The 70000-nt window shown below is 33.8% G+C and overlaps 2 protein-coding genes across 2 annotated transcripts in view; one reads left to right on the top strand and one right to left on the bottom strand.

The window, feature by feature from the left end:
* Positions 1-30270: 30270 nt before the first annotated feature.
* On the bottom strand, positions 30271-50538 carry dgcr6 (DiGeorge syndrome critical region gene 6). Its single transcript, XM_056464488.1, has 6 exons — positions 50390-50538; positions 46862-46988; positions 45097-45257; positions 34081-34181; positions 31647-31787; positions 30271-30673 (listed from the first exon to the last, which is right to left on the bottom strand). Exons 2-6 carry the CDS (start codon positions 46969-46971, stop codon positions 30593-30595), a joined length of 594 nt encoding a protein of 197 aa, XP_056320463.1. The 5' UTR covers positions 46972-46988; positions 50390-50538; the 3' UTR covers positions 30271-30592.
* Positions 50539-52805: 2267 nt separating this feature from the next.
* Positions 52806-70000, top strand: part of LOC130233924 (rasGAP-activating-like protein 1) — a 68094-nt gene continuing 50899 nt past the window's right edge. The window contains exons 1-4 of the mRNA XM_056464184.1: positions 52806-52913; positions 53070-53126; positions 59029-59142; positions 63631-63692. Coding sequence (XP_056320159.1) covers positions 52849-52913; positions 53070-53126; positions 59029-59142; positions 63631-63692 — 298 coding nt within the window. The 5' untranslated portion in view covers positions 52806-52848. The remainder of the gene's footprint in view (positions 52914-53069; positions 53127-59028; positions 59143-63630; positions 63693-70000) is intronic.

The following is a 70000-nucleotide window of genomic DNA, read 5'->3' as shown; positions in this document are numbered from 1 at the left end:
TACTGATTGTTAAAGTTCTTGCTGTAGTATTTCTCACACACGTTACGTGAGATCTGCTTCCTGAGGCAGCCGAGGGCGGCAATTGCTGACAAGCACAGTGGGCGGGGAGGACTAGCCTTAAAGGCCCAGTGCAAAAAAACAGCAAAACCTTTTTTCCAGCTATAATATAGACACTTCAAACTGCTATAACAAATAATCTGATGGGTGTTTTGAGCTGAAACTTTACAGACACATTCTGGGGACACAAAAGACTTATGTTAAATATGAAAAAAGGGGTAACCTATGTGCCCTTTAAATTTGGTCCTATTAAATTAAATTAAATTAAATATATAAATTAACCCAGCAGATGGATTAGTCTGTGTTACACCCAGGACTGGGTTTAAATAACAATAATATTAGAGCATGCATATTCAAGAAAAAAAACTTTTGCTTGCACAAACAATAACTTAAATTATACACAATCATTAAAAAAAGGCTTAATGAATTTGAAGAAAACTGGTTTATGCTTTAAAATTATTTTACATCATTGGTGTTATGTACATTTATTTTGTAAACCAGTCTTTTAAGCATGGTTGTGTGTAATTTTATATTTATTTTTGTGCAAGTATAGGTTTTTCTTGAATATGCATGATCAAATTCTGGGTTATTTAAACCCAATTCTGGGTGTAACGCAGACTAATCCATCTGCTGGGTTCATTTTTTTTTATATATATAATTTAATAGGACCAAATTTAAACCAATGTTTGGGTTAGACCAGTGTTTCCCAACCCTGTTCCTGAAGGCACACCAACAGTACACATTTTCAATCTCTCCCTAATCAAATACACCTGAATCAGCTCATCAGAACATTAGAAGAGACTTGAAAACCTGAAATGAATGGTTCAGATAAGGGAGACATCCAAAATATGTACTGTTGGTGTGCCTTCAGGAACAGGGTTGGGAAACACTAGGTTAGACCATATTTTACTCAGTTTGGGTTTAAATAACGCAGCATTTTTAAAACACGCATATTCAAGAAAAGAAAACTATACACATGCACAAAAAATAACAAATTATACAAAACCATGCTTAAAAATGCTTTACCTGAATTTGAAGCTAGAAAGACTGGTTTATACCTTAAAATAATTCTACATTACACAAATTTTGTCTCCAACATGCTCAAAACCACAATCAGAAATTCTCTTCATCACCACCAATGTTTTGGCACATCATTTAATCACTCATGCTAATGATTAACTGGAGTCATGAGCAGAATTACAAGCATAGCTACACATGTTTTCCTTTGGCCTCATCATTGATTTCATTCATTCGTAACTCCAAAAGGGAAAAGACATTCAGCCGCTGTTAAACATCACACCAAACGCCCTTTAAACCTTCAGCGTGTAATCTTGTGTTTCATGTTTTCTTTTGGATTAAAGCTCATGTGCTCTGCTTTCATCACATCTCAGAGTCATAACTGTGTTTAAATAACCGCACTGCAAATATTTGTCCTTCACAGCATAAAAGTGCACTGCGTTAAACAAATGCTGACTTTTGTACCGCACCGTTTTCATCAAGCTAATTTGTGCTTTTTATTGCTTTATTTTGCATATGCAAAGAAAAGCCACTGGTGGGCCGTCAGCTGCTCATAATGCTGATGCAGACACTTCTAAATATGAATAAGAACAACAACAAACAAACAGAAGAGCAGAAGCCAGACATGCGTCGCTAAAGACCGAGCGATTACAAAAACAACACAATAAATTATACTGTAAATTAGCAGTTTTTAATTTTTTTCCTTATTTATTTATGTCTTGAGTTGCATTATGGGATGTTGATCTTTCTTGTAACAAATTTTAATACTGAAAGGGTTTTAAAAATGAATGTTATGAACATGTTTAATCATTTGTAGTGCTATATTGTTTGGATTGGTGTTGTATATTACACTACAAAAACCTTGTAATAAACCTCCAGTACATTTTCTGTTATTTTACAGACTTATTTCTCTAGATATTATTATTTCTTATACATTATATTATGTCAAACTACTAAAATGTCAATAAAAGTCACTTTGTTAAACTGTAGAGGTGAATTTTCAACATCAAAAGCCAACAGCGATCAATAAATCCAGCCATAGAGAGGTTACAAAACTCCTTTCGGTTACTGAAACTTTCACTGCTGAATATTATATGGTTTTAAAATCGCAGTCGTACAAAAATGAAGGTTTCAGCTATCCTAACCCTGGAGGGGGACTGTATTGACAGATTAAATCGTTATAAATACTTGGCCATATGACTTGATGAACGATTGACTTTTAATATTCATATTGAAAATCTCTTGAAGCTCAGACCTAAATTGGGTTTTATTTTTCATGTTAAGTGTCTTCCTTTCAAAGCAAGATAAAGAATCATCCAAAGCTGTTTCCTTTCAGTGATAGATTATGGACATGTAGTTTATATGCATGCTAACCTGTTGTTATTAAAAAAGTTAGACAGTAAATATCATGCTGCTATAAGATTAGTGACGAATGCATCTTCACGTACTCATAATTTTACTTTGTACAAAATGGTTGGTTGGTTTTCCCTACGCCAAGGGAGAAAAATGCATATGCTTTTATTTACCGCTAGGGTATTACACTGAGAAAAAATTATATGAAGAGGATTCCTTGGATTTACTCAATTTTATTACGTTAAGTGGTTGTAAACAATTTATTTGGGCTGAATTTAAACAAACAAATTAAGTTAAACATTATTAAATTTCATTTGTTTAAATTCAACACAAATAAATTGTTTGCAACAGTTCTGCATGCAACACTTTTTTCTGTAAATTGCCATCTTATATTTGTAACCTCTTATCATATTATACTTGTTATAGTACATGAAATTCTTATAATTACATTTAACCGTTCCTAGAGTATGTACAGAGCTTGGTAAACAGCGTATTTCTTCCTTTTGTCCTACATTATAGAATGAAATGCAGAGTGTGATCCTGTTAGAAACAATTCATCTCTAAATATTTTTTTACAAATCTTTTGATGTCTTGAAAAATCATGTGAATGTTGTGTGTAAATTTTAATACGTGATATTTTGTGTGTCTAATTTTGTATCTGAAACTTTTTGTGCTAGTATTTTGAGCAGGACCACCTAGTAGAAGAGATGCATATCTCAAATGGAAAAATTCCTGGTAAAATAAATAAATAAATAAACAAAAACCAACATGACATAATTCACAACTGTAAACAATCCGAAAACACTTGTGAATCACTAAATATGGAAACTGTTCATGAACAATAGATTTTATACAATAGGGCATAACTTCATGGAACGACATTCAGAAGTGTTTTTGTTTTAAATAAATGAATAATTCATTCAGCAAGGATGCATTAAATTGATCAAAAGACAATTATAAATGTAACCGTATATTCTATATTGAATAAATGCTGCTCTTTTAAACTGTCATCTCAGAATCTCCAAAAAAAAAGCAGCACAACAGTTTTCAAAATCAATAATAATGATCAGAAATTATCATCATGTCAGCAGACTAATCAAACCAGCATACTAATAACAGGAGTAATGTTCAAAGTTAATATATCCAAATAAAAGACTGCTATTGGGAATTGTAATAATTCTCAATATTATTATTTTAACATTTTATTTGATCAAATAAATCCATGAGTTGACAAGAAAAAGAAAAAAAAAGTTTTATGTCTTATATTAGAACAGTGTTTGCTGCATAATGCATTATAATATTATTTAGAATATATCTATACTATTATATGTGTGAATTTAAAATGCTAGAAATGTATTTAATAACATACAATGATGCTATTATTATTTATATTTCTATGTTGAATATAATTGTATGAATTATTTCTTACTAAATATTAAATTAAATAAATAAATAAGATTTAAAATCACACTATGTTATTTTATTTATATAATAGTGTAATTTTTCATTTCTACACTGTAAAAAAAATCCTGATTGCCTTAAATCTAAGCTGAATCAAATTACCTTATGAATCCATTGAACTTATTTATGTTAAACTGACTTAAAACAACTGGCATAACTTATAAACTTAGGTTGGAACATGATTAACTTAGTTTAATAAGTTACAATGATCTAAAAACATATGCAGTCAGGACTAACTGATCATAGACTTTTTACAGTGTATTTACCTACACATCCAATAACTTGAAAGATCTTAATTATATAAAAAATAATAAATCTACAAAAAAATGATCATAAAATATATATTTTATAATTTGCAGTTAGTCACATTACATATTTTTATATCTCTATATTAAAATATTTAATATATAATAGTGCTATATTTCATTTCTATTTTTCAGACAATCCATACAAATAAAAATCATAATAAAAGATTTATATGAAGGAGTTAGTCACACTATATATATATATATATTTTATATCTCTATATTGAAATATTCAATATTTATCCATCTCTCTATCGATATCAGATGTAAATAAAAATAAAGAGATAAGCACTCTGTGTATGTGTGTTTTACAGCTTAAATCTCATCTGCTGTTCTGTTCTGCCTCCTAACGGCACATTGCTGAAAACGCAAACCTCTCTCTTACTCTCAAACACACACACACACACACACACACACACTCAGAGGCCAATATTATCTCAACAAACACACACTTCCAGCATTCAGAAAATCCCCAGTGTTCATGTCTCTGTGTGTGGTCGACCGGGCAGCTGTGTGTGTGTGTTCAGCCACAGGAAGTGTGAGTTCTGCTCTTCCTGTGACTGATGGCGAACGTGTTTAATAATAATGTGCTGATGACACGTTTCTGTGGGCTGAAATGCAGTGTGACGCGTGTCTGTTCTCATCACACCTGTTTCTGCATCTCAGAGCAACACCAAGAACAAAAAACACCTGAACAACATCAATCTGACTTTACATCCCACTGCACTACAATATGCTTTTTCTTAAAGTTTGTCTTGTTTCGAGCCCAATATCTTTAAGAAAAATAAACTACATGTCACAATATTACCATTTTATTATATGTCTGGTAAAATCAATCCAACATTCTTATGAAAATCAATACAACTCTAACCAACAACAATCTTTAGAACAAAATAACTTTAGAATAACTATTTTTAGTATTTTTATTATTTATTTATTTATTTTATTTTATGTTGCTTTTCGATCAAGTCAATGTAGGGCACAGGAAAAGAGAAGGAAAAACCTGTAGATGGTTATGCATACAGCAATAAACAAAAGAAAACAAATTAAAAAAAGCACAAATAAGACTAAATATACCCTGTAAAACCCAAAAGTTAAGGTAACTCAAATCATTTGAAGAAACCGACTGCAACAAACCATTTAAGTTCAAAAACTAATCCTAATGAGTACTGTGAACTTAATCCATTTGAGTAAACGAAGCAATTTGAGCACAGTAAACCCAATTAATGAAGAGAACTCAAACCGAGGACTGTAAAACCCAATAAGTTAAGGCAACTCAAACCATTTGAAGAAACCGATTGCTACAAACCACTCAAGTTAAAATAATAATAACAATAATCTGAGTACTGTGAACGTTAAGTTGAAGTAATGAGGGATTTAATTATCTCATTACCTTCAACACTGAGTTGAAAACTCTTTTCAAATGAGTAGAATTAACTTTCAGTCAATTTTGAGTTAACTACACTCATTTGATTTGATAACGTTGACTGTTGGGGTTTACAGTGTACATTTATTATGTGAGGTGCTGGTGTGAGATTTTTATGGGTATGAAACGAACATTTCTAAACTGAGTTCGGAAAAGGGATGAACTAAAAATAAATTTACATAAGAAATAACAAAAATAATATGGGAGTAAGTTGAAGATATATTTATTTATATTTCATTTTTATTAAATTAAACTTAATTTAATAAAGAGTGAATGATAAATCTATAGATAAATAATTTTCAAGAATGTGAAAAAAAATACTAAATTGATGAGGGGAAAATCACTACAATCCTATTAAAAATGGCAATGACAGTTTAATTAATGCATCTATATATTTTTATATTTATTTTTATGTATTTATTTATTTTACTTAAAAAAAATAATTTAATAAAGAGAGAAAATGGGAGAAAGATTAACAAATTATAAAATATTTAAAATAAAGAAGCATTCTCTAGACAAATAAACAACATTTTCATTATTAAGAATCTGAAAGTGCAGATTTAATGAGGGAAAACTAAAATTATAAAATAATCTTTAAGGCAATTAAAAAAAAAAAGAGATAAAATGAGAAAGATAATTAAATAATTATTTTTAAATCGTATTTCTAGATAAGATATTTATTATTTATATTATTTTCTGAAATAATAAGTCAAAATAAAGTGTGTTTTTCCCTAAAACAAGTTAAGTAATCAGCCAATGGAGTAAGTAAAATAATGTTGTTTTTAATTTGTATGATTATTTTGCTTACCCCCACTGGCTGATTATTATTTTATTTCTAATTATGTATTTGACCAGGACAAAGGACAAATCAAAGAACTGCTCAGAATTAACTACATAGCTAAATTACTATTAATTAATATTTCTCAATACAGGCATCGCGGTGGCACAGTGGGTAGCACGATCGCCTTGCAGCAAGGTTCTAGTTCCGGCTGGCATTTCTGTGTGGTGTATGCATGCTGGATTAGATTAGATTCAACTTTATTTTCATTACACAAGTACAATGCAACGACATGCAGTTTAGGCCTAACCAGGAGTGCAATAGCAGCAAGTGCAGGATACAGATATAAAGTGCAGTTATAAAAAAACTATTGGTGATCTTTGCAGATGGATGTATGTACATTATCTACAGATTGTATTAGCTATGAACAGAAATTTACAATAGATGAATATATGTACAGATTGCTATTTATAATCAGAGGTGTGCAGATATGAATATAATTACAAATGTATGTGTACAGTGAGTATGTACAATTCAAAATGAATCAGTGCAATGAAGTGCGATGAAATAGTGCAATGTTCTCCCCATGTTGCTGTGGGTTTCCTCCGGGTGCTCCCCACAGTCCAAACACATGCACTATAGGGGAATTGAATAAGCTAAATTGGCCATAGTGTACGTGTGTGAATGCAAGGGTTTTTCCCAGTGTTGGGTTGTGGCTGGAAGGGCATCTGCTGCGTAAAACATATGCTGGAATAGTTGGCAGATCATTCCTACTACAAAACTAGTACAAGATACAGCTGCCAGAGTTCTTACCAGGTCTAGAAAATTTGATCACATCACCCCAATTTTATCCTCCTTACACTGGCTGCCTGTTGGGTTTCATATTGAATTTAAAATATTGCTTCTTACATATAAAGCTTTAAATAATCGAGCTCCTGTTTATCTAACCAACCTTCTGTCTCGCTACACTCCAACTCGCTCTTTAAGGTCTCAAAACTTAGGGCTTCTGGTAGTACCTAGAATAGCAAAGTCGAGTAAAGGAGGTTGAGCCTTCTCATTTATAGCTCCTAAACTCTGGAATAGCCTTCCTAATAATTTCCAAGGCTCAGACACACTCTTACAGTTCAAAACTAGATTAAATACCTTTTAAAAATCTTTTTAGTAAAGCATACACTCAGTGCATCACATAGCAGTATGATGTATGAATGTGCTCCACGCAGGTTTCTGCATCTTGTTTATATACACTATGAACAGCAGCTACGCTAATTAATCTCTTTATTCTCCATTTCCACCTGGGGATACTCTTCCCGAGGCCCTCAGACTATGCAGAGTCACTGATTCGATCCAAGAGCAGTGACGAGATGATCCCAAGGTTTCCATAATTCTGGACCACGCCGAATCCTGAGCAGCTGCTGTGGTGGTCATGGAGGAGTGGAGAACATGAGACTGATTCCTGTGATGCTCCAGGGACAGACGAGTCTTCGCTGAAGTCCAGCTTCCAGCCTCCGGCACTTGGACTGCAGCTCTGCACAAAACATTTGGCCAGTGGAGAAATAGTCATGCCCAACTGAGCCTGGTTCTCTCTAGGTTTTTTAATTCTTCACTTTCGCCTATTGGTGAAGTTTTTTTCCCTCTCCGCTGTCGCCACTGGCTTGCATGGTTCGGGATCTGTAGAGCTGCGCATGGTTGGATTTGCTCTTCATTGTTTGGACTCTCAGTAGTGATTATAAACCACACTGAACTGAGCTAAACTGAACTTAAACTCTGAAAATTGAACAACACCCTTTACATTTACTATGATTTTCTATGTAAAGCTGCTTTGACATAATCTACATTGTAAGAGCGCTATACAAATAAAGGTGTATTGAATTGAATTCCGATGTGGCGAACTCTTGATTAATAAAGGGACTAAGCCGAAAAGAAAAAGAAATGAATGAATTTCTCAATACAAAACAATATATGCTTCTTGATTTATTTAATTTTGATATTTGGACTAGAAAGACAAAAGAAAAGTGTGTTTTTTTTTGCAGTGTGTGTGTGTCTGTTATATACTGTTGTTTATTACAGTAGCACATCTCTGACTGTAAACACTATAAACCAGATCTTCGCATTTTCTGAAGAAACAACAGTAATGGAGTCGTTAAAAACTCCATTCGTTTTCTCCATAGGGAAGCTGATTTTTAACGATAACTTGTAAACTTTTATAGGAGTGCATTAGTGCCCGTCCGCTTTTTCAGCAGCACTGCTTCCGGAAGTCTTTCCCGCACAGGGATTTTAAAACGTTTAATAATGTTTATAAGCCATAAACCAAAGCAACCAACAACAAGGAGAATCACAACATTATAAACTTTGATTTGAAGCACAGAAGTACATGAAAATCAGATTAAAACATTAAGATACAAGGCTGTAAAGACTTTAATGAGGGAGAGAACTACAATCCCATGACGCATTGCTAATAATGCAGTTTAATTAAAATGTATTTGCATAAGTAATGTACATCAAGTCTATAGTAAAATATGCAAATGAATATTTCAGAATTCTGAGAGCAGAATCTTATTATTGGTGCATAATGGGAGTGGGTGGAGCTTAAGATGTCTTGTTGCAACTCTTTGATTGGTGGAATGTTGCACAGAATCATGGGTAATGTAGGCAAATATTGTAATTTTTTTTTAAATTCATGCTAACTTTAAAGGGAAAGTGAAGCACTCAGTCAAGTTGACATTATTTTGTAAATTGATTTCCACATAATGGACATTTATATAAACTCTATTGATGTAACCATTTAGCAGAAAACGGCATGTTTTACTATAGCTTTTAAAGCTAGGGCGCCACCATTGTGGAATATCACTGTCTCTTGGTTGGTTTCGTTCCCTCAGTTGAACAGATACAGTGGAAGTAAAGAACTGAACACGGAGACTGTAAAGCCTAATTTTACCCAATGCGAGACGTTGTGGGTGTGGAGCTGCTGCAAACACAAGCATCAGATGTGCGTCTAATAAAAAATATATATTTATTCTATGTTTATTTCCCTTTACTGATCAGTTTGATGTGCTTTGGTCCATACTCTGTATTAAATTGCCTGACTGCTATAAGGATGGGTACCGAATCTCAGTACCGAATTGGTATTGGTGCTACATTATAAAAGACCGAAGTATCGATAAGCTCTGGCGTTAATGGTTCTGCTATTGGTACTGGAGAATTATTGTTTAAACAAGTAAGAACAAAAATTACTTGGAGTAGCATAATTTACCCAACCAACCTTTTCTAATCTGTGATATTTGATATTAATCTCACATGAGAAATACTTGTGTAAGGCTACTAGCTTAACTACCGTTGCATGACGATTTCTTCTTCTTCCTGTTTTACGGTGTTCAACAACAAAGTTTTTGGTGCGTTACTGCCACCTCTGGTTGGCGACGTCGCCAACCGAAACCTGTTTGATGGAAAGATGACTGAGGGAGAGGAGTTATTTCCGAAGCAGGATTCCTCGTGACCATACCTCGAGAAGTAAATGTTAAAATGCTGAGCTCAAAAAATACTTTAAATAAATTACCATAGTATTTTAAACATATAACACCTGGTTTTATTGGATTTTTTGTTTTAGCTGTTATATACTACAATTTGTTTTTGTTTAGTACAGCATATTATTTACTGTAAATAACTGAACTATGCCTCAAATGTTTCATTGACAGTTTTATTGATCACTAAGATATGATTAATTTGGATTTAAGTTGCTTCGATTTAAAAATGAAAATTGTATAATAGCTTAGATGTAGTTAAACTTCTTTTGCCATGTAGCTTTTAGCTAAGCTTGCTTCATTTCCCAGGGTGTAGCTTTTTGTGTAGTTAGGCTACATTTTAAGTAGAGTAGCTAATAGCTTAGCTTACTACATTTTTCAAGTAGCTTGCCCAACACTGGAAATGCTCGTGTTTCCAGCGAGCACATTAAGTATAAAAGCCTTCAGTTCTCTGCTGTGTGCGCGCACTTAGCGGAGGCTCGTGCTAAGCGTACACACATAGCCCGCGACAAGGACACACACAGCTCGTAAGCTTGTGGAGTGAACTAAAGGGTTGTATTAGGTGGACAGCAACAATGTCCGTTGCAACAAATGCAACCAGTTGTTTTCTTGTATAAGCGGAAACACAAGCAATCTGGTCATTAACTGCAGAAAGAGAAATGAAAGGTTTTTGACTGCCTACGGTAACGTTACATCATGCACATCATTACGCCAGCAGTCAATCACCAAAACTAGTATAATATTAATTAAACACATTCAGTTTCATTGAAAACAGTATTTTTTCTGCAGTAGCTTTAATAAATCTTAAAGATTAAAAATGCTTTTACATCAGCTGTATTTACAAATATAAACTAATAATAAACTATGCTTAAGAAATTATAAAAAAACTGTTTATTTACATTGAAAGATGCTCCAAAACTCTATTAAAAACATTTATTGAATGCGTTAATGAAAAATCATAAACATCTCATTTAACTGCATTTTGTAACTCAAAGAGGGTATTTTCAACAGCTCCCTGCACAATAAACCAAACATGGCAATAAGGCAAACATGTTGATTTTTCTCCAGAAGAATGGTTAAAAACTGAGTCCTTTTCCTTCAAACCATTAAACCATTGTCTTTTACAGGAAAAAAAAAAAAACATTTATTTGTTTTACAATTATTTGGTTCATTTTATTTTATATTAAAAACTTAATAATAGTGTTGTTAATTCTGTTCAATGTTTTTTTAATTAAAAAAAAAAAAAAACAATATAAAAAGTACAGATAAGAGAACTGTTAAAGTACCGAACCGATAAGTGGTATTGATAATAGTAGTAATACCGTTAAAACCTTAACGATACCCATCCCTACTGACTGCCCGTATGGATTTCAACCATGGTTTCAACAAAGTCCACTACTGACGTAATGGAGCAGGTACTTTCACTTTTAACTACTACAGCCCCTCGCCTCTTTTCGGGTTCAAACCAAATTACGATCAGCGCGGTTTTTCACATGGCAGGTTTTTCATCCTTCATACACGTTCAGAGATCGAGTTGATCGACTAGAAAAAGGAATATGTCTTGACATAATCCAGACAGACTAACTTAGTAAAGCCTGAAGTCATGTATCATTTTAATCTTTGCATATGTCTGAATGTAAATCCCCTCGTCAGGCAGAGCTGGAGCAGTGTGAGAGAATGAACCAACACGTCCACAACTTCATGCATTGGGTAAGGCTGTCCAGTCTCTGTGTTCAGTCGGTTACTACCACAGACAGAGAGTGGACTGAAGTGCATCAAATGATCGGTAATCAAAAGGGGAAAAAATACAAATAGAATAAATACATTTATTTTTATATTAGACACACGTCTGTTGCTTGTATTTGCACCAGCTCCACATCTTCACGCATTGGATTAAATTAAGCTTTCCAGTCTCCGTTTTCAGTCCTTTACTTCCACTACATCCGTTCAGCTGAGGGAATGGAACCAACCCTGTGACGTCAAACACATCGATATTTCAAGGTGGCGGCGCCCTAGGCTTAAAAGCTATAGTATTACATGCTGTTTTCTTCTAAATGGTTACATAATCGATTGTGTTTAATTTATTTTCATTAAAGTGAAATCCAATGTACAAAAAGTAAACTTGACTAAGTGCTTCATTTCCCCTTTAAATCCCAATACTAAAACTACTTCAGAAACTGGTCAGTGGTCATAAACAAATTCATTTCATCAAACTAACTTCTAAGTTTCATAATGCTCTCCCAGAGTTCTAGCAAGCACATGTAAACTTTTATCACCTGCAGTGTTTTTGTGTTGTAATAAAAGGCTGTAAAGTTCACAAACAGCCCCAAATGCTGCTGTTTCTAAAGCTGTGGAGTGGTCATTTTAAGCGTGCATGTAAAAGTCAGACCTGCAGGAATGTGACGGACAGATTTGAGGCTGTTTTCGGACCTTCTAACCTTTTAAGATCTGACAGCTGGGTGATTTTCTTCAATTTCCTGCAGAAAATACTAAAAAATGAAAACAATTTCTGACAACTTATGTCTGAATATAGAAAAATGCATTCGGGCACAAGTCACAAGTGTCAAATAAAACAAAAACCACAAAAGAAAGCGAAGCTATTAGACAGCATGTGAGATTAAAAGAAATATATAAAGTGCTGCAGTTTTCCTGAGAAAAATTGCTCTTTTAGTTTAGATTGATTGATTAGATTAGATTGATTTGAGATTGGCCAGACTGGCAAGTACAGATCGAGCCATGAAATGTGATTATCGACCGATACCGATCTTTGGCCAATCGACCAGAGGATCCCTAATGATAATACTTATTAATAATAAAGTAGTATAATTACCCCAAGACAATCGATCGGAGAATCTCTATTAATAATAATAATAATAATAATAATAATAATATTATAGTTATCATCATCATCCTCCTCCATTAAAGTGTTTTCATATTGGAATACTATTTAAGTTTAATTCGTACATTTTAGTTTTGTTTTTGAGTGAAAACATTATTAACATCATCATTAACAGGGCTCGAAATTGCGACAGTTTTGGTCACATATGCACCCGAAATTTTATCTATGCATGGCAAGGTAAGGTAAGTTTATTTATATAGCACATTTCATACACAGTGGCAATTCAAAGTGCTTCACATAAACAAGAATAAAAAAAGACAAGTATAAGAAAATAAAAAACATAATAAAAATGATTAAAAACACCAGTGCAATCTGTTGTACGTAGCACAGTGCTCATTCAGTAAAAGCACAGCTAAACAGATGCGTTTTCAGTCTTGATATGAAGGTGCCTAATGTTGGAGCACATCTGATCATTTCTGGAAGCTGATTCCAGCAGTAGGGGGCGCTGTTAGTAGCTGAAAGCCAATTCACCCTGCTTTAAACTCTTGGAATTTCTAGTTTATATGATTCTAAAGATCTGAGTGATCTGTTAGGTTTGTATTCGGTGAGCATATCTGTAATGTAATGAATATATTTGGAGCATTTGCGCGAGTGCAAAAAATTGTTGCCGTGCGACCAGTTTTCACTGTAAAATGTTCCCTGCATGCGCGCATTTAGGAGAAATTCAAGCAGAATGCATCTGTGCACCAAACAACTCAAACACAGCGCTCGGGAATTGATGCATTTCAACTTGCTGCAGTAAACAAATCCTGCAATGCCTGCGCCACCTTCAAGCGCTACTTATTGGCCCACTGCTCTAGAACAGAACGTGTATGGATTGGTTAATATCAGCCATCAATCACTCAGTTTTCAGGTGACAGGGAGCTGCAGCTGCGAAAATGTAAAGGTCTGGATACGAGAGAATGAAAACAACACTGACAGATTTTGTTTTAGAAACCACCTAAAGTTACAAATAATGGCTAACTAATCTTATTAGAGATCATGTGATGAATGTTAATCCACCATTTTACACTTTTCGAAGAGCGGATAAAATACTTTAAAGCCCCATATGAAGAGAGAGAGAGAGAGAATTGAGATTATTGCCATTTCAGCTTCTTTTGCTATGTCATGGCAAAAAAAAAACAGATCAAGTTTACCACATTTTATAAATACCACTTTTTTTTTTAAGTCTGATATGAAAAAGACTAAAACTATTCACTGTAAAGCCTGAGGGATGGAGTTTGCAGGTAACAGTGTTTGCCACATCTACACATTTTAAGCACGAGATGTTCTATTTAATCTTTCATTTAGTCGTCATGCCAGTCGAACTGCATTCACTTTGATTAAACTAATAATCGTAGCTTATGAAGACTGTTAATGCTATTAGGATGACGTAAGCAAATAATAAGTTATATGTAAATATCATTGTGCAATATCACACACCACCCATGAGAACAGCAAAGATATTATCGTTAACTCCATTCTCTGCTCATAATTTTTGGTGGGTGCGCCTAAATTTTGGCTGGTGCGCCTAAATTTTTGAAGTTAGGAGCAGCGGTGCTACCAAGCAGGTTAATTTCGAGCCCTGATTAATATTATTAAAAACATGTCCATCTATTTTTTTAGCTTCATGTGTAGTTATTTTAGTAAATCATGTTCAATTAAAAGATAATTGTAAAGATTTTTTTTTACAATATTTTTGTAATATATTAAAATTCATATTTTTTTATCATTTTAAGAAAAAATATATTTTTCAGTTCTAACTTTTATTTCACTGCAAGCCCTTTTTTATAGATTGTTTTTATTTAGTTAATTAAAATAAGCTTAATATGAAGAATTCACTCCCTATGAGATGAAAATGTGCTCATTGTGTTTTTGTTACTGTAATGTTAGTCTGCGTTTCTGCTTCAGAGATTGTTAAGTTTATGTTGTTGTGAGCTTTAGGCCCGTTTCTTAATGCTCTAAGTGTTGATTTCAGCTAAAGTGATCAATTTCAGCGGAAGCTTCTCAGCAAAGATGGATATTGTTGTAGAGTCATTCACAGACTCCAGAGAAAATCCACACAAAAACAAGCTGCAAACACTGAAAACTAGTGGAAATCAGCAGACGCTCCATCCGTTTACTCACAATCAGACACAGCAGATAAACACAAGAGCACATTCACTTCCACAGCAGACCCAGAAGGTCATTTATAAACATTAAAGAACAATAAGATAATACACACTTACCTGAGAGAGTGGGTTGATCTTGTTTTCTTGTGTCGGTACTGTATGATCGGCTGTGTTCAGAGCAGAATACTAGTATACTGGCTATACTGTACAGTTTACGATGTATACGATCATGCAAACATTTATTGATTTTCACATAGTGATATAGTTATGGCTGCACAATACATCGTTTCTGCATGAATATTGAAGCGTACGACTCTGCAATACTAACATTGCAGGATCTGAATTGAGTTGGGATTATAATGAACCAGAAAACAGAGGATGTAATTTATGGAGTTATCGCAAAGTTTAACCCTAACAGTGAAAGAGGTTTATTATTTGAATGTATTTTTAAGACCTGGGACTGTGTAAGACATCAAGCAAATTTAAACCAGGAAGTTATTAAGTTTGAAGCCTTCATAATTGTATTTAATTATTTATACAATGAAGACAATAAAGTGTTATTTTACATACAATTATTGAATTTCTGTACATGAATACTGTTAGATTCCTGCATGGTTTATTTCATTTTTATTATGCATATTCATCTATACTTGTAACTATAAATAAATAAATAAATAAATAAATAAATATAGAGCGATATGAATATAATTTTACAACATTAGCTTATAACTGTTTGGACAGTTTTAATCCATAGTTTCTGATTGAGATAATTTTGGAGGAAAATGAATCATGCATAATAAATAAATATAGCAAACAAACCAAATATCGCAATGTCTGTTTTTTTTACTATACCATTATCGTGCAGCACTAGAATTTAGTGTTCGTGTGACCCAAATAAATTAGTTAGTTATGTAAAAAAAAAGAATTGTATATGCTTATTTTTCAGTTGTCATCCAATTTTTGTGTTTAAAATATATTACATTTTGGTAACCTGCTCAAATTAGGTGTCAATATAGATGCTATAAAACTACGAAAGTAAAACCATTGTGTAACATACAATTAAATAATTTAAGCTATTTTTGTCAGCATTCAAAGATTGTTTTTATTTTACATTTAATAAATAAAAAAAAAAACATCAAATAAAACTAATGATTAGATATAGAAAACAAGAGTTATTAAAACTGATGAAAACTGCAAATGAAATAATGCAGATATATATATATATATATATTTTTTTTAAACGAACAAAAACAATTTATATTAACATATTGCATCTTAATGAAACTGAAATAACACTGGCTACTGTTAATTCTGGTTCATTTGTCACACTGAAAAAATTAAATATCATATGTCATTCCATTTACGCATATGGAAATTCACATACTTCCATACATAACATATACTGCAGCACTATAAGTAAGAATAGTATAGTAGTATGCTTTTCCGAATACACAGACTTGCTTTCATATCCAAAATGCTGATTTGCAGAGGCATCTGATTTCATCTGTTTCCATTGTGATTCTGGTAGGGAAAAAAACAACAACAACAAATAATTAATGTCACAAATCAGCATAAATACATAGAATTATGGTCATTATAAAAGATTGTGTGTGAAGGCGAAAACATTAAAACATAAATAAATAAATGACACTAAAAGCACCAGTCTTAACGATTCCTTCACTGAATCATTTTACCAAAAGATTTGTTCAGAACTGGTGAGTCATTTAGAATTGAAGCAAATGATTCGGTTCATCCAAAATCACATATACTGTTAGGGTTTATCAAGAATCGTTTATCAAGGTAAAGTTGGTTTTATATTCACAATTCAGACTTTCTCCTTAATACAATTTCACAAAAACACTATTTGCAGATTCAAAACAGTAAAATTATAATAGCAGCGAAAGACCATCTTACTATAACACAAGTCAAATAAATGGTGCTAATTTTGTCGTATTCACATGCGATTTCAGTCCGAATATTCAAAGTACCATGGTAAACAATAAAGGGAGCATGCCACAAGTTGTCACTGAACGAATGTGCTAATATAAAACCTCAATGAATCAATGCTACATTTGAACTCGAATCTTCTGGTATTAATTTTTACTCAAATTATAATTCTCATCAGTTAATGCTTTTGGACTCATGGTCACCTTGTATCTTATCTCTTAGTATAAACGTCCGCCGGTTCCTGCCTCAAAATGAGCGAGTTTGAACCACTTGTACATGAAGGAAGCGTTCAGAAAAAACAACACACCAGCGAAGAAACTCTACACAGAGGAACGTAAACACCTCACTGCCAATTAGCGTCTTGGAAGTGTTGTTGCAGAGCAACAGAAACAGTGCGTAGAAGTATGAATGCACAGATACGCGCGTTGCATGCGCCGTGGGTCAAGCCGATGATTTGACGCAGAAGTATAAACCAGGCTTAAGCCACAGCGCAAAAAGAGCGTGAGGAGGATGGCCGATGAATTTAAAATGACGAGGCATGATGTGATTGGGTGAACAAACAGCAACAGTTCCTCATTTACATTTCATGTGGTCAGATTTATAAATACTGATTTTATTTTTTATTTGTTTTAGAGATTCCCATGAGCTATTTATACAAAATGTAATGCAACTTCCTTTACCAAATAAAAACTCCCCTCTTCCCTGGAGATACCACATGTACTGTGTAGATCTATGCAAATGCATAAAAAAAACAAAATGACAAATGATGTGTTAAACACCTACACAACAGTGCTAATATAACACAGAAAACAGATTAATTAATTACAAAATAAATAGTAATATTGTCAACTCGTTCAGCCACATTGCCTAATAGCGGTTTCCACATCATAATATCTTACACAGCATAAAAATTGTGAGAACACTTTCAATGAATGAAATCTGTTCGACTTGAGAACACAAATGGCAATGATAAAACAGATTAACTTTACAAAATTAACAGTAATATTGTCAGCTCGTTTAGCCATACAGCCCAACAGCTATTACCACATAATCTCTTACCCCAATAAGTACAAGCATAAAAATTGTGCAAACGCCTTCAATGAATGAAATCTGGTTTTCGGCACTATATTTTTTTCTCAAGTGGAACAGAAACACAATTAATACTTCCCTCACGCCAAAATGCTACTGAGCTCGTTCAGTCACACGGTCTAATAACAATAACCATATGAAAGCATAAATATCTCATACCAAAAAAGTACAAACGTAACACTTTGTGAGAACACGTTTAATAAATTAAATCTGTTCAACTTGAGAAAAAAGAGGCACTGAAAGACATGATTAAAATTTCCCTCATGCCAAAATCCTGCTAAAACAACCCAGAAATCTAACCACTAATTAAATACAGAATTAATAGTAATTTTGTCAGCTCGTAAGCACAATTATTGTACACCAAAAAAAACACAAATATTAAACGTTGTGTACACATTCAATAGATGAAATCTGTTCGACTGAACAAAAACAGCACCAAAAAAACTATTAATATTTGCCTCACACCAAAATCCTAATAAAATAACAGAAAACAGATTAACCACCAAATAAATACAATATTAAAAGTAATATTGTCAGCTCATTCAGTCATTTAGCCTAATAGCATCTACCCCATATCTTACAACAAGCATAAAATTGTGAACATTTTCAATAAATGAAACCTGTTCGACTTGAGAACAAAAATGGCACTGAAAAACAAATTAATGACCACTTAAATACTAAATTAATAGTAATATTGTCAGCTCTTACAGCCTAATAACAAATACTACATTAAAGCATAAATATCTTACAACAAAAAAGTAAACATAAATTTTGTGAGAAAACGTTATTAATAAATTAGTATTTCCCTCACACCAAAATCCTACTAAAATAACAGAACAGATTAACCACCAATTAAATACAAAATTAAAAGTACTAATGTCAGCTCATTCAGCCATACAGCCTAATAGCATCTACTACATTATGATATCTTACATCAACAAGCATAAAAACTGTGAGAACACTTTCCATGAATGAAATCTGTTTTTTCAGTGCCATTTTTGTTCTCAAGTCGAGCAGATTAACCACCAATTAAATACAAAATTAACAGTAATGTTGTTCAGACATACAGCCCAATAACAATTTACCACATTATAAAACATATATATCTTTCACCAATAAGTACAAACATAAAAATTGAGATCACTTTCAATGAAATCTAACTTGAGAAAAAATATGGTGTCAAAAATCTGAAATACAGTTAATACTTCCCTCACACCAAAATCTTACTAAAATAACACAGAAAACAGATTACTACTAATTAAATACAAAATTAATAGTAATACTGCCAGCTCGTTCAGTCATACAGCCTAATAATAATGACCATATCAATGCATAAATATCTTATACCAAAAAAATAGAAAATGTAACTACACTTTGAGAACACGTTCAATAAATCAAATCTGTTCACCTTGAGAAAAGAGACACCATAAAACATGATTTAAGTTTCCCTCACGCCAAAATCCTGCTAAAACTACATAGAAAACAAATTAACCACTAATTAAATATAAAATTAATAGTAATATTGTCAGCTCATTCAGCTATTTAGCCTAGCAATTAACACAAATCTTACACCAATAAGTACAAGCATAAAAATTGTGCAAGTGCCTTCAATGAATGAAATCTGTTCGACTTGAGAAAAAAAAAATGGTGCCGAAAACCAGAAACGCAATTAATACTTCCCTCACTCCAAAATGCTACCGAGCTCGTTCAGTCACACGGTCTAATAACGATGACCATATGAAAGCATAAATATCTCATACCAAAAAAGTACAAACGTAACACTTTGTGAGAATACGTTTAATAAATTAAATCTGTTCGACTTGAGAAAAAAGAGGCACTGAAAGACATGATTAAAATTTCCCTCACGCCAAAATCCTGCTAAAACAACACAGAAATCTAACCACTAATTAAATACAGAATTAATAGTAATATTGTCAGCTCGTAAGCACAATTATTGTACACCAAAAAAAAAACACAAATATTAAACGTTGTGTACAGGTTCAATAGATCAAATCTGTTCGACTGAACAAAAACAGCACCAAAAAACTATTAATCTTTGCCTCACACCAAAATCCTAAAATAACAGAAAAAAGATTAACCACCAATAAAATATAAAATTAAAAGTAATATTGTCAGCTCATTCAGTCATTTAGCCTAATAGCATCTACCCCATATCTTACAACAAGCATAAAATTGTGAACACTTTTAATGAATGAAACCTGTTCGACCTGAGAACAAAAATGGCACTGAAATAACAAATTAATGACCACTTAAATACAAAATTAATAGTAATATTGTCAGCTCTTACAGCCTAATAACAATTACCACATCATAATGCATAAATACACAAAAAAGTACAAGCATAACATTTTGTGAGAAAACAAAAATGGTGCGGACAAACACTATAAATACTTAATGCTAAAATCCTGCAAAAATAATACAGAAAACAGATTAATTAATTACAAATTAATAGTAATATTGTCAACTCTTTCAGCCATATAGCAATTACTACATCATAATATCTTACACCAATTTGTACAAGCATAAAAATTGTGAGAACACTTTCAATGAATGAAATCTTTCGACTTAAGACAAATGGCAATGATAAAACAGATTAACTTTACAAAATTATTAGTAATATTGTCAGCTCGTTCAGCCATACAGCCCAATAGCTATTACCACATAATCTCTTACCCCAATAAGTACAATCATAAAAAATTGAGAGAACACTTTCAACAAATGAAATATGATCGATTTGAGAGAAAATAGGGAGCTGAAAAATAGAAATTAATACTTTCCCTACGCCAAAATCCTGCACCAATACACAGAAAACAGATAAACTAGTAATTAAATAGAAAATAAATAGTGACACTGTCAGTTTGGATTTAGCCATACAGCCTAATAACAAGTCACATCATAAAGCACAATTGTACACCAAAAAAAAAACACACATATTAAGGGTTGTGTACACGTTCAATAGATCAAAACTGTTCGACTGAACAAAAAAAAAAACAGCACCAAAAAATACGATTAATATTTCCCTCACACCAAAATCCTAATAACATAACAGAAAACAGATTAACCACCAAATAAATATAAAATTAAAAGTAATATTGTCAGCTCACTCAGCCTAATAGCATCTACCACATAATAATATCTTGCAACAACAAGCATGAAAATTGTGTGAACACTTTCAATGAATGAAATCTGTTCGACTTGAGAACAAAAATGGCACTGAAAAACAAATTAATGACCACTTAAATACTAAATTAATAGTAATATTGTCAGCTCTTACAGCCTAATAACAAATACTACATTAAAGCATAAATATCTTACAACAAAAAAGTAAACATAAATTTTGTGAGAAAACGTTATTAATAAATTAGTATTTCCCTCACACCAAAATCCTACTAAAATAACAGAACAGATTAACCACCAATTAAATACAACATTAAAAGTACTAATGTCAGCTCATTCAGCCATACAGCCTAATAGCATCTACTACATTATGATATCTTACATCAACAAGCATAAAAATTGTGAGAACACTTTCAATGAATGAAATCTGCTCGAGAACAAAAATGGCACTGAAAAAACAGATTAACCACCAATTAAATACAAAATTAACAGTAATGTTGTTCAGACATACACCCCAATGACAATTTACCACATTATAAAACATATATATCTTTCACCAATAAGTACAAACATAAAAATTGAGATCACTTTCAATGAAATCTAACTTGAGAAAAAATATGGTGTCAAAAATCTGAAATACAGTTAATACTTCCCTCACACCAAAATCTTACTAAAATAACACAGAAAACAGATTACTACTAATTAAATACAAAATTAATAGTAATACTGCCAGCTCGTTCAGTCATACAGCCTAATAATAATGACCATATCAATGCATAAATATCTTATACCAAAAAAATAGAAAATGTAACTACACTTTGAGAACACGTTCAATAAATCAAATCTGTTCACCTTGAGAAAAGAGACACCATAAAACATGATTTAAGTTTTCCTCACGCCAAAATCCTGCTAAAACTACATGGAAAACAAATTAACCACTAATTAAATATAAAATTAATAGTAATATTGTCAGCTCATTCAGCTATATAGCCTAGCAATTAAAACAAATCTTACACCAATAAGTACAAGCATAAAAATTGTGCAAGTGCCTTCAATGAATGAAATTTGTTCGACTTGAGAAAAAAAATATGGTGCCGAAATGCAGAAACGCAATTAATACTTCCCTCACGCCAAAATGCTACTGAACTCGTTCAGTCACACGGTCTAATAACAATGACCATATGAAAGCATAAATATCTCATACCAAAAAAGTACAAACGTAACACTTTGTGAGAATACGTTTAATAAATTAAATCTGTTCGACTTGAGAAAAAAGAGGCACTGAAAGACATGATTAAAATTTCCCTCACGCCAAAATCCTCCTAAAACAACACAGAAATCTAACCACTAATTAAATACAGAATTAATAGTAATTTTGTCAGCTTGTAAGCACAATTATTGTACACCAAAAAAAACAGAAATTTTAAACGTTGCGTACAGGTTCAATAGATCAAATCTGTTCGACTGAACAAAAACAGCACCCAAAAAATGATTAATATTTCCCTCACACCAAAATCCTAATAAAATAACAGAAAACAGATTAACCACCAATTAAATACAATATTAAAAGTAATATTGTCAGCTCATTCAGCCATTTAGCCTAATAGCATCTACCCCATAATATCTTACAACAAGCATAAAATTGTAAACACTTTCAATGAATGAAACCTGTTCGACTTGAGAACAAAAATGGCACTGAAAAACAAATTAATGACCACTTAAATACAAAATTAATAGTAATTTTGTCAGCTCGTAAGCACAATTATTGTACACCAAAAAAGCACAAATATTAAACGTTTTGCACACGTTCAATAGATCAAATACGTTCGACTGAGCAAAAACAGCACCCAAAAAACTATTAATATTTGCCTCACACCAAAATCCTAAAACAGAAAATGACCACTTAAATACAAAATTAATAGTAATATTGTCAGCTCTTACAGCCTAATAACAATTACCACATCATAATGCATAAATACCTTACACAAAAAAGTACAAGAATAAAATTTTGTGAGAAAACAAAAATGGTGCCGACAAACACTATAAATACTTAATGCTAAAATCCTGCAAAAATAATACAGAAAACAGATTAATTAATTACAAAATTAATAGTAATATTGTCAACTCTTTCAGCCATATAGCAATTACTACATCCTAATATCTTACACCAATTTGTACAAGCATAAAAATTGTGGGAACATTTTCAATGAATGAAATCTTTCGACTTAAGACAAATGGCAATGATAAAACAGATTAACTTTACAAAATTAACAGTAATATTGTCAGCTCGTTCAGCCATACAGCCCAATAGCTATTACCACATAATCTCTTACCCCAATAAGTACAAGCATAAAAAATTGAGAGAACACTTTCAACAAATGAAATGTTCGATTTGAGAGAAAAAAGAAAGCTGAAAAACAGAAATTAATACTTTCCCTACGCCAAAATCCTGCACCAATACACAGAAAACAGATAAACTAGTAATTAAATAGAAAATAAATAGTGACACTGTCAGTTTGGATTCAGCCATGTAGCCTAATAACAATAGTCACATCATAAAGCACAATTATTGTAAACCAAAAAAAACACAAATATTAAACGTTGTGTACACGTTCAATAGATCAAAACTGTTCGACTGAACAAAAACAGCACCAAAAAAACTATTAATATTTGCCTCACACCAAAATCCTAAAATAACAGAAAACAGATTAACCACCAATTAAAATACAATATTAAAAGTAATATTGTCAGCTCATTCAGCCATTTAGCCTAATAGCATCTACCCCATATCTTACAACAAGCATAAAATTGTGAACACTTTCAATGAATGAAACCTGTTGGACCTGAGAACAAAAATGGCACTGAAAAACAAATTAATGACCACTTAAATACAAAATTAATAGTAATATTGTCAACTCTTTCAGCCATATAGCAATTTCTACATCATAATATCTTACACCAATTTGTACAAGCATAAAAATTGTGAGAACACTTTCAATTAATGAAATCTTTCGACTTAAGACAAATGGCAATGATAAAACAGATTAACTTTACAAAATTAACAGTAATATTGTCAGCTCGTTCAGCCATACAGCCCAATAGCTATTACCACATAATCTCTTACCCCAATAAGTACAATCATAAAAAATTGAGAGAACACTTTCAACAAATGAAATATGATTGATTTGAAAGAAAAAAATGGAGCTGAAAAACAGAAATTAATACTTTCCCTACGCCAAAATCCTGCACCAATACACAGAAAACAGATAAACTAGTAATTAAATAGAAAATAAATAGTAACACTGTCAGTTTGGATTCAGCCATGCAGCCTAATAACAATAGTCACATCATAAAGCACAATTATTGTACACCAAAAAAAAACACACATATTAAACGTTGTGTACACGTTCAATAGATCAAAACTGTTCGACTGAACAAAAACAGCACCCAAAAAAAACTATTAATATTTCCCTCACACCAAAATCCTAATAACATAACAGAAAACAGATTAACCACCAATTAAATACAAAAAATTGTGAGAACGCTTTCAACAAATGAAATATGTACGATTTGAGAGAAAAAGGTTGCTGAAAAACAGAAATGGGATTAATACTCTCTACCCCAAAATCCTGCACAAATACACAGAAAACAGATAAACTACACATGAAATATGGTTGACTTGAGAACGAAAATGGCACTGAAAAAAAAGATTAACCAATTAAATACAAAACTAATTGTCAGCTCTTGTAGCCTAATAACAGTTACATCATGAATCATAAATATATTACACTAATAAGTACAAACATACAACTTGGAATCAATGGATTAAATCTGATTAGAGAACAAAAATGGTGCCAACAAATGAGATACTTCCTTCACACCAAAATCCTACAAAAACAGATTAACTACTAATTGAATACTAGATTAATAGTAAATCAGCTCATTCAGCCATATATTAACAATTACCAAATTATCATACAGCAGAAATATCTTAAATCAAAAGTACAAACAGAAAACTGTGAGAACACTTTCAGTGAATCAACTGAATGAATCAAATCTGTTCGACTTGAGACAAAATGGCGCCTGAAACACAGTAAATCCTACTTCCTAATGCTAAAATCCTTCTAAAATAGCACAAAACAGGCCACTAATTGAATACAATATCAATATTTTCCGCTAGTTTTGCCATATAATAACAACCACACTATTATGGAGCATAAATATCTTACATTAACAAGTGCAAACAGAAAATTTTGTGAGAACACTTTCAATGAATCAACTGAGAGAATCAAATCTGTTAGACATGAGACAAAATGGCGCCTAAAATAGAAACGCGGTTACTTCCCTCAGGCTAAAATAACACAGAAAACAGATCAACTACTTACATAGGACTGGATAGGATAGCAGAGCAGGTTAATCGACGAATGACACGAAGCGTGTCCATCATCGTCTTGAAACACAAAGATGGGGCGTTTTCGTCGTAAACTAACGTTACCTGCGATGAGGAGAACAGCTATAAATAGATTCGAGCAGCGCCTCCTACTGGCTTCTCCGTGACATCGCACCCGTTACATCAAATACACTAATCACATACATTTCTGGAGCTATAACTGTACTGAGAGACTACTGTTTCTGTTTATACTTTTGAGAGAGATATTTATTAGGAATAGTTTTACACAAGACACACCATGTTTTTATTACTTGAGGAATCGTTCCCACGTGATACTAATACTATAGTAATTTATACACTAGTGTTTTTGAACAATATAGCCTAGTAAAATAGGCTACTTGAATAATGTTGCAATATTACTATAGTACTTTAAACAAATCCAATACTGCAGTTTTCTACAACTATATTATGCTAATAATACAGTTTACTGTAGTATAAAGTAAATATACTGCAATCTTAGGCCTATATCAGTTCACTATAGTTAATACTACAGTATAGCATTCATTAACAAAGACTTGTAAATTAATAATATACACTGCCTGAGAAAGGTCTTGTCGCCTATCCAAGTTTTAGGAACAGCAAATAATAACTTGACTTCTAGTTAATAATTTGGTGTCAGAAGTGGCTTATATGAAAGGTAAAGGCCTCTAGATGACACTTATTTGACCACAATAAAATATGATCATGTCTTTATTTTTAATTATCTAATTAGGACAGTAAGGTCTGACTTTGCTTAGACAAAAGTCTGGTCACTGGACCTTCAATAATGTCCAGTATAGAATATGTGGTCATGCTGCAGTGGAAACAGAATGAATATTGTGTCTGACTCCATCATGAGCTTGAGGACTGCATCCATACATCTCTGACATGACTCAAATCACTGATTAATAAAGTCATCTGGAATGGCAAAGAAAGCCTTCTTGCAGGACTCCCAGAGTTCATCAAGAGTCTTTGTGTTCATCTTCAACGCCTCCTCCTTCATCTTACCCCAGACATGCTCAATAATGTTCATGTCTGGTGACTGGACTAGGCCAACCCTTGAGCACCTTGACCTTCTTTGCTTTCAGGAGCTTTGATGTGGAGGCTGAAGTATGAGAAGGAGTGCTATCCTGCTGGAGAATTTGCCCTCTCCTGTGGTTTGTAATGTAATGGGCAGCACAAATGTCTTGATACCTCAGGCTGTTGATGTTGATCATCCACTCTGCAGATCTCTCGCACGCCCCCAATACTGAATGTAGACCCCAAACCATGATTTCTCCTTCACCTAAATTTGACTGATTTCTGTGAGAATCTTGGGGCCATGCTGGTTCCAGTATCTTCCACAGTATTTGTGATGATTGGGATGCAGATCAACAGATGATTCAGCAGAGAAATCCAGCTTCTGACACTTCCAAATGATCAACTAGAAGTCAGGTTATTATGTGTTGCTCTCACAACTGGGGTTGAAGACAATACTTTTGTCAGGTAGTGTATACAGTATAATACACTTTACTATATAAAGTAATTATAAATAACTATATTATCTATCTATCTATACAATGTAATTGCATAAAAAATTATATTTCAAAATGACAAAAATATCAAATAATATACAATGTCTGAACATATATTTAAATTTTTGTATGAATACTTTAACTTTCAAATGCAATTGCAATGCTGTAAAGTGACAACACTAATAACACTGCATAAAAAAGGCATATTACAGTTTTTCTTAGTTGTTTACACACAATTCCTCGTACTTCAGACACAATGACTACAACATGTAACTGATGCACCGACCCCCTGAACCAATTCTGCTAAACTACAAGCACAATTCCTGCTTGACACTCAAATTGCAGGTTTAAAACACACTATTTCAAAACAAAACACACGATTCTCTGCACTTGGCACAATTTTCATGCAGAAAATCTCTTATTTTCACAAGGAACACACTGTAGAAATGGGTTTTAAACCACAGCGGTTCGAACTGTAGTTCTGCCGAATGACTAAAACGTTATCAGTATTGATGGTAAAAAACTGTACATTCTAGTCAAACCATTCTTCTGCAATCTCATATCAGTATTAATAGCTATAAATGTGGGAGAGCGCTGATGTTATGTGATTGTATTGTATTGCAATATGGAACAGTTAAGTGTTGATGTTAAATCAAAAGTAATTCACAAATACTTGATAATGAAATTATTTAATGACAATAATTCGGTATGGTTACATCTGAATTAATTATAAAATAACTGTATAAAATGATCAAATATGAGATGATAAAACATATGATATAAACTGTACCCAGATTAAATGTAAAATTAAAGTTACCAGAGGTAGAAGGAGAGACACATGGGGAGGGAGAGAGAGAGACAAAGAGAGCAGGCCCAGACGTTAGCCTGATTGCAGTAGAGTCAGAGAAGATAGACTCCAGAGGAGGAGAGGAGCAGAGCAGGAAAGCAGACCAGGAAAAGAGAGCCCAGGAAAAGACCCAGAGCAGCGTGTTACCACCTATTTTGTATCTTTCTTGACCATGTGACTAAAGCCCAAATGCTGAGACATTCAAACTGACCAATCAACATGTGACCACATCGTAAAACCCCCAAAGTCCACACACCAGGCCCTGATCTTATCAGTATCTGCCTTTGGAGTCAGTATGGACCTTCTTGAGTCAAAAATACATGTTTTGTCATGTAAACAAACGCATATAATAATTTAGCCTCTTACAACACTGTCATTTACAATTGTAAAGTCAGTTGCCTTTACATACTAACTCATCACATAGGTAAACACCTGCCACACATAAATGTAATTTAGAAATCTGAGCTCATCTGGTTCATAACTGGTTCACTGTCCACCCATGTTTTTTTAGTTGTTTATCTCCCTTCATATTCTCAATTTCTCAATCCTATTGAGGAATTTTTTTCTGCCTGGGGATGGAAAGTGTATGACCGAAATCCACATTATTTAGTTTTGTTTTTTACTGTAACTGTATTCAGTAAATCCTTCTGATGATGGTATATGTAGACCACGTTATGTGCAACTTTGTGTTGGTTGGGATGAACACTGTGTACACTGTTTTTGTAGGAAAAATACAGTATATTATATTTGGTACTGTGTATTTGCATAAAAACAATATTCTGAAATGTTTTACAGTGCACTTCTGTAGGCCTGTGTACTGTCTGTAGTAAGTGTGACACTGAACAAAAAAGGCTTACAGTGAGTCATCATGATGAATGGAGAAGTGGTCATAGTGTTTTACATTAAGCACATCAGTGATCAGCTGTTCTTATAATTGTCTATTGGTGTGATGGTTTGTGTGTGTCATTTGAAAACAAAATACCGTTTAGAGAAGAAATCACACTGTTGTGAATGTAAAGTTTCATTTTGCAGGAGTATTGAAGGGTTTTACCCAATGTATGAGTGTTTTGAGAGTTGTGTGTAGAGTTCTGACAATATGTGTAAACAATTGGGAAAAACTGTAAGTTCTCCAGCTTACTATAGCTAAGTATTTATATATATATATATATATATATATATATATATATATATATATATATATATATATATATATATATATATTAGGGGTGGGCGATATGACCTAAAATTAATATCACAATATTTTTCATCTTTTGAACGGTGACGGTATAATATCATGGTATTACTTTAAATAGCAAAATAATCTACATCTCAAGGAAGAACGGACAAAAGAAAGTCTCACTTCTATCACTCTTTAAAAGTTTTGGTTTGGGTCATTGTAAATGCTCAGTCTCGTTATGAGCTGATCTTCATTTCTCTGTGTTGGTGGAATAAAGCAGGCGAGTCAGCCGCACCAATTTATGAGCAGACAGAGCAGGATTCTCATGATGACCACCAGCGCAATACAGCTCTTTGTTATGAGCTGTAGTTTCAGTGTAAACTTAGTAAAGGTGAGTTTCTTTGGCGATGATGTGTACAGTGTTAGATTTTATATTTAGCGGACATTTGCGCTGAACACGCGGTGAAAGCAACGCAACAAGATTCGGCCACCTTCTCCGAAAACACTCGATTGATCTCAGCTGGCGGATCAACATTTACCTCATGTCATGATCGCTGTCATCTGCGCCATTATTATTATTATAACTTTAGGTGAGGTTTGCAAACCTGTGCACTTTTCACTCTTCAGCCGTTTGCATTTCCTGCAGTAACAAAAGCTCCCTGTTATCTGACAGCGGGAAGCGTTGAGTGACTGACAGCTAATATGAACCAATACAGCAGCAGGGTAGAGCGATTCAGCAAGTTTTTAGAGAAAATCAAATCAGATTGCACTACAACCATTATATTCAGACACACAAATGCTCCCAAATATATTATGAGGGCGCATCGATTACATTTCAGGCGCTCATGTGACCAAAATGGTTGTAATTTCGAGCCCTGTAGTATAAGGACATGTATTCAGACCACAACTGAACGTTTGAAGAAAATTGAATGCCTTATTATTTAGAATTAGCTATTATTGATGTAAATGCAGCCGTTCAAGGCACATAATTGATTTATTACGGTATTGACGGTATTAGAAAATCCATGTCGTGGTGCAATGTCACACCGGTGATGACTATGACACCGGTGTACCGCCCACCCCTAATATATATATATATATATATATATATATATATATATATATATATATATATATATATATATATATATATATACTACATGTTTAAAATTGTTATTTGATGACATAAATCCAGTTAAAAAAAATTAAGTACACACATGCAGAGTCGTTTTTAAAAAATAATTAATCAATAACAAACAAACACAGTTCCTTTACATGTAACAAGCATAACAGTGCCGTGGTCAGATGCCAAATACATTATAAATGCATTTACAAAATGAAAAAAGTCTAAACAAATGCTCGGTTGGGAACATCACAACCATCAAAACATGTCAAATGAAAGAGCTTTCCCCTATCGTCCAGCAGCAGTCGTAACAGATCTTCAACATATTCCATATTCAACATATTCCAACGTATCCACAAACGGAGAAGCTGGACTGCTTTGAGTCTTTCAGTAGCTTCAGGAATGCTGTATGAATGTGTTTGTGTTAAGGCAGAGATCCAGAGAGAGTCTCTTTCTGCTGCAGTTTCACAACCAGCTCCAGAAGATTCATTTGCATCATCACCTCCTGCCAGACACAGACAAACGAACACATTTAAAGAGGCAGTTCCCACACACACAGTGAAATTTACTCTCACTCTAGTGGTTGTAATCTTGGAGTTTCTTTCTGTATTGACCACAGATATTCTGGAGATTGAGGTAAAGTTGGTTTTAAATACACACATTTGTTCAGTGACGACTTGCTCCCTATATTGTTTACTATGGAACTTTGAATATTCGGTCTGAAATCGCATGCAAGTATGACTTAAAAACAATATTAGCATTATTTATTTGACTGTGAACAATGTTGTACTTTGGTAATCATCGGCTGCTAGAATGATTTATAAATTGTAAACAATACTTTTCTGAAATTATATTATTAAGGAGAACGTCTAAATGTGTGAATATACTGTGACCTATTATTATAAATAATATACAAAATAAAAGTCACATATAATAAAAGCGTCTGCTGAGTCAATAAATGTAAATGTCAGACAGAGAAGCACAAAAATACCAACACTTCACTCCAAGTACAGACATAAACAAAATCAATAAATAAAACATAAACAAATAAATGAAAGTAAAATCAGCTAAAACAATTAAATAAACTGATAATAAGAAAGCAGAATTAATCATAAATCAATTAATGACTTAAAATAATTTACTCAACACTGAGCAAAAGATTAAGACTCTCAGCTATAATAAAATGGATAAAATAAATAAATAAATGACATAAGATACAAAATAAAAGTCACCTATAATAAAATAGATAAAATAAATAAATAAATGACATAAGATACAAAATAAAAGCCACCTATAATAAAATAGATAAATAAAATAAATAAATAAATGACATAAGATACAAAATAAAAGTCACCTATAATAAAATAGATAAATAAAATAAATAAATAAATGACATAAGATACAAAATAAAAGTCACCTATAATAAAAGCATCTGCTAAATGAATAAATGTAAGACTGTCAAACAGAGAAGCAGAGACCTGTGGGTTGGAGGTGATGTAGAAACCTGGTACGCCTGCTTTCTCCAGCGTGTTCTGCTGATCCAGAACCTTCTGGTCCATTTCAGCCACAATCTTCTCGTCCATCATCCTCTGCTCGTCTTTGACCCGCTGATCCAGAGCCTGAAAGATTATTATTAATGTTTTTTTTTTGCTTTGAGACTCAAAAGAGAGAGAGAGAGAGAGAGAGAGAGAGAGAGAGAGAGAGAGAGAGAGAGAGAGAGAGAGAGAGAGAGAGAGAGAGAGAGAGAGAGAGAGAGAGAGAGAGAGAGAGAGAGAGAGAGAGAGAGAGAGAGAGAGAGAGAGAGAGAGAGAGAGAGAGAGAGAGAGAGAGAGAGAGTTTTAATTTTATTGCCATTTCAGCTTCTATGGCTTGGTCATGGCAAAAAAAAAAAAAAATAGATCAAATTGACCACGTTTTATAAATACCAATTTTCTATAATTATAAAAATATTCTAACAATTAAAAGTAATCAACAGCAATAAATAATACACAAGGTAAAATACATAAACAATAATAATAATAATGATAATATATAAAAAGATTTCCTTTTGATAGAAATTGTACAATTTGAGACGGATTCACATTTAAAATATTTCATTTAAAGTCTCTCCAGATAAAAATTGTTGTCTGATAAGATTAAAAATGGGGCACTCCACAAGAATATGTTTAACAGTTTGGTTTCTGTTGCAATATAGACATTTTGGGGGTTCTTCTCCATTCAGTAAATGTTCATGTGTGAGTGAGACTCAACAGAAAGACTCTGGATGTCTATCTTACATGCACATGTTGTACTACTGAAATCCCATCACGCTGAAGTAAATTTTCATGACCTAATGTTTCATGTAAGTCTACATTTACAGTTGAAATTATTCGCCCGCCTGTGTGTTTTTTGTTTTCTTCAATTATTTCCCAAATGATGTTGAACAGATTCAGGAATGTCTCACAGTATTTCCTTTAATATTTTTTCTTCTGGAGAAAGTCTTATTTGTTTTATTTCGGCTAGAATAAAAGCAGTTTTAATTATTTTAAAGCCATTTAATGTCTATATTATTATCCCCCTTAAGCAATATTAGTTTTGGATTGTCTCCAGAACAAACCCCTGTAATACAATGACTTGCATAATTACACGAACTTTACCATAATTAACCTAGTTAAGTTGTATAGAAGTGTCTTGAAGAATATCTAGTCTAATATTATTTACTGTCATCATGACAAAGAGAAAATAAATCAGTTATTAGAAATGAGTTATTAAACTATTATGATTAGAAATGTGTTGAAGAAAAATCTCTCGGTTAAACAGAAATTGGGGAAAGAAATATACAGGAGGATGAATAATTCTGACTTTAACTGCAAATGGTAAATAATAAGAAAACATTCATTCATTCATTTTCCTTTGGCTTAGTCCCTTTAATAATCATGGGTCGCCACAGTGGAATGAACCGCCAACCTATCCAGCGTATGTTTTACGCAGCTGCAACCCAGTACTGGGAAACATCCATACACACTCATTCACACACACACACTACGGCCAATTTAGTTAATCAATTCCCCTATAGCGCATGTATTTGGACCGTGGAGGAAACCGGAGCACCCAGAGAAAACCCACGCAAACATGGGGAGAACATAGAAACTCCACACAGAAATGACAGGGACTCAGCAGGGACTCGAACCAGTGGCTTTCTTGCTGTGAGGCCACCGTGCTAACCACTGAGCCACCGTAAAAAAACAAAAAAAAACAATACATATTAAAATGTATTACAGCATATTGTAAATGCCACAATCTATTTAGGTGAAATTTTATATGTATGTCAAATGTATTTAGATAATGCGTACACAGCACTAATAAGAGAGCATGTGATTGGCCAAAGACAAAAAAGTAGTAAAGACATTCATTCATTTATTTTCTTTTCATCTTAGTCCCTTTATTGATCAGGGGTCGCCACAGCGGAATGAACCGCCAACTTATCCAGCACGTTTCACGCAGCGGATGCCCTTCCAGGTGCAACCCATCACTGGGAAACATTCATACAAACTCATTCACACACACACACACACTACGGACAATTTAGCCAAGTCAATTCCCCTATAGCGCATGTGTTTGGACTGTGGGGGAAACCGGAGGACCCGGAGGAAACCCACGCGAACACGGAGAGAACATGCAAACTCCACACAGAAATGCCACTGACCCAGCTGAAGCTCGAACCAGCAACCTTCTTGCTGTGAGGAGGTCGTGCTACCCACTGCGCCACCGTGATGCCCAGTAGTAAGGACAACTAATCTATATTCAAGTATACAGATATTTGTTAAACAAATTTCCATGACTTTTGTTCAAAACGTTTTCAGGCCTGGAAAACGGCATCAAGATTCCTTGACTTTTCCAGGTTTTCCTTGACTGTATTTCCCCTGATTTTACCTCAGTTTCAGCTCGCTGGTTAGTTTTCAGAACCGACAGATTGTGAGATTTGCACGTCTGCAGAGCCTGCTTGTGTTTCCGGATCAAATCCTGCTTCAGACCTGAAACACACAGACAGAAAGCAAGCTTTGCAGAATGATTCTCAGTTTTACAGTGACACCTGCTGGTGAGAATGGTGTAAACGGTGTAAAAAATAATGTTGATAAAAACACCTTTTATATTTAAGTATAAAATGACAATTGATATAAATAAATAAACAAACAAATAAACAAATAAATATATAAATAAATAATATATTCACTTTTAGAAAAACACAATGTCAATGTTTTGCCTTTAGAAGAGCTATGAAATAAATATTTCCGTGGAATAACTTTGTAATTAATTAATTAATTAAGTTATTTATTCATTTACTATTTTAATTTGTTTTTATTTTTTTTTTCAAATGTAAAAAAAATACATAAATTCTGATTAAAAATGCTTTAAATCTTTTTTAATTGAAATTTATCAGACTAATATGAACTCAAATAAATTTTAACATTTTAATGCAGTAAATCCAGAGTTTTCACATTTCCATACAATATTATTATTAAATAAGATAAATAATTACTAATTAATAATTAACTAAGTTGGTAAAAATATTCACATATTTAAAATTATTATACATATAATATATATTATATTGGGCAGCACATTGGCTCAGTGGGTAGCACTGTCATAAGAAGGTCGCTGGCTCGAGCCTTGGCTGGGTCAGTTGACATTTCTGTGTGGAGTTTGCATGTTCTCCCTGTGTTGGCGTGGGTTTCCTCTGGGTGCTCTGGTTTACCCCACAGTCCAAACACATGCGCTATAGGGGAATTGATTAGTTAAATTAACCATACACTCTAAAAAATATTGTTTAAACCAAACAAAAAAAAATCAACGCAACAGTTTGCGTCAATATATTCAAGTTACGACAACATCTAACAAAATGAAGTTCAGACAGCAAACTTTATTATGTTAGCCAAATTACCTTTACCTCTTCAATCAGAGGTATTTTTACATAGCATAACCTCCATTTTTTAAGTTGAGTACTTAAAAATTTAAGTTGTTCCAACTAGCTTTTTTAATTAACATTTAAAATATATCCAGTGTTATGTACTTAATTACCATAATTATACAAGCAAGTTTTTAAGTTTAAAACATCAAAAAAATTAAGCAGCTGAAATATTTTTTTTGTTTGTTTTTTTATATTATTGTTCATTTAGATGCCTGTAAGAAATAAATTTTTTAACAACAGCAATTTTGTTTTTCAGTAACTTTTTATTTATTTAGAACCACAGTTTTCAGTGTTTTATTTTAAATATTGCACTTCTCAAAGTTTACAAAACAAAAATGTGTACGGTCCCACAAATTATAAACAAACTGAGCCATCAGCTTTTCCTTCAAAGATGTGCATGCGCAAGCATAGCTATGCCATCACAATGAATTCCAACAAAACAAATTATAGGCATTGATACATTTAAAGCTACAGTGGCAGACTATAAACTTCAGTAAACTATTAACTTATAAATTGTACATTTTTCAAACTATCTTATATTAGTTAACCTTAATTGAAAAACATGTAACATTTGTATTATTATAAAAAAACATATATAAATGCCACAATTTATATATAAACAGTATGAAAACAATAAACAAAAAAGATCAGTATCTGGACTTCAAAATACAAAACAATATAAAGTGCAACATAAAGAGCAAAATCTACCTTGAAATAAGTAGAGGCTTGAGAAAATGCTGTTCTTGAGACGCATTACTTTTGCACTGGGTTTCAGTCCATCAAGTTCGAGAAACAGCTTCTGAAACACTTCACAAGTATATTTAAGCTCCTTGGGGTAGCTCAGATTCAGAGCATATATTATGCCTATCAGCAGAGCACAACACCTTGAGATATCCATTCCATTAAGGATTCTGATTCCCTCAACAACGATGGTTCCCGTCTTGTGGTTCAATTCCAGAGTTGACTGATCACCAATGATGGCAATTGTCATCACTTGCTTTTCAAGGTCTGCCTCAAATTCTTGTGTATTCTTGTAAAGCAAGATAAAAAAAATAGATTAGCTTGATAGAGGTAATTACATTTATAAACTCTTCTTTTTTTTAAATTTTACTTACAGTTGAAGTCAGAATTATTAGCCCCCCTTTGAATTTTTTTTTCTTTTTTAATATTTCCCAAATGATGTTTAACAGAGCAAGGACATTTTCACAGTATGTCTGATAATTTTATTTTCTTCTGGAGAAAGTCTTATTTGTTTTATTTCGGCTAGAATAAAAGCAGTTTTAAATAAAAAAAAAAAAAAAACATTTTAAGGTCAATATTATTAGCCCCTTTAAGCTTTATTTTTTGGATAGTCTACAGAACAAACCATCATTATACAATAACTTGCCTAATTACCCTAACCTGCCTAGTTACCCTAATTAACCTAGTTAAGCCTTTAAATGTCACTTTAAGCTGTATAGAAGTGTCTTGAAGAATATCTAGTCTAATATTCTGTACTGTCATCATGGCAAAGATAAAATAAGTCCATTATTAGAAATAAGTTATTAAAACTATTCTGTTTAGAAATGTGTTGAAAAAATCTGCTCTACGTTAAACAGAAATTGGGGAAAAAAATAAACGGGGCAAATAATTCAGGGGGGCTAATAATTCTTACTTTAACTGTATATTTGATTTCAGTTAATCTCTGGAAACTGTTATTTTACCTCTTACATGGTCATGCACCCAGCAGCTCAATCATAAGAATAATAAGTTTTACAATGTAATTTAAATGTAAAAGTGAAAAGCAACAGTCATTCCCATTTTACAAATCTTTCTCATATCATTATTGTCAACATCTGTTTATTGAACAGATGATTAAATAGTATGTTGTTATTATAACGCAGAGCTAGGTAAACCCAGTGTGTGTGGACAGTGTAGTATACCTACTCATTAAACTAAAAGAGAGCAGTCATTGAGCGTATATTTTGTCTTGTATGTTTCCACTGTCAAATGAAGATTTAATTTTAATTTCAAAACTTTGTAATACTTACAGCAAACTCCTTGAAAAGGTCTTCTTCTTTCTCTCCAAGATAGACAACAAGACAGCGGATGGCTACTTCTCTCCATACTTCAACTGCATTGTTCTGTTTTATATAAAAAAAAAATAAATAAATAAATAATAAAAAAAAAAATATTATATATATATATATATATATATATATATATATATATATATATATATATATATATATATATATATATATATATATCTCAAGATAAAGTAACTACAGTAAATGAATGTGGTTTTATCTGAACTAACAACTGACGGCAACCTGACATTTTAAACAGAAATCTAAACTATTCTAGTGTGTACAAATTATTTACAATACCTCAAGTAGCATATCCTTGATCCTTCTGATTCTTTCCCCTTGATGAGGCCAGGTCCATTAGTTTTGGGGTGCATTTGTCAAGTTTGGCCATAAATGTGGATTCAAGACTTACAGTGGTTATCCTCTTGAATTCTTCATTTATCTGTAGAAAATAAGAATGGAATAATTAAATAATGGAATAATTATATATAGTGTGTAACAGAACAAATAACATGTAATATGTTATTGTTTTTAGAATAAATAACTTCAAGATGATTTTCTCACAAAATTGTGAAACTAGACAAAAAATAAAACTAAACTTACCTGTGTTGCATCTGATAATGCAGGCCAGCGCTCCAAGATGTCCCTTATTTCAGGGGCATTGTAAATTATTTCCTGCCTGCGAAGGGAGAATGTCTTGCCCATCTTATTGGTTATTACTGCTAATCAGGGCAGAGGAAAAAGGATTTGCATCACACAGCTCTGTCACCATGTCTGACACAACAGATTTATCAATTTCACAATTGTGCTTCTGCAAGCAGGACTGCAAAATACCTTTGATAATGGGTTCGGATGCTGATTGAGATATAAAATTTAACTCTTCAACAATCTCATCTATACACCTGTTAGACACATTAAAAGTGCTCTCAAGTTTAAGAAACAACAAAGCCAAATTTTTTTCTATGCAGTTTGGCTGGTCTGTCACATCATTATTGTCATCTTGACCTTCATCAGACAGCTCCCCACTTTGAACTTCCACATCACTGTGTTGATCTGCATTGACTGAACATACATACCTTTTTATTATGTCAGCCTTGAAATCATGCAATGAGTGAGGAGTATGTTTTCGGCTTCTGTGGGAAGCAAATGTACCATAAATGTTAGTGCTGAAATTGCAGTTCTGAAATACACAGATGACAGTTTCGTGTTTTTTCACTTGTCGACCCAAATGTTCAAATAACTCTATTTCTGTGGAAATTGTCATGGCATTGCAACAAGGACAAGTAAAAGAAAAACTTTCTGCAGATCTGGAGGTTTTCTGAGTTTCCGTAGAGTGATGTCTTGATAAATGTGATCTAAGGCTACCCCATGTTCTGAAAGAACACAAACAGTCTTGGTAGAGGCATGGAAATGGTTGCCCACAATGACCATGGTGTAGCCTGTAATGTTTTAGCAACACTATTTGTGTTGATGTTTCAAATTTACACATTTTGCACCCCCAACCCATTTTATATATAAGCCCACTTATATCTAAAATACAGATCAGCCTAGGAAGTTATAATACAATTGCATGAACTTTGTATTAAAATCTCAGCATATACTATAAATATACTATAAGTCTAAATTATTTTTCTATTTACAGCTCAAATTAAATTGCCTTTCTGGCTTACCGTATGGGTTTTTACATTCTTATCTACTATTTTCTAGTCAAAAAACCCTGCCAACATCAACTATATTTACCAGGAGTAGCCAACAGTAGTGGAATGGAGAAAATTGATTTGGAAATGAAATAAAACCCAGATATCTCACCTTAAATATCCGTTGTGCCAAACAGTCTGCTTAAAACTTGTCCGGACATGCCTCTTGATCGTTGAGTGGGGGAGGAGCTTTGAAATCCAGAACTCCATTGGTGTGGAAAAATTGAGTTATCAATGCAATTTTTTTGTTTCCTACAAGTTAAATATTGTTTTAAACTAATTGGCAGATATATTTATCTTTAAATAACCCAATTTTTAAAGTTGATGTAATTATCAATATTTTCCTGTTGTGAAAACTTAATAAAATTATTCTGGCAATGTAATAGTTTTAATATAATCAGCAATATAGAATTTTCAAGTTATAACAATGTATTAAACTATGTAGTGGTAACAGATCGCTTGAGTTATTTTTTAGAGTGTAGTGTTTGAGTGTGTGTGCGCACGAATGAGTGTGTACGGGTGTTTCCCATTACTAGGTTGCAGCTGGAAGGGCATCCGCTGTGTAAAACATATGCTGGAATAGTTGGTGGTTCATTCCGCTGTGGCGACATCAGATTAATAAAGGGACTAAGCCAAAAAGAAAACTAATGAATGATATATTATATATTTCTCAGTGAATATAGCCAACATGTTAAACAAAGCAGTTTAATTAAACAGTTATATCCATTAAAATAAAGTTTGGTCACCTGTTTAAAGAAATTTTATATGATTTAAAGGTCCCATGTAATGAAAATATAGTTTTGTAGATGTTCGTATTGGTAATGTTAGTTTTTAGGATACCTATTAGCTAGTGCGCATCAAAACAGTGACAAAACTTGCATTTAGAAGATATTAAACTGATATTAACATGTAAAGCTTGTCGTTTGACACGTCCACCCAAATGGATCAATGGTTTGATTCGCATCACATCTTAACCAATCAAATGCTCTCTAGTGTCTGACATGCCCCGCCCCCTTCAAGACGCTCCTCATTTGCGCTTGAGCTCCACCACTCTCACTGGCACAGCTGTGATATAAACAAAACGCTACTGGCTGTTTTTTTAAAGGGGAGGAGCTACTCTATTTCCCACCCTCTCATCATGTTTTGGCTGAGATTACAATATAGCCAATATGTTAAACAAAGCAGTTTAATTAAACAGTTATATCCATTAAAATAAAAGTTTGGTCACCTGTTTAAAGAAATTTCATATGATTTAAAGGTCCCATGTAATGAAAATATAGTTTTGTAGATGTTAGTATTGGTAATGTTAGTTTGTAGGATACCTATTAGCTAGTGCGCACCAAAACAGTGACATTAAACTGATATTAACATGTAAAGCTTGTCGTTTGACGCGTCCGCCCAAATGGATCAATAGTTTGATTCGCATCACATCTTAACCAATCAAATGCTCTCTAGTGTCTGACATGCCCCGCCTCCAAGACGCTTGTCATTTGCGCTTGAGCTCCACCACTCTCACTGGCACAGCTGTGATAAAACAAAACGCTACTGGCTGTTTTTTTAAAGGAGAGGAGCTACTCTATTTCCCACCCTCTCATCATGTTTTGGCTGAGATTACATCAAACATCGAATAAAAATGCACATTTCAAAGCTCCTGACGGGACCTTTTTTTTCCCAACATATTAATTTGGGTGTGCTACTTTTTGGACTATATGAACTTCAGTTTTTCTGTTAGATCAGCTCCAGATTTGTCTTTGGTACTGACTAATCTAATGTATTTGCACAAATATAATACTGTAAAGCAAAGATGCAAAAGTAGGGCCTGTGGGCCGAAGTTGGCCCGTGATGACCTTTGATTTGGCCCACCAACGCATTTGAAAGGAGAGGGGCGAATGATCGGGAGGTGGTTTGGTCGAATGCCTTTGACAGAGATCGTCATTTATAATTTAACATCACCTTTTGTTTGTTTGTTTTATTGCTGAACTACAAAAAACTGAAATAAAATTATTCAATTAAAATGTTGTAAATGAATCAGACTTTCATTCTTTCATTTTCTTTTCATCTTAGTCCCTTTATTAATCTGGGGTCACCACAGTGGAATGAACCGCCAACTTATCCAGCATATGTTTTACACCAGGGCTTCTCAACCCTGTTCCTTGTTCCTTCCTGCAAAGTTCAGCTCCAACCCTGATCAAACACACCTGAGCCAATTAATTAGGACCTGAACAGCACTTGATAATTACAGGCAGGTGTGTTTTATATGGCTTGCAACTGAAATCTGCAGGAAAGTAGATCTCCAGGAACAGGGTTGGGCACCCCTGTTTTACACAGTGGATGCCCTTGTAGAAAATCTGATATCCGTTAAACAGAAATTGGAGAAAGAAATAAACAGGAGCGTTAATAATTCAGGAAGGCTAATAATTCTGACTTAAACTATACGTGGTAGACAATAAGAAAAACATTCATTCATTAATTTCCCTTTGGCTTAGTCCCTTAATTCATCAGGGGTCGCCACAGTGGAATGAACCACCAACTTATCCAGCATATTTTTTACGCAGCGAATGTCCTTCCAGCTGCAACCCATCACTGGGAAACACCCATACACAACCATTCTCACACACACACACACACACACACACACACACACACACACACACACACACACACACACTACGGCCAATTTAGTTCATCAATTCACTTATAACGCATGTGTTTGGACTGTGGGGGAAACCGGAGCACCCGGAGGAAACCCACGGAGAACGTGCAAACTCCACACAGAAACACCAATTGACCCAGCCGAGACTCAAACCAGCGACCTTCGAGCTACCCACTGCGCTACCATGACACCGTGAATCAGACATTTAAAATGTAAATAATGTCACTTGACAATGCACAGGTCATCTGCGAGCAAATTATGGTGAAGGTAGGAGCAGCTCGACTGGTGTATTCAGCATTGAACTCCGTTGTGTTATAAATGGGATTATGTTTGTACAGTAATAAGTTCATTATGAAATGCTAAAAATAATACTAGGTTTTCATTTTCAAACATTTTCTAGTTTTTTTATATTATTGAATAAATTAGCAAATTTATATATATATATATATATATATACATATATATATATATATATATATATATATATATATATATACATATATATATATATATATACATATATACATATATATATATATATATATATACATATATATATATATATACATATATATATATATATATATATATATATATATATATATATATATATATATATACATATATATATATATATATATACATATATATATATATATATATATATATATATATATATATATATATATATATATATATATATATATATATATATATATATATATATATACACAGTTGAAGTCAGAATTATTAGCATTCGAAAAAAAAAAAATTATAAAATATAAAAACAATATTGACCTTAAAATGGTGTTTAAAAAAATTTAAAACTGCTTTTATTTTTCATTTTCAAACATTTTCTAGTTTTTGTAATTTTTTTCAAATTTATTGTAATACAATTTGCTATATATATATATATATATATATATACAGTTGAAGTTATTGTATAATGATGGTTTGTTCTGTAGACATTTGAAAAAAAATTGCTTAAAAGAGCTAATAATATTGACCTTAAAATGGTGTTTAAAAATTTTTAAACTGCTTTTATTAAAGCCGAAATAAAACAAATAAGACTTTCTCCAGAAGACAAAATATTATCAGACATACTGTAAAAATGTCCTTGCTCTGTTAAACATCATTTGAAAAATATTTTAAAAAGAAATAAAATCAAAATGGGGGCTAATAATTCTGACTTAATATATATATACAGTAGGAAAAACTTCACACCCCTGCTGTAAAGCATCATGTAGAAAATCTTAATTTAGAAGAGATCTGTAAGTGTTGAACTCATTTATGCTCATAAAAAATCCAGTCCTTGGTAATAACACTAAAATACCACTGTTTCAAACAGCGTTGCGTTCTAAACTGCTGAGAGGCAGTGAAGCCACCAGAAGTGTTGGATCCACCATCTTACTGTGCCCTAATGACAGAGAGCTACAATGTCTATAATGTCTGTAATAATACTAGGTTTTCATTTTCAAATATTTTCTAGTTTTTTTATATTATTGAATAAATTAGCAAATTCCCCTTGGCAAATTTATTGTAATACAATTTGCTATATATATATATATATATATATACACATACAGTTGAAGTCAGAATTATTAGCCCCCCCACCCCCGAATTATTAGCCCCGTTTATTTGTTTTCCTTAATTTCTGTTTAATGGATAGTTTAATAACTCATCTCTAATAACTGATTTATTTTCTCTTTGTCATGATGACAGTAAATAATATTAGACTAGATATTCTCCAAGACACTTCTATACAGCTTAAAGTGACATTTAAAGGCTTAACTAGGTTAATTAGGTTAACTAGGCAGGTTAGGGTAATTAGGCAAGTTATTGTATAACGATGGTTTATTCTGGAGACATTCAAAAATAAATAGCTTAAAAGAGCTAATAATATTGACCTTAAAATAGTGTTTAAAAAATTTAAAACTGCTTTTATTAAAGCCGAAATAAAACAAATAAGACTTTCTCCAGAAGAAAAAATATTATCAGACATACTGTGAACATTTTCTTGCCCTGTTAAACATCATTTGAAAAATATAAAAAAAAAAAGAGAAAAAATCCAAATGTGGGCTAATAATTCTGACTTGTATATATATTTAGTAGGAAAAACTTTGCACAAATTTGCTGTAAAGCATCATGTAGAAAATCTTAATTTAAAAGAGATCTGTAAGTGGTGAACTCATTTTCCTCTTAAAAATCCAGTCCTTGGTAATAACACTAAAATACCACCGTTTCAAACACTGATCCGTATAGAATGAATAAACTGCGCATTGCGTTCTAAACTGCTAAGAGGCAGTGAAGCCACCAGAAGTGTTGGATCCACCATCTTACTGTGCCCTAATGACAGAGAGCTACAATGTCTGTGCTACGGGGATTAGTTGCTCCTCTTCAAAAATGACCCGGTGTACAGTTACAAGACTGACACAAAGTTCAGTAAAGAATGAGGCAAATCTGTTCAGGTTCTCTTCAAGCTTATTTTGTCATTTATGAGCACATTAAAGTTTTCTTTTCCTGTGAAGTGAGTAGTAACAGCTGTAAAACAGGATCATAAAATAATAATATACTGTAATATATAATGTACTCCAATAGCAAGACCTCCTGACAGTATAGATGGAAGCAACGCCTCTATTTAAAACTCTATTACAGATCAGTGGTTTCGTATCATCTTTGTATTAGACAAATTTGTCATTAAAGTGATCTGAGATCAGTTTCAGAATTAGTGGTGTAACAGATCCCAATTATCACAGTTCTTCTTGTACAACAGATCATATTTATTTTTAATTAATGATTCACCAATTCACACATAAAACGTCATGTTTCATTATAGGTGGATCATTTTTGAAAACCTATGCAGTGACATAATTTTGGAGGTTGTTTGTCGCCACCCTTTGGCTACACAATGTAATTGCTACAACATTCACCAGCGTCAAGTTCCATTAAACTGATTTTAATCGTCACCATAAACTTCAGTGTTTATATCGAAACTATAAACTGTTCTCCCAGTAATTCTGTGTTATTTAACTGTTTGTAACTCACTGAAAAAGAGTGAAAACTGAATCTCTCTCCGTCAACAGCAGATCTGAATGCAGCGCTTCGAAGGATTAATAAACATAAGCAAATAATCATCATTTATCATTCATGATGCACTGGTTTGAATGGAGATCTCGGTCTTTTAATGTTTACTTGTGCAGCTTTACACTGAATGCATTAATGCAGGCTAAACAAGTAGTGACAGAAAACACCTTTAATTAATAGCCTAGGAAAGCTTTCAGGTCCCACCACAACTTCTTCATCTTTATATTTTACAGGGGAGCCAAAATGCTTTCATACAAGTGATTTAAATGACACGGGAGGCGATCTCTCTGCAATTGTTATAAATGTTGGATTAACATATAAATTCACGAAAAAAAGTAATCTGAAGATGACGTGCGTTTCGAACTGTGGGTTGTGATCTGCTACACCCCTATTCAGAATATTATTATATTAACTCTGAATCACTGGTTTGAAATAATGCTTCAGGAGTGTGTTGTTTCCACACACACACACACACACCTCTGTGTTCGCTGTGTAGTTTTTGTCTCTGGTTGTAGAGGTTTTTCTCTGTCAGATGCTGAATATCCAGCAGGCCTTGAACGATTTCATAGACCGTCCCATCAATGAGCGCCTGAGCCAGATCACTGAGAGTGGTGTAGGACAGACGCTGCTGAAACGAGCTGAAGAAGACAACAAAACACTTACTCAAAACTGCAAACACACTTCACAATAATGATGCATTTATACAGTCTGAATGATCAAAATAATACAGCCTTTTGACTGCTCTAGATACAGCTAATCCAGTAGACCAGTGGTGTCAAAGTCAGTTCCTGCATGGTTTAGTTCCAACCCTGCTCCAACACATTTACCTGCAGGCTTCAAACAAGCTTGAAGGACTCAAATTAGTTTGATCAGGTGTGTTTAATTAGGGTTAAAACTAAACTCTGCAGAGTCTGACACCTGTGCAGTAGACCAAAGCGGTGGTCATCTTTATAATTATATTGATGTATTTTTGCTTGTTTACAATAAGCTGATTTGTATTATGCAACAGTAAAACATGCCTGTTCCGTTTCAGAAGTTGTAGCAATGCTTTATTTTCCCTCAAATAATCTGACAAGATTTTGATTAGTCAAGATTTTTGTAATTGTTATTATGGGAAAAATGAATCACAATTAACCACATCCAAAATAAAAGTATATATTACATATATTTATTATGGATAAACATGCATACATAAGAAAAACTATACGAAACCTTTGCACTGATATTCATTCATTCATTTTCCTTCGGTTTAGTCCCTTATTCATCAGGGGTCGCCACAGCAGAATGAACCGCCAACTAATCCAGTATATGTTTTACACAGCGGATGCCCTTCCAGCCGCAACTTAGTACTGGGAAACACCCAAACACACTCACATTTGCGCAGATATGTAAATTTATATATAATTTGCATCATATACATTTATGTTTTACATCTAACATGCACGCATGTGAGCATTTATTTATATATATATATATATATATATATAGATATATATAAATAAAAAATCTATATAAACAGTACATACACGTCTTATGTCAAAACAAACTTTTATCTTCATGATTGATCTTTCCCCGGCACTAATATTATAATTATATTTTAATATACATTACTTTTACATGTTTTATAATTAAATAAAAGTATTATTTTTAAATAACATTGGTTATATATATATATATATATATAAAAGAAAATATCATATTGCACATTAAATTTTACACTTTTTATCACCAAATTTTTTTTACCCCCAATTTCTGTTTTAACAGAGAGCAGATTTCTTCAACACATTTCTAAGCATAATAGTTTTAATAACTCATTTCTAATAACTTATTAACTTAAATTTATTTTCTCTTTGTCATGATGACAGCAAATAATATTTGACTAGATATTCTTCAAGACACTAGTATTCAGCTTAAAGTGACATTTAAAGGCTTAACTAGGTTAATTAGGGTAAAGTTGGTGTAATTAGGCAAGTCATTGTATAACAGTGGTTTATTCTGGAGACAATCCAAAACTAATATTGCTTAAGGGGGCTAATAATATTGACCTTAAAATGGGATTAAAACAATTAAAAACTGCTTTTATTCTAGCTGAAATAAAACAAATAAGACTTTCTCCAGAAGAAAAAATATTAGAGGAAATACTGTGAAAATTTCCTGAATCAGTTCAACATCATATGGGAAATATCTGGAAAAATATTTTTTTTAATCATTAAAAAAATAAAAAATAAATGTGGATATTCACCTGGGCAGGTCCTTCACCAGCATCTGCAGCTCTGACAGCAGGTAATAATGTCTCTCCTGCTGTCTGGCAGAATCAGACTGATCACCACTCACAGTACAGTACAGATCCATGATGATCCCACATCAGCCTTCACAACAGACAAACAGCAGATCAGCATCCAAACAACTCTTAAACCCTTCTTAAAGGGATAGTTCACATAAAAATGATAAATACTTGTCATTTATTGATTCTCATGTGGTTCCAAACCTGAGCTTTTTCCTCAGTTGAACACAAAATAAGATATGAAACTATATTTTAATCTGTAATAGGAGTGCGATAATAGTTAATATCATAACAATTCGTTACTTAGTCATCTATCGAGTTCTGTTGGCTGCTTATTGATATTTAGTAGTAAAGTTTAGGAGTGGGGTAAACTTAGTTTTAAATTCACACATTCAGACTTTCACCCTCTTAATCTCAAGTGATTCCAAACCTGAGTTTTGAACACTAAAGAAGATATTTCGAAGAATGCTTGAAATCGGCTGCCATTGACATCCATATAGGAAAATTATATACGTTGCTTAGCATAAATGAGCACAACCTCTATATGAAAATGTATATTTTTATCCATTTCTCAGAGGATATAGGCAATACATTTTGATGCAACTAAACAAAACACATCTCTTAAAACAGTTATATATATATTAAAGTAAGAGTTTGCTCACCAAACGACTTTAGAAATAGAAAAATAATACATTTAAATTCACAATTTTTCATGTTTCTCTTGATTTGTTTTATCATCAATAACATTTTATTCCTCAACATATTAATTTGGGTGTACTAATGTTTGGACTGTGATCTCCAGTTGTTGTTTTTTTTTTGTTAAATTAGTTCTAATTTTGGAAACTCTCTAACATAAATATATTATATACTATAAATATATTATTGTTAAAGGTATCCTATTGAAAATTTTAATTAAAAAAAGATCTGTAAGGGATGCACTCATTTACCCCCAGGACTGTAAATATATTATGGAAGTCAATGGGCATCAGATTTCAACATTCCTCAAAATATCTTCTTTTGTGTTCAACAGAAGAACACAAAATCGTATGGTTTTACACCATTTTTCTTTAATTAAGTCAATTTAGAAAACAGCAACATTACTAAATACCAATACCAGAAAACATTAAACTCAAATCAACATCAATGCAACATCAAATATTAAATATAAAAAACACTAGGAGTGCAGATGACTGTATAAATATCATAATGATTCATTACCAATTCCTTTACCCAGCTCTCTTTGCTGCTTATTGATATTTAGTAGTAAAGTTTAGGATTGGGGTAAATTTAGTTTTAAGTTCACACATTCAGACTTTCACCCTCTTAATCTCAAGTGATTCCAAACCTGAGTTTTGAACACTAAAGAAGATATTTCGAAGAATGCTTGAAATCGGCTGCCATTGACATCCATACAGGAAAATTATATACGTTGCTTAGCATAAATGAGCACAACCTCTATATGAAAATGTATATTTTTATCCATTTCTCAGAGGATATAGGCAATACATTTTGATGCAACTAAACAAAACACATCTCTTAAAACAGTTATATATATATTAAAGTAAGAGTTTGCTCACCAAACGACTTTAGAAATAGAAAGATAATACATTTAAATTCACAATTTTTCATGTTTCTCTTGATTTGTTTTATCATCAATAACATTTTATTCCTCAACATATTAATTTGGGTGTACTAATGTTTGGACTGTGATCTCCAGTTGTTGTTTTTTTTTGTTAAATTAGTTCTAATTTTGGAAACTCTCTAACATAAATATATTATATACTATAAATATATTATTGTTAAAGGTATCCTATTGAAAATTTTAATTAAAAAAAGATCTGTAAGGGATGCACTCATTTACCCCCAGGACTGTAAATATATTATGGAAGTCGATGGCCATCAGATTTCAACATTCCTCAAAATATCTTCTTTTGTGTTCAACAGAAGAAAGAACACAAAATCGTATGGTTTTACACCATTTTTCTGTAATTAAGTCAATTTAGAAAACAGCAACATTACTAAATACCAATACCAGAAAACATTAAACTCAAATCAACATCAATGCAACATCAAATATTAAATATAAAAAACACTAGGAGTGCAGATGAATATCATAATGATTCATTACTAAGTCATTTACCCAGCTCTGTTTGCTGCTTAATAATATTTAGTGAGGCAGTATCAAAGTTGGTTTTGTGTTCACGCTGAAAAATCTAACTAAGGATCTGAGAATCCTTGGAGCAAACGTATGCGTGTTGTATCAAGAAAGCAACCGTTCATTTGTGTTGTGTTTTATTTTCATTTGTTTTCATTCATTTATTCTTCATTTAATTATTCTATTTAATAATATGATCATTAGTAATTTATATAATTATCATTATATCCTTTTATTGATCGTTAGTTAATTATATAATTATTATTATTGCTTATTATTTGTCATTTTGTTATGTTTTTATATATTATTATTACTATTTTACTATAATTATTGCTTTATTATTATTTCCATTCTGTTACAATCTGATGACTGTGTGGATTTAAGCGATACTTGTTTTATGAGTAAGAGATAAGAGAATGTCTCCATTTCAAGGTCTGTATTGTCTTTGGACAATGTTCTGAAGCAGTAATCTTCCATTTGCTTGTGGTATAATAACACTTGTTGGATTTATCATGGTCAGATAAATTCTGAGCATTGAATCATACGCAACAAAGATTATTCAATAAACTCTTTCTTTATCATCATTACTTCGTCTCCTGCTTCTGATCCTCTCTGGCTTTCTCAGTCAACTCCTATATTGATAGGAGACTGTTAATTCAGTTAAATACTGGTTAACAGGTTTGCCCTGCCAAGTGAAACAGACATTTTCTGACAGGATCTGGCGTCTGGGGCTAGATCTCATTTATCTGGCATGGAGAGTGTGATCTAACAACACATTTTCAGCATCTTAACATCATTTCAGAATAGTATTCTTTGAAGGAAATCATATTAGCAACCAATGACTAAAGGTACAACACTGTTTACAGCCAATTAAATCATAATATGAAGTCTTACATGTGATTTCAGACCGAATATTTAAAATAGCATGGTAAACTACATAGGGATCTTCTTATATAGATTGTTTATTAAATGCCGAGCTATATTTACAAATGTAATGTGTTGTGCTAATTACATTTGTACGTCATTATAACAAATAATCTGTATTCACATTTTTTTAAATGTGCCTTACTATTTTACTGAATGCGAATGGCTAAATATACAAAATATTAACCCATATTTATGAACAATGTGAAAATATACAATCACAATACTGTATAAAGAATGATAAAACCCACTTTTCCTCAGTAAGTTTTGGTAAATTTGACAAATGACTGACTTTAAGAGAAAATGTGTAATCGATATTGGTTATTTATTCAGTTTTCTTAGGACGGTTTTAATGAATGTTCTATAACTGACACCAAAAACAAAGAGTGACTGAATAAAACTCTCACCTGCTGTGTGTTTCAGCTCCTGGAGAAACCCCGACTGATGTTTAAAGCTGTCGAGAACAAACACGAGCGATATTTTCATCAGTTTTGTCAACAATTACAGAGTTTACAGAGTCAGGCGAATGTTTTGAACCGTGCGTGTGAACATGCGCATGCGCAGTACTGACTGAGGTCCTTCTGCACGCGGGTCTGCCCTTTCATATGCCTTTTCTCTTTTGTTTTTCCAATTAATAATCAGTGCTCAGCATACATAAGTACACCCGTCACAAGTCTATCTTTTAATTCATATTTTTAATAGGAAGCTATACAATATTATATTTGTGCGTATACATTAGATTAGTCAGTACTGAAGTCAAATCTGGGGCTAATCTAACAAAATAACTTACAATAATGGTTCAAAAACGAGTACAGCCGAATGTATATGTTATAGAAAAATATTAAATACAAATTTAAAAAAGGGAAAAATCAAGAGATTTTGTAGGTTGTAGGTTGTATTATTTATTTATTTATTTATTTGTTTGTTTGTTTGTTTGTTTTTGCAATATTTTGCTTGAATTTAACTGTATTATTTTTCAATTTCTAAATATATCTGTTTAATAAATCTTTTTTTGTTTAAATGCACCAAAATACATTGCCTATATTCACTGAGAAATGGAGAAAAATATGAATTTTCAAAATGGGGAGGACTCAATTATCCTGAGCACTGTGCATAGACTGTAAAATATTGTGTATACTATTTTATTTGCTTAAAATTAAACGCATTTAAATGCATACTTTTCCCCCGAAAAAGTGCATGTGGAATAAGCAATAATTCTTCAACGAAATTGTGCAAAAACAAATAAATTAACGTGTGGTTTATTTATTAAAAGCATTGTTTATTTCCTAATAATTAAATTACTTAATCCTAAATAATATGATTAGTAATAAAATAATAGCACTGAAGTTAATAATAAATAATGAAGTGAATAATATAAATGCACAGATAAATATTACATACAAATAAATATTACATAATAAATATGAAATAAATAAAAATGAAAATAGTATTTATACAAATATGATTATATATTTATTATACTGATTATTATTAAGTTCATTTGTCTTTATTTAATATAAAATAGTATATAATATTGTAATTAAAGTGTATATACACATATAACATAATGGTTTAATAGTTTTAATAACTAAATTTTAATAACTAAATTTTATATTATTCTATAATATTGTCGTTGCAATAATAACAGTACTTAATATTTTGCTAGTTATTTTGCAAGATATTAGTATTCCGATTAGTGACCTTTAAAGACTTTTTTAAAAGTATTATTATTATTATTATTATTATTATTATTGTTATTATTATTATTAATATTTGTTACTTGAAGACCTTGCTCTGTAACAGCAATATTTGGAAAATATTCAACAATATTTGATAATATTAATATAATAATAATAATAATAATAATTTGGATGATTTAAATTAATTGAACATTGTTACAGTAAAAAGAACAAATGATAAATTAGTCCTGACAGCATGTGCTTTTAAGTCATTGTAACTTATACATTGTAAGTTAATCATGTTCTAACTTATGCAAGCTGTTTTAAGTCAGTTTAACATAATTAAGTTCAATGGACTCATAAGGTTAATTTGATTCAGCTTAAAATTTGACCAAGATTTATACATATAAATTGTTTGCAAACACTTACCTTAAAAACATTTTGTAAATCCAATGAACCATTTTTTCAGTGTGTATATTTATATATAAAAACAATTAAATAATACAAATACAAGCAATGCATCTTTGTATTAACTATTTGTCCTTAATTGAATTTATAATACTGGAATGACACAGTCTCAAGCTACTAGAATGTCTATGTTAAGCTGCTTTGAAACAATCTACATTGTAAAAGCGCTATACAAATAAAAGATAAATTTAACAGAATTAAAGTATAATATATGATATTAGTATATTAATTAATTTTAATATAATAATAATAATAATAATAATAATAATAATAATAATAATAATAATAATAATAATAGTAAAAGTGCTACAGAAATAACGATGCATTGCATTTGACGGTTCTGCCGCTGCACTGCTCGTGTTTCAGCAGCAGGTGTCGCTGTTCGCTCATCAGTTTCTCAACACCACTGAAGTCTCAAAATCATCATCATCATCATCATGATCCGTGAACACACTCAGAAACATCACGACTCACACGCGGACACACAAAGACCACCACACACTCACAATAAGACCATCAGTACAGTCAACATGACCAGAATAACGCAGAGCTGACGGACAAGAGATCGGACTCATCACCATCATCATGAGGATCTAACACACACACACACACACCAGTCAAGCGCTTCTGGAGGATTTTCTTGGTGACTCCGAAGATGCAGCTGAAGATCTTCATGACATGAGGCTGAGCTGCTGGATGAAGAGCTCAACATCTTCATCATGGCCAGAAACACTTCTCTGTACTTTCGCATCGTCGAGGGGAAAAACCTGCCTGCTAAAGACGTGTAAGTTCATCATCAAACCTGCTTATATTGATCATGATTATATTATCGATCTGATCTGATCTCTGGTGTGTGATCTGACATTCGTTATGATTTATTATTATTATTAATTGAGTTATTATGATGTTGTTGATGATTATGATGTGTGTTTATGTACAGTTCTGGAACCAGTGATCCGTATTGCATCGTTAAAGTTGACAATGAGGTCGTGGCCAGGTGAGTGGCAACATCCTCACCTGTCTGTGTGTGTGTGTAAGCAAATGCTATTAAATCATCCTTTAAACACTAGATTTTAATAAACAAGTAAATAACAGGATATTCTAACCATGCAACAAATGCTTATTCTCATGGATTAAAACGCAAACGTTTTGCTAACGTTACTGTAACGTTACGACAACATTCTCTCTGAATGTTAAACATTTGATGTTCTCTGAATGTACAGTAAACAACACACAGAGTCGAGAATATGTGTGTGTGTGTGTGTGTGTGTGTGTGTGTGTGTGTGTGTGTGTGTGTGTGTGTGTGTGTGTGTGCGTGTGTGTGTGTGTCCAAACAAATGCTGTTAACCGTCCTTTTAATTTTGACTTTAAAGAATAGGATTTTCTTACCATGCAACACATGCTTATTCTCATCGATTAAACCACAAAATAATCTAATAACAGTTTGCTAATGTTACTGTAACGTTACGACAATTATATCTGTCTGTGTGCTCTCTGAATTCTGCAAACATCAGGAGAATGTTACTTTAATGTTCTCTGAATGTACAGTACACAACACACTTCAGAAATATCACTTCTTGTATTATTATTATTAGGTAACTAAGCGAATATTTTGTTGATATTGCTGTTAGTGAGATTTTGGCCAGTGTTTGTGTGTGTGTGTAAGCAAATGCTATTGAATCATCATTTAAACACTAGATTTTAATAAACAAATAAATAACAGGATATTCTAACCATGCAACAAATGCTTATTCTCATGGATTAAACGCAAACATTTTGCTAATGTTACTGTAACGTCACGACAATATTCTCTCTGAATCTCCAGATTGTTTAAAATACGTTTTGTGTGTGTGTGTGTGTGTGTGTGTGTGTGTGCGTGTGTGTGTGTGTGTGTGTGTGTGTGTTATTTGGCTACGCAGATTTTAAAGGATCAGTTCTTTTTTTTAATTCTGCAAACATAAGGAGAATGTTATTTTTATGTTTTCTGAATGTACAGTAAACTAATGCGATTACTGCTGAATGTCAAACAAATGCTATTAATCCATCCTTTAAAAGGATGACTTTGACTTTAATGAGTACATAAGAAATGGGATTTTCTAACCATGCAGCAAATTATACTCATTGATTAAACCACAAATAATATTTTGCTAACGTTACTGCAATGTTATGACAACATTCTCTCTCTGTTTGCTCTCTGAATTCTGCGAACATCAGGAGAATGTTACTTTGATGTTCTCTGAATGTACAGTACACAACACACTTCAGAAATATCACTTCTTGTATTATTAAAGATCAAGTAACTCTGAGCGAATATTGTGTTACTGTTACTGTTAGTGAGATTTTGGCCAGTGTGTGTGTGTGTGTGTGTGTGTGTGTGTGTGTGTGTGTGTGTGTGAAAGCAAGTGCTTTAAAATCATTTATAATAGCAAAAACCTTTTGCTAACGTTACTGTAACGTTACGACAACATTCTATCTGAATATCCAATTTAAGTTGTTTAGAATACCTTGTTTTTTATTCGTTATTTGGCTACTAATATTAAAGGATATTAAAGGAGCAGTCCATTTTATAATTCTGCAGACATCATAAACATTTAATGTTCTCTGAATGTACAGTAAACAACACACAGAGGCGAGAATATGTGTGTGTGTGTGTGTGTGTGTGTCCAAACAAATGCTGTTAACCGTCCTTTAAATTTTGACTTTAAAGAATAGGATTTTCTTACCATGCAACACATGCTTATTCTCATCGATTAAACCACAAAATAATCTAATTACAGTTTGCTAATTTTACTGTAACGTTACGACAATGTTATCTGTCTGTGTGCTCTCTGAATTCTGCAAACATCAGGAGAATGTTACTTTAATGTTCTCTGAATGTACAGTACACAACACACTTGTTTTTCACTTGTATTATTATTATTAAGTAACTCTGAGTGAACATTGTGTTACTGTTACTGTTAGTGAGATTTTGGCCAGGTGAGTGTCTCATTCTCACCTGTGTGTGGGTACATGTATGTGTGTGTGTGTGTGTGTGTGTGTGTACGTGTTTTTGTGACATATCAGGACACAAATCTGTATAATGACATAGGTATGACACAGGTATTACAAAAAGGAGGTGAAAAAAGCTTATAAATCCCACAAGATGAGTTTAATCAGAGAGTAAAGCTGCACACTCCTGTGATGATTGGGTTTAGGGGTAGGGTGGGGTGAGGGCAATACAATATAAGGTTTGGACCGTATAAAATGAATGGAAACCTATGTAATGTACCCACTTTTCACAAAAACAAACATGTGTGTGTGTGAGTCAAGTCTGAATAAACCTTTAAAAGTAGATAATAATAATAATAATAATAATAAAAATAATAGCAATAATATGATATTCCAACCATGCATCAAATGTTTATTCTAATCGGTTAAACCACACGTTTAATAGCATTTTGCTAATGTTCCAGTAACGTTATGACAACATTCTCTCTTACTACCCAGTTTAAATGGTTTAAAATAGGATTTTATTTGTATTTTTTAAATATTAAAGGATCTGCAAACATTATGAGAATGTTGTCTAAATGTACAGTACACAACACACTTCAGAAATATTGCTTTATATTATTATCAAGTAACTGTGAGTGAACATTAACACAATATTACTATTACTGCAAGTGAGATTTTGGCCAGGTGTGTCACATTCTCACCTGTGTGTGTGTGTGTGTGTGTGTGTCAAAACAAATGCTATTAACCCATGCTTTAAACACTAGATTTTAACAGATAAATAAATAAATAACAGGATATTCTTACCATACAACAAATGCTTATTCTCATGGATTAACACGCAAACATTTTTGTAACATTTTGCTAACATTACGACAATGTTCGCTCTGAATATCCAGTTTAAGTTGGTTATTCAAGTTAAAATAGTTGTTTAAAGTATTTTATAATTCTGCGAACATCAGGAGAATGTTACTTTGATGTTCTCTGAATGTACAGTACACAACACACTTCAGAAATATTAATTTTGTATTATTTTTATTAAGTAACTCTGAGTGAACATTGTGTTACTGTTACTGTCAGTGAGATTTTGGCTAGGTGTGTGTAATATAATAGCCTTTTCTAACCACAACAAATGCTTATTCTCACCAATTAAACTGCAAAAATCTCTAATAACATTTTGCTAACATTACTGTAACGTTACGACAACACATTCTCTCCTAAACGCTCTAAACGGCCAGTTTATAAATGGTTTAAAAATGTTTCCCTTTAGTGTATGCAAATATTAAAGGATCAGACTATTTTATAATCCTGCAACCATACAGAGAATGATACTTGTATGTTCTCTGAATGTGTCTTACACTTTTTTTAGAAATGTAACATTAGTTAGGGCGTCATGGTGGTGCAGTGGTTAGCACTGTCGCCTCACACCAAGAAGGTCGCTGGTCCGAGTCTCGGCTTGGTCAGTTGGCATTTCTGTGTGGAGTTTGCATGTTCTCCCCATGTTCATGTGGGTTTCCTCCAGGAGCTCCGGTTTCCCCCACAGTTCAAACACATGTACAGGTGAATTGAGTAGGCTAAATTGTCCGTATGAGTATGAATGAGTGTGTATGGATGTTTCCAAGTGATGGGTTACAGCTGGAAGAGCATCTGTTGCATGGAACATATGCTGGATAAGTTGGCGGTTCATTCCCCTGTGGTGACCAAAGATTAATAAAGGGACTACGCCGAAAAAATAAAATGAATAAATGATATTGATTGAAGGGTGTCACGGTGGCACAGTGGTTAGCACTGTGGTCTCACAGGATAAAGGTCACTGGTTCAAGTCCGAGCTGTGGCATTTTTGTGTGGAGTTTGCATGTTCTCCCTGTGTTGGCGTGGGTTTCGCCCGGGTGCTCCGGTTTCCCCCACAGTCCAAACACATGCGCTATAATTGAATTGATGAATTCAATTGGTCGTAGCGTATGAGTGTGTGTGTGTGAATGAGTGTGTATGGGTGTTTCCCAGAACTAGGTTGCGGCTGGAAGGGTAAAACATATGCTGGAATAGTTGGCGGCTCATTCCACTGTGGCGAGCCTTTGAAATATGTGTGTGTGAATGAGTGTGTATGGGTGTTTCCCAGTACTAGCTTGCAGCTGGAAGGGTAAAACATATGCTGGAATAGTTGGCGGCTCATTCCACTGTGGCGAGCCTTTGAAATAGACACTAAGCCGAGGGAAAATGAATGAATGAAAGATATTGATTGGTGATTATATTGATAATAAATGTGTGGCAGTTTTATTGATCAGAGATTTGCATCACTGCACTTCATAACTAATTACTAAATAACTGCAACCCTAAAACCAGTGTGTGTGTGTGTGTGTGTGTGTGTGTGTGTGTGTGTGTGTTGCTCTGGGATGCTGTATTGTGACAGTCTGATGAACGGCACACCTGGTGTGGTGCATATTTAAAGCGCTTTGTGTCTTTTGAAATGGAAATGATCAGGCATCCCTTTGAGAAATTTCTGAATTGATTGATTGTTTTCCAGCGTCGTCACTCACGGCCATTTAAATTGTTCTCTGTATCCAGGCAGAGTCTATTTCAGGCTGTATTAAACTTGCGTGAATTGGCTGCGCTTATGAAGCAGAACTTAATTAGAGTTAAGAGCCAATGTTCTGGGAACGTTCTCTCAATGTTACTGTATGACCGGTTAGTGGCTGTTTGCAGTAGCATGTCTGTTTTGGGTCTGTAATGTTATAAAGACATGTATCGAATGGTGAATTGAATATATAATATGCCAAATAAACATTACATTTATTATAGGAAGACGTCAAGTCTTTTTCAGGTCAATTTAATTGGACAGGGAAACGTGTTTCCTTACTGTGCACATGACAATAAACAAATTGAATTGAATTGAAGTACACAGATAGATAGATAGATAGATAGATAGATAGATAGATAGATAGATAGATAGATAGATAGATAGATAGATAGATAGATAGATAGATAGATAGATAGATAGATAGATAGATAAATAGATCGATAGATCGATCGATGGATCGATCGATGGATCGATGGATGGATGGATGGATATTTAGACAGATAGACAGACAAACAGACAGACAGACAGACCACACGGCTAATAGTTCTCTTCATCTGTATGTACGATGGATGGATGGATGGATGGATGGATGGATGGATGGACGGATGGATATTTAGACAGACAGACAGAAAGACAGACAGACAGACAGACAGACAGACAGACAGACAGACGGATAGATGGATGGATGGATGGATGGATATTTAGACAGATAGATAGATAGATAGATAGATAGATAGATAGATAGATAGATAGATAGATAGATAGATAGATAGATAGATAGATAGATAGATGGATGGATGGATGGATGGATGGATGGATGGATGGATGGATGGATGGATGGATGGATGGATGGATGGATGGATGGATGGATGGATGGATGGATGGATGGATGGATGGATGGATGGATGGATGGATGGATGGATGGATGGATGGATGGATGGATGGATGGATGGATGGATGGATATTTAGACAGATAGACAGACAAACAGACAGACAGACAGACCACACGGCTAATAGTTCTCTTCATCTGTATGTACGATGGATGGATGGATGGATGGATGGATGGATGGATGGATGGACGGATGGATATTTAGACAGACAGACGGATAGACAGACAGACAGACAGACAGACCACACGGCTAATAGTTCTCTTCATCTCTGTGTACTGTTTGTTTTTAAGTATCACCTGTACTGCTATATTACGACACAATAATGAAACATGCAGCTGTTCTCTGTGCACACATCTATTGTACAGACATGTTCGCTTTTATAAATCGAGAGCTTCTTTCCTGAATGCTAATGTTCCTAAAATAATGTTTTCTGTCTCACCCAGAACTGCGACCGTCTGGAAAAACTTGAATCCATTCTGGGGTGAAGAATACACTCTTCATCTGCCAATGGGCTTCCATACGCTCACCTTTTACGTGATGGACGAGGACACGATTGGGTAACAAACTCACAACTCTGCTTTTGAGTGACAGAATTCGATGTTGTTTTTTAACCCATGGGTCAAATTTGGACAGACCCATCAGTTGGCTTTAAAACTGTAGTTTAAAGGTCCCGTGAAGTGCTTTGAAGTGCGTTTTGTTTGTAATTTGAACTTAAATATGAAGACAGGGTGGGACTTAAAGTAGCTCCTCCCCTTTATAAAAAACAGCCAATAGTGTTTTGCTTTTATCACAGATCTGCCAGTGAGAGTGGTTAAGCTCATACGGCAGTATTGAAGGAGGTGGGACATGTCAGACTCTAGAGAGCATTTGATTGGTCAGAAGATTTGATGAGACACTTAAGTATAAGGTGACACAAAATTGCTGATCTGTTTAGGCAGGCAAACTCAGACCCCCTAGTTTTTCATGTTTTTTTTTTTTTTATTTGTGGACAATTTTGCGATAAAAATAAATAAATAAATAAATATAGAAATATATTCGTTTTCTTTTCAGCTTAGTCTCTTTATTAATCCGGGATCGCCACAGCAGAATGAACTGGCAACTCATCCTGCACGTTTTAGGCAGTGGATGCCCTTTCAGCTGCAACCCATCTCTGGGAAACATCCATACACACTCATTCACACACTTATTTAGCATATTAGGTAGCCTTCCATGTTAGGTGTGCAATCTGACACAATGACAATGACACAAATCATAAAAATAAAGCTATTTTTGGTCTCTTGTCAAGATCTAAAATGGTAGGGATTAAGCCAAAGGAAGGTTTGTATTACTCTTATTTTTATGCACAAACTTTTTCTCTCTCTCAGATTTTACTCACCGGAGCATCTGACATGTATCTCAATCAGGACATGCGTTAGGGCTTCCCCTACCGTAATACACCTAAAATATTAGGTTAAACAAATTAGAAAAAAATGTAGAGGAAATCATTTATCGATTTCATGATGAACATCATAATGCCAGCCATATGTAAAGCACAAATAATGTCCTTCAATTTGGTCACGTGCACGACTGTCATCCTTGAACCAAATCTCATCATTGTAAGCTGCTTTCTTTTTTGTCTGTCCCATTGCTCACACTTTTTTTGCAGTCTGAAGCGCATCAAACGCACAAAACAGACAATTTGCGCCTCAGGATGCCTAATCTTATCTTCACATGTAGATCACTCACGCTTCATTCGCATCTGCTTGCTGCAAAACAATTCCGCCCCCTTTTCCATGTAATGTAATGACTATGAGGGCGCAGGTGACACGTCATTTTTCGAGAGACACTCAAATACTGTACATCACGTGCGCTGCATATGCGACGTCTGTAAGCTGAAATTAATATAACTTCATTATGTGGTTCAGAATTTTATATTTTGAGATTATTTACATTTTTTTGAGATTATTTTGCGTTTATTAAGAATTTTGTAGATCGCAAAAATCGGCGACTTTTTGTTGATTTTGTGTTGGATTCAAAAACTAGGGGGTCTGCAAACTGCAAGCTTTAGGTGTTTATATCTTAATACACATTTTGTCACAATTTTGAAGACATTAAAGGGCACATAGTTGACCTCTTTTTTATGATTTAATATTAATATTCTGGTTGTTCTGAGTGTGTCAGTTTAGGTTCAGTTTAAAACACAATTCAGATTGTTTTATTATAATGTGTTAAAAAGTGTCATGTTGGGGGCGTGTCCACAGCTCGCTGATTTAGGGGTGTGTTGCTTAACATGTAAATTAGTTTCGGCTTCCCGCCAACGTAACAAGGGGGCGGGGCCATGAGCTCACCCGCTCTGCGTTTGCAACAGAGTCTGACAGGCAGACGGAGAAGGAGAAAGAGGATCACCATTCAGTCGTACATGTACGACTCTGACACAGACCAAGCAGAGAGTACAAAATCATTTGTGTCTTTGTACAGTTTTACAGCCAACTGTGTGCTAGTTTCAAGTGCCGAGCTTGTACACAGAAACTAATAACCACGCACACTGAATTAACTTTGACTGAGGCACCGGATGCGCCGCTCGAAGCCGTGACACGGCACACCAGACACTCTCTGTGGCGCGGCAGAAACATGAAGTGTCCCGAATCGTCCCGCCACGCATTTTTGAGTTCTAAACATAGGTTTCTGCAGCGGTCCGCGGCGCCCAGCCGTCGACTTGAGTGTACCCTGATAGAAACCGATGTTCAGAACTCTAAAACGCATGCTAGTTAAGATCACAGGGAGCTTCTGGGATCGCGAGAAATGCAAACGGCTGAAGTATAAGGTAGACTCGATGAGAAGTACACATGTTTGCAAACCTACCTAAAGATACAACCAATAATTCCGATTAGAGTGATAATGTGGAGAATATTGATCTTGTGTTGAGCCCAATGAGCCTTGCATCTAAAAACAGAGCTAGCGTGTTCCTTTAGTGATATCGCTTCGACTCACGCTGAAAATGGCGGACGTGAATCAACAAACTGAAGATATGATGACGCGCCTGTCAATCAATATTGGTGGGCGGGGGGAGCGCACTCCTACGTCAAGTAACGGTGGATTTGAAAACCGCTCCAATTGGTCCACCGTTTTTATGTTGTTAAATTGAAAAAAAATCACTGGGTGTGTTTATATCACCCCAATATGACGCTCTATACCCCATACATGCACATATGTCTGTCCAAACAGCTTGAAAAGTAGATTTTTTACCATAGGTGCCCTTTAACTCATATATATCCTTCAGCCTAATATACTGATAGTAATATCAAATATCTTTTTATTTTATTTCATGGGGACAAAAAAAAAATATGCATCAATTAATCAGCTTGTGATTCATACATGTCAAAAGATTGAGGAAATGATTATAAACTTAAATACATTGCAAAAATCTGTTATAATAGTTATAATGTGTGACATATGAAGTTATTTAACTGTTTGTGATATTAACTTCACTCATACTGGCTGCGTTCTCTAATTATGCTCCATTTAAATGGAATGAGCTTCAGTATACACTCGCCGGCCACTTTATGAGGTACGCCTTTCTAACTGCTCGGTAACGCAAATGTCTAATCAGCCAATCACATGGCAGCAACTCGATGCATTGAGGCATGTAGACATGGTCAAGACGATCTGCTGCAGTTCAAACCGAGCATCAGAATGGGGAAGAAAGAGGATTTAAGTGACTTTGAACGTGGCATGGTTATTGGTGCCAGACGGGCTGCTATGCGTATTTCAGAAACTGCTGATCTACTGGGATTTTCACGCACAACCATATAGGGTTTACAGAGAATGGTCTAAAAAAGAGAAAATATTAGCAGTTCTGTGGGCGCAAATGCCTTATTAATACGGTCAGAGGAGAATGGCCAGACTGGTTCCAGCTGATAGAAAGGCAACAGTAACTCAAATAAGCACTCGTTACAACCGAGGTCTGCAGATGAGCATCTCTGAACACACAACACGTCCAACCTTGAGGCAGATGGGCTACAGCAGCAGAAGACCACACCGGGTGCCACTCCTGTCAGCTAAGAACAGGAAACTGAGGCTACAATTCACACAGGCTCACCAAAACTGGACAATAGAAGATTGGAGAAACGTCGCCTGGTCTGATGAGTCTCCATTTCTGCTGACACATTCAGATGGTCGGGTCAAAATTTGGCATCAACAACATGAAAGCATGGATCCATCCTGCCTTGTTTCAACTGTTCAGGCTGGTGGTGGTGTAATGGTGTGGGGGAGATTTTCTTGGCACACTTTGGGCTCATTAGTACCAATTAAGCACCGTGTCAAACCCACAGCCTACCTGATTATTGTTGCTGACCATGTCCATCCCTTTATGACCACAGTGTCTCCATCTTTTGATGGCTACTTCCAGCAGGATAACACACCATGTCATAAAGCGTGAATCATCTCAGACTGGTTTCTTGAACATGACAATGAGTTCACTGTACTCAAATGGCCTCCACAGTCACCAGAGCTCAATCCAATAGAGCACCTTTGGGATGTGGTGGAACGGGAGATTGGCATCATGGATGTGCAGCCGACAAATCTGCAGTAACTGCGTGATGCTATCATGTCAATATGGAGCAAAATCTCTGAGGAATATTTTAAGTAGCTTGTTGAATCTATGCTATGAAGGATTAAGGTACCAACCCGGTACTAGTAAGGTGTACCTAATAAAGTGGCCAGTGAGTATATACAACATTTGGAATCTGTACCATCAATCACTATATTTAAAAATATTTTAAAGTCTGTCTATTTAGAACAGTGCACATGTTTTAATAATTGATTATGGTTTATATTATTATGTGTCGTGATGTGTATTTTTTTTTTGTAACTGTCCTTTGCTGCCTGTCTTGACCAGAACTACCTGGTAGAAGAGATGTTATAACTCAATGGGACTTTCCTGGTTAAAAAAGTAAATTGTAAACAACACAGATGGTGCACTGAGATCCACTGAGCACGTCTCTGACTCTGATCTGTCTGTTTGTCCGTCTGTCCATCTCCTGTGATCTGGACGCTTCACTCTGCAGTCATGATGATGTCATCGGTAAGATCTCTCTGAGTAAAGATGTGATCGCAGCGCAGCACAAAGGTAAGATCAACACATACAGTACAGCTGAGGTCAGAATTGTTCACCCTCTTATGTTTTTCTTTTTTAATTATTTCCCAAATGATGTTTAACAGAGCAAGGAAATTTTCACAGTAATTCCTATAATATTTTTTCTTCTGGAGAAAGTCTTATTTGTTTTATTTCAGCTAGAATAAAAGCAGTTTTTAATTGTTATAAACCTATTTTAAGGTCAATATTATTAGCCCCCTTAAACGATATTAGTTTTGGATTGTCTCCAGAACAACCCACTGTTATACAATGACTTGCCTAATTACCCTAACTTTACCCTAATTACCCTAGTTAAGCCTTTAAATGTCACTTTAAGCTGTGTTTTGAGGAATATATAGTCAAATATTATAAAATAAATCAGTTATTAGAAATGAGTTATTAAAACTATTATGATTAGAAATGTGTTGAATATTAATTCAGGAGGGCTAATAATTCAGACTTCATCTGTATATAGTATATAATGTGTGTAATGTACTCCTACTACAGGATCATGTCAGGATGTGGTTACTGATTTCTTTGAATTTGCATTCCTCCAGCACACATACACACCAAAATACATCTCATTTCTTGAAAGATAAATATTTCAACTTCTTTGAAAACTACTGTATACTCTGAAGAGTCGAGTGCTTACTGATGCAGCTAAAAATATGATTTATGCAAAGCTCAATTCTTAAAGAGGGAAGTGAAGATCTTCAGCATGAGTAGACAAACATCAACAGAGCAACAGGAAACAGACATTAAAGAAGCATGAAGTTAGAGAATAATACATATACACATGATAAGTCAGGCATTCACATCGGTGTTACTGGAGGACGACTAAGATGCTATTTTAATTTTTTTTGCATATTTTAAGTCAATTAATATTTTTAGTAGTATTTAAATATAACTATTCAATCAGTTTGAGTTATTTTAGTCAAATAAAACAGATATTAAAGTTTGAAGGTAAACTTTATGGTGGCTTGATAAAGCCTTTTGAAACAGCTTGAAAATTTATAAATCGAAAATGAATAATATAATATAATATATGGTATAATATAATATAATATAATATAGTATGATATAATATAATATAATATATGGTATAATATAGTATAATATAATATATAATATAATATAATATATAGTATAATATAATATAATATAATATAGTATAATATAATATATAATATAATATAATATAATATAATATAATATAATATAATATAATATGCAGTGGCGCAGTAGGTAGCACTGTCACCTTACAGCAAGAAGGTCACTGGTTCGAGTCCCCGCTGGGTCAGTTGGCATTTCTGTGTGAAGTTTGCATGTTCTCCCTGTGTTGACGTGTGTTTCCTCCGGGTGCTCCGGTTTCCCCCACAGTCCAAACACATGCGCTATAGGGGAATTGATGAACTAATAAGTTGTCCGTAGTGTATATGTGTGTGAATGAGAGTGTATGGGTGTTTCCCAGTGATGGGTTGCAGCTGAAAAGGCATCCGCTGGGTAAAACATATGCTGGATAAGTTGGCGGTTCATTCCACTGTGGCGACCACTGATTAATAAAGTGACTAAGTCGAAAAGAAAATGAATGGATGAATGAATTTCTGCTAATGTTTGTTTCAGTGAAAGTTGTATATAAATAGTATAACATGTAAGGGATAATGTACATCCCACCAGTAGTTAATCACAGAATAAAGCCGACAGGTTCATCAGTACACTGTAAAAAAAATATACGGAAAAATACCGGCAGCTGTGGTTTCCAGGATTTTTCCGTAAAAAATCCAGACGTTTTATAGAACTGTTAAATTTAGGGAAAATAGCCGTATTTCATGTACAATGTTTAGTTCACAAAAACGTAGCTAAGTGCACAGAAATGTAAAGTCATTAAATGCACCAATGTGTTCATGTGTGATTGCAATTAACAGACTTATACTGCATTAGTAACTACACAGTTACATTTAAACAAAAGAAGATGCAGCATAACATCAGATGCCTTTAGTTCAGCTTGGACTTGCACGCAGATGCTACTATCCTCAACAGTGGTGACACAAAAAACATTTGACAGCATTTTGCTGTTTTTTTCCTTGACTTTACAGTAAAATACCGGCAGCTGTGGTTGCGAAATCTCTGAGGAATATTTCCAGTATCTTGTTGAATCTATGCCATTAAGGATTAAGGCAGTTCTGAAGGCAAAAGTAAGGTGTACCTAATAAAGTGGCCATGTATATGAGTGTGTGTGTATATTCATTCATTCATTTTCTTTTCGGATTAGTCCCTTTATTAATCTCGGGTTGCCACAGCGGAATGAACCGCCAACTTATCCAGCATTTGTTTTATGCAGCGGATGCCCTTCCAGCTGCAACCCATCACTGGGAAACACATACACACTTATTTACAAACACATACACTATGGACAATTTAGCCTACCCATTTCAGCTGTACCACATGTGTTTAGACTGTGGGGGAAACCAGAGCACCCGGAGGAAACCCACGCAAACGCAGGGAGAACATGCAAACTCCACACAGAAACACCAACTGACCCAGCCAAGGCTCGAACCAGCGACCTTCTTGCTGTGAGGTGACAGCACTACCTACTGCGCTGCATATATATATATATATATATATATATATATATATATATATATATATATATATATATATATATATATACACACACACATACAGAATGGTATGTCGCTATTGACCAATCAGAATCAAGTATTTCAGAGAGCTGTGTAACAAGATATAATATAATATTAGATTAGCTGCAAAAGTGTTACCAAATAATATATATATATATATATATATATATATATATATATATATATATATATATATATATATATATATATATATATATATATATATATATATATTTAAAAATCTTGTCAGCTGTAATAACTCATATTCAGATCTCCATGGCAACAGGGGCAGTTTTCTGACTGTAACAGATGAATATGTTCAGATTGAAACCTGATTGTCTACTAAACAGTGAATCCTCTGCGAGCGAGTGAAACCCTGCAGTCTCCCGTCAGCTGAGCCGGAGGAGTTACTAGTTATTATAAGCTCAACACATGATGTATTAGCAGTGGGCTTGATGTTTCGCCCTGCGTGAATCACTGCCTGAGTCACCCTTCACCCACGGGATCATGGGAAAAAAAATGCTCGCTCGCTGAAAACTCTCCCATCAGACATTTACTGTAAGTGTAAACGCGGATGATGGAGCTGCTCAGCATTATAATGAGCGATTCTGCCATGCTCACTTTACATCCACACAGTTCCAGCGTGTTTTAATGCGGTGGATGCCCTTCCAGCTGCAACCCACTACTGGGAAACACCCACACTACGGCCAATTTAGTTCATCAACTCCCCTATAGCGCATGTGTTTGGATTGTGGGGGAAACCGGAGCACCCGGAGGATACCCACGCTAACATGGGGAGAACATGCATAGAAATGCCAACTGACCCAGCCGGGACTCAAACCAGCGACCTTCTTGCTGTGAAACCACTGTGCTAACCCTATTTTGAACATTTACTTTAACTTATTTTATTTATAGAAAACGTTTAAATGTGACAAATGTGGATTTTAAAGTGTAAAACATATTTGCCGTGCAAATAAATAAATAAAGCAGCTGCTGTAATCTGAATACTGTTGCTGTGTAATATTCAAAGCAGTATTCATTGATGAATGTTTAAACAGTGGTACGCTACATTAATCTTACAGCGCTGCATGTTTAATTCAGCGAGTGGCATCCAGTGAGCATCTCAAAAATATTAAATATTAAAATGAGATAAAATAGTTAGCATTTTTAGTTCATTCATTCATTTCGGCTTAGTCCCTTTATTAATCCGCGGTCGCCACAGCGGAATGAACCGCCAACTCATCCAGCATTTGTTTTATGCAGCGGATGCCCTTCCAGCTGCAACCCATCACTGGGAAACACATACACACTTATTCACACACACATACTCTATGGACAATTTAGTCTACCCAATTCACCTGTACCACATGTCTTTGGGCTGTGGGGGAACCCGGAGCACACGGAGGAAACCCACGCGAGTGCAAACTCCACACAGAAACGCCAACTGACCCAGCCGAGGCTCGAACCAGCGACCTTCTTACTGTGAGGCGACAGCACTACCTACTGCACCACTGCGTTAGCATTTTTAGTTCAGTACAAAATACAAAAGTCAAGCAGATGTTATTATAGTTCAATCTAAACCCATACAAAGCTTGCATTCAACAGGCTTAACTAGGGCTTGATCAAGGGCTGGGTGGTATCTCTAGTTGATGATTCCCCAATGTGATGTGGGATTATCCAGTATCTGTCATATTGATGTGGTTTGAGGCCAAACCTTTTTTTTATTATTAACAAGAACTAGCATGTACAGTTTCCTTATACAATAAAATCACTTACATTTCTTAACAAGAATGAATTAAGTGAGAAAAAAGAAATTAAAGAAGATAACACAGAGGAGAGGGTACATAATTATCAAATTACATACAAATATATTACGCACATTTTGCAATTTTAGTAATTAACAAGAGTTATTAATGCACTTTTTACTACAGGAAATGCATATATACAAACGTTTTTATGTAAAAATGTTAAAGGAGGAGCATATATTAATTGTTTTAATTGCTTTTCTAGACTTGGAAATCACTGATATATACATCTGAATCTCCTTTTCTAGCACCATGAAGAGAGCTTTGCTTTTGGCAAACTTGGATTTATGTATGTGAAATTTACATAATAATAAAATAAAGTTTATAATAAAACCAGCATCTTTTAATGAGCGATCCTTAACATAAAAACCAAAAATCACATGTTTATAAGAGAAGGAAAATGATTTTAAAATATTATGAGCAATAAAAGCTTCAACATTAATCCAAAAAAGGTCGAGTATTTTGGCAAGACCAAAGTAAATGTGAAATAGTTTCACTGAAGCTTTCGCAAAAACAGCATTCGAACTCAATATCAATTTTACATTTTTGTAGAAATAATTTTGGAGGATAAACTCTATGAAGTAATTTAAATGATATTTCTTATTTGTAATAAAAAAATATTTGAGGTAATGACCATACTTGAGTCCAGTTTTGAGGCCAAACCAAGCGGCAACCTCCCGCTCTCCCTCGGGAAGCCAATACGGAAGTAATTGAAACTGCAATTCATCAAAATTCCGCTAGTCCTGCTCCATAATAGAGCAAGTCGCAATTGAGTCCACTGTTAGAATGGCCAACTTTACAGCAGAAATAAAGGTGTTTACAGCCTGGTACAAAGAACGATTTTGGTGCATATAGCTATTATTACCCTCCATGACAACTGTGAGGGGGTGAATTTTTTTATAACTCATCCATTTCCTTTATATTAGGTTATATTAAGTTTGCATAATTAAGGGCGTGGCCACTTGAGTGACAGCTAGGTCTCGCTGGTCGCCATCACTTAACCTCACACTTTATTTGAAGTGTTTGGAAGTAATTCACGTTTTCCTCCTGTAGATAAACGTCATAAGAGCAATGTTTAGTGGCTCAATGTATTACAGCAGTGTTTTTAAAAGTCTAATCACTTTATTGATATAATGTACAACCAAGCACATGTGGTCAGAACACAAACGAGTTGCAGGTAATAAAGTATTAAGCGTTTCTCCCAAAGTAAAGTCTGTCTGCCAGGTCTAAGCAAAGTGCCAGCAGGTGTCTGTAGCTCCGCCCACTCTCCGCCTCTTTGCCCTTGTTTGGTATCCCGCCGTGGGTGTGATGACGCGCAAACAAAATGGCGACGGTTGGCCGCGCCTACTTGTAGCTTCTTTTGCAGTGTTCAGAAACCTATGGGTGACGTCACGGATACTCCGTCCATATATTTTACAGGCCTGTGCATTCTGCGCGAAACAGACCACTCAAATTGGAAATGCCAGATTGGAAATGTCAAAGTATCATATCAGAAGCTCAAAAATTTGGTGGAAATTTATCGTACACGAGTCAAACGAAGAGTATACAGCTATTATCTACACAAATAGCGTTTTGATACAACCTGCAAATTACCACAATACTTAAAAACAAAAAAATCTAGGCGTACCTTAGAAGGCTCAAAGTCGCTGTCATAGGATACCTGCATGTTGCCAGATGTTGAGGGATTCATGTTGCGGTACAAATTGGACCGCAATATAGTGCTGCTTGGCTTGAAAGCAGTGCACCCTCCCGAATTTCTAACACACTCTGAGGTGTGCATGAGCCTATTCAGAGTATCTGTAATGAGCCGATTCTGTGGCTTTGTTGAGATTAACATTCACGTTCACATGACGCA

The sequence above is a fragment of the Danio aesculapii genome, chromosome 8 (assembly GCF_903798145.1).
Source record: "Danio aesculapii chromosome 8, fDanAes4.1, whole genome shotgun sequence".
Classification (NCBI taxonomy): Eukaryota; Metazoa; Chordata; class Actinopteri; order Cypriniformes; family Danionidae; genus Danio; species Danio aesculapii.
This window is presented reverse-complemented; position numbering and strand designations above follow the sequence as displayed.

Excerpts from the sequence above, each read along its gene's own strand:
- dgcr6 (XM_056464488.1), bottom strand. The coding sequence starts at position 46,971 with ATGGATCTGTACTGTACTGTGAGTGGTGATCAGTCTGATTCTGCCAGA. Across the intron at positions 34,182-45,096 it reads ACTACACAGCGAACACAGAG|GTCTGAAGCAGGATTTGATC; the intron begins GTGTGTGTGTGT and ends TGTGTGTTTCAG. Across the intron at positions 31,788-34,080 it reads ACCAGCGAGCTGAAACTGAG|GCTCTGGATCAGCGGGTCAA; the intron begins GTAAAATCAGGG and ends ATAATCTTTCAG.